This window comes from Myotis daubentonii, chromosome 7, assembly GCF_963259705.1.
Source record: "Myotis daubentonii chromosome 7, mMyoDau2.1, whole genome shotgun sequence".
NCBI lineage: Eukaryota > Metazoa > Chordata > Mammalia > Chiroptera > Vespertilionidae > Myotis > Myotis daubentonii.
The window spans coordinates 67,096,749-67,168,837 of record NC_081846.1 but is presented as its reverse complement, the minus strand read 5'-3'; positions in this window follow the sequence as shown (position 1 = coordinate 67,168,837).

Sequence of the window (72,089 nt, the reverse complement as noted above, 5' to 3'; positions counted from 1 at the left end):
TGTGTGTGATTGCTCCCCTGCAATCCACTCTATGATATATACTTATGGCCCCGCAGCTTCAAAGAGCTCATACCTATGCTTGAATAGATCGTGCTTTCTGCATAATCCTTTATAATAAAGAGGGAATATGCAAATTGACCTCCACTCCACCACAAAGATGACAGCGCCCACAGCGGAGGCCGGGGTTTCCGTAACACAAGATGGCTGCACCCACAGTGGAGGCCAAATTCCTGTAACGAGCCTTAACGAGCAATCAGCAGGGACCTGAGGCTGCACTCCCACCTCCTGCCGCCCCCGTGGGGCTTGACGGGGACCTCAGTCCATGCCCCCCACCTGGCAGGGGCTTGACAGGAGATCTCAGGCCATGTCCCCCACCGGCAGGGCTTGATGGAGGACCTCAGGGCATGCCCCCACCCTGGTACAAGGCCAGGGGACCTGAGGCTGCGCCCCCTGCCTGGCGGGGCTTGACAAGAGTGGGACTAGCCGGGTCTGGATCTAGCCAAGCCGTGGGCAAACTACGGCTCGTGGGCCGGATCCAGCCCGTTTGAAATGAATAAAACTAAAAAAAAAAAAGACCGTACCCTTTTATGTAATGACAAGGGGCCCGGTGCACGAAATTCGTGCACTGGGTGTGGGTGGGGGGAGTGTCCCTCAGCCCAGCCTTCCCCCTCTCACATACTGGGAGCCCTCAGGCGTTGACCCCCATCACCCTCCAATCGCAGGATCGGCCCCTTGCCCAGGCCTGACGCCTCTGACAGAGGCATCAGGCCTGGGAAGGGGACCTCCAGACCCCTCCGATTGCTGGCTCTGCCCCTTGCCAGGCCTGATGCCTCAGCCAGAGGCATAGACCCCCATCACCCTCCGATCGCCTGATTGGCCCCTTGCCCAAGCCTGACGCCTCTGCCAGAGGTGTCAGGCTTGGAAAGGGGACCCCCATCTCCCCCTGATCACTGGCTCTGGCCCCCGCCCAGGCCTGAGGCCTCTGGCCCAGGAATCATGCCTGGGCAGGGGACCCCCATCTCCCTCTGATCGCTTGCTCCACCCCCCGCCCAAGCCTGACGCCTCTGACCCAGGCTTCAGGCCTGGGCAAGGGGACCATCATATCCCTCCAATCCCCAGCTCCGCCCCTCACCCAGGCCTGATGCCTCAGCCAGAGGAGTTGACCCTCATCACCCTCCGATCACCAATCACCGGATCGGCCCCTTGACCAGGCCTGAGGCCTCTGGCAGAGGTGTCAGGCCTGGGCAGGGGACCCCCAGCTCCCTGCGGTTGCAGGCTCCACCCCTGCCCAGGCCTGATGCCTCTGGCCTAGGCGTCCGGCCCGGGCAGCAGGGACCCGCAGCTGCAGTGGCCCTGCGATCGTGGGCTTCACTTTAGGCCCAGGCAAGGGACCCCTAGCTCCTGGGACTGCCAGCTTTGACTGTGCCCAGCTCCCATCGCTGGCTCCACCCCTGCTTCCTGCTATCACTGGCCAGGGCGGAAAAGGCACCTGCCCCCCAGCTCTTAGCTACCCCCTGGGTTTCTGATCACTGTCAGTGGCAGAGGGCTTCTTCCTGCTTTCCCTTTCGCCTCCCTGCATTGTGCCTACATATGCAAATTAACCGCCATCTTGTTGGCAGTTAATTTGCATATAGCCCTGATTAGCCAATGAAAAGGGTATCGCCGTACGCCAATTACCATTTTTCTCTTTTATTAGTGTAGATGTTTACTTTGAATTTATATTAGTTCACACAAACACTCCATCCATGTTTTTGATCCGGCCCTCTGGTCCAGTTTAAGAACCCATTGTGGCCCTCGAGTCAAAAAGTTTGCCCACCCCTGGTCTAGCCCGATGGGTGGAGGCAGCTGGGTCTGGGTCTCGTGCAATTTTGAGGCATACGTGGGTGGGTGGGGACTTCACTCTGGTCACATAGTGCGCCCCAGACTCTGATAGAAGAAAGATTTTCATATACATTTTACTAATTTTCTTTCATCTCTGACACTTCTATTATAGAGAAAGGGCAAATAGCAATATTAAAATATTTCTTTTAATTAATCCCCTTTTAATGTGCATGAATTCTGTGCACCGGGCCACTGGTTGAATTATAAATAACCTGCCTCAGTTTACCTTCTTTTTCTTTTCTTTAAAGAAGAAAGGCTCAACATACATTTAAATCATTAGAGAAACCGGAAACAACTCTTAAATGTGGAATAGAACACATATGTATTTCACCTATGCAGAGAGTTACTGCATTGGTTTCTTAGAATTAATCAGAGAAGTGTTTCTAAATCTCCAAATTTCTTTGTGTCATTTTCTAGAAAATACCTGCATAAATCATTGAAAATTGTTTCCTAAAAAGGAATCAGACAAATTAAAATAATCTCCTGGCTTGTAAAATATGCAGAAAATCCTCTAAACAGAAGCTTGTCTCAGTTGCATCATACTGACCAGGTAATGTTTCCACACTATTCCTCCTTTTGCACAGTGGTAAAATAAAGGTTATTTAATTAGGAGATATCTACTATTTATGGTTCTGTATCTCATTTATCTTGTTCAAAATTCTGAAGCAACCAAGGCTCAAAATGAGTAGAATTCACATACAGAGGAGTAAATATTAATTTGCCTTTTGAGCATCAAGTAATCTCCTGATTAAATTTTTATAAATTTAATAGCCAACTGCATTTTGCATTATTTGAATAAAAGTATGTGTTTCATATTTTATCTAAATACGATGTATGAAATGTCAAAACATGCTGACTCTAGGTCAGTGGTTGGCAAACCGCGGCTTGTGAGCCACATGCGGCTCTTTGGTCCCTTGAGTGTGGCTCTTCCACAAAATACCACGTGTGGGTGCCCATGTACAGTGTGACTGAAACTTCGTGGCCCATGCGCAGAAGTTGGTTTTAGGCCTGCGTGAGTCTATTTTGAAGAAGTGCCGTTAGAAGAAGTGGGGGGTGTTGGTCGGTCGGGCGACTGGAGATGCAGCGCAGGCGGGCCGCGGGATACGCAGCACGGGGGAGGTACATTGTTTTGAGGTACGTTTGTTCGCTGAGGTCGACCCCTTCCAACTCCCCCATCCACACTGGTCTATCTGAAACAAGTATACAAGACGAGTGTGGATGGGAAAGTTGGAAGGGGTCGACCTCAGCGAATGTACCTCAATCAGATTGAGGACGTTTTTAGCAAAGGCCAGCTTAGGAGTACCCTAATTAAGTTAATAACAATGTACCTACCTATATAGTTTAAGTTTAAAAAATTTGGCTCTCAAAAGAAATTTCAATCGTTGTACTGTTGATATTTGGCTCTGTTGACTAATGAGTTTGCCGACCACTGGTCTAGGTTAACCTTCTCTGCTTTCTGTTACATTTCTCACTCTGCAACCACTTAAACTAGTTAATACTGTTGGATAGTTTCAGAAATGGAACGCTTTCTGTTTTATGCCTGTGGCTTATTTTAAGTTAAACATCTTTAAGATCCTGCTTTTTCTCACTGCAACTTCAGTGGGTTGAGGAAAGGTTTACAAACTTAAAACTATTTTCTGGATGAATTCTGAGTTCAGTTTCAGTTGTCCACCCCTACCCCCACCTCTCACATTATCTCTTATTTCCATGAACTATTTCATTCTGATACAGTGTAATAATAAATTGCAATAATAGCAATCAAAGTCATGGGGAGCTAAAGAATTTCCAATGGCAGCCCATGCCTGGCTCTCAATAGCATGGCAGAAGGAGAGCCTGAAAAGCAAAACAATTCAGAGAACTTGCCAGTGGACCCCATTGTCCTTTCAGTTTCTAATGACATTGAAGTACTTCCATGATTAAAATTTAAAGGCTTCCCAGTAACCAAGTAATTTGCCCAAAACTCCTTATCTAGCACTCACCAAGAAGACTCTGATTTTAATATACTATTAATCAAGCTCCAGCCAAGTTTACCACTGATACTTTCAATTAAAGAGAGACTGGCTTCATCTTTCTCAGTATGTATAGATGAGGGGGGATTTTTTTTCCTGATTAGTCAGTTACCCAGCAGTGAAATAAACCGCTAACTTGGTTTAGAGACATAGTACTAAGACACTAGTTATAGATTTGATAACAACAAACCAAAACATTATAACTATTTTAAAGTATTAATCATTTCTAAAAATGATTACAAATCTGAATTCCTTGGTGTTTCCTGCTCACCAGTTATAAGTATTCTAAAGCTTGCATTTATTAAAACACATGCTGAGACAAGCTTTACAATGTAAAAAACAAATATGAAATTTATTTAAAGAAAATGATCATGGATTTACCTAGAAGTATATTTTTTCAGTTTTCATAATACCAAGTATTTAGAGCAACATAAACATTCAAAATAGAAAGTGAGTTATAGAAATTATTGAACATGCTGCCAAATAATTGAATAATATCACAATGTGTTTATAAAAATGTATTTAATAATATGGGAATTACTTGTATTATATTAAGTAAAATAAAAGCCAGTTTATTTTGATAAATACAAAAAAGTCTATAAGTATAACAATCTACATATAACCAGTGCTTATTTTTGTATTATTATGTCATATTTACTTTCTTAAGTCTACATTTTAACATCTAATTCAAGCTGCTTGTTAACAATATAAGTGACATTAATTTGTCTCATTATACAGATAAGAATGTACTACGTAACCAAGGGTATATTTTGTTTTCTCTCTTTTTATTTCCCAATATTTACTAGAGTACAATAATGAGTACACAAAGTCACATAATTATTTTAAAAATAATATCTGGATAGTGATTGTATAACATTTGATGTTTGTGACAATAATGTAGATTATGTATGCATACAGCTTAATGAGTGATGAAGATAATAAGATAATCGTTATGTTACCTTGGTTAATTCAGTAAAAACAAAAAAAATAGATTTTTTAAATTCAATATTTATTTTTCAATGGGGGCACATTTAAAAATATATATATAATTAAAGCCAAGGAATTTTATTATGTGGATGCTATAAAATGTAGGATGACTTCAAATAATAAGTAATGATATGGCAGTATTTGTTAGTGATAATGAGATAAGATCACATGAATAAATTGACTGAACCTGTGTAGGTTGTTAGAAAAATGAGAATTATATATTATCTTATATATTGTGCTAATGTAAATTAAATTTTGATTAGTTATCCTGATAATGATCTGTATACTGATACAGAAAACAAATTTCTGAAAAGTGTTTTAGCAAAAAGAAAGAGCAACCCCTAATTCTTTAAGCACCATGATTTAGTACCTATGCAAATTGAAACAACACTAATACAATTTTAAAAATCAGGTCTTATAGGTAGAGGTTTTTCATTAGTGTGTAACTGGTAGTTTATATTTTCATAGAATTTTACAAAGGTCTTTTAAACAAATTATTGCAACTAAATCTATAAAAATAAATATTGAATTTTATATAATACATATTTTGCAGATGAGAAACTTATGCATCAGACACTTTATAAGAAATGTTCAAGAAAATGTTCACATTCACTAATAATGAGAGTAATTAACATGTTATTTTAAATTTTAACCTATAATACTAAAGACTTATTTTGTTATTAATTTGAGGATAATATTTGATATTCTTAGAGATGTGGTAATCTAAGGTTTCTCTCATTTTTAGGAAAAAGTGCAACCATATAAGAAAGAAATGTATACCAAATTTCAAAATACTCACACCACTTGAGCAAATAATCTGACCTTTGAAAATCAAGCCTAAAGAATTTGACTAAAATACCATAAGAAATTATGAGCGAAGATGTCCAGTGCTTTATTATTTATAACTAAGATATAACTTATTATGTAGCAATATCAAATGGGCAATTAAAATAAAAATTATAAATTTATAAAAATTGTATGTTAATAGTTATTTTTAATAGAAAGAACAAATTTCATGTTATAATATACAGTATTAATTATAACGTTGTGATGTATTTTAATATATGTAGAAGGAAATAAAGTGAATAAAAATGTTAACCAGTTATCTTGCACAAGTGGTATTTAAGGTAATGTTTAAATATTTCTTCATTAGAACTTTTAGATTTTCAACAGTGAGCAAATGTTGCTTCTTTAAATTGAAATAATAAAACTTATTGCTTTAAAACTTTGAGTGTCACTTAAGCATTCCCTGAATCTATTTATAATTAGCTTGATTAGAACTATTTTTTCACTTGAAGTCCTGTAACATTTTAGTTTCAAGATGGCTGAAACCAACATAGAGATAAAATAAGGTATTCTTCAAATGATAATTTAAAATAGTTCATACATTTGATTTAATGTATCCATTAATGTTAGATTTATAGAAATTATATTTGGAAGTTTGAATTTCACTATAGGGCACAACTTAATTGAAAAACCAAACTCTGCAAATTTAGACATGCCTGTATAACTACAATGATTTATTGTCTATATAGTAATCTGTAACTTGGATTTTAAAAATATTTGGCAGTAGAGGATTTATTAGCCCTAGCTCAAGTACACTTACTTTTAAGATCTACTTATGCTGCTAAGATAGGCACCTAACTGAATCTCATTACTTTTTCAATTCTCTTTTCTAAAAGTTACATTCTAAGATTAATAACTTAGTTTAATAATTAAATAAGAATATAGAATGAAACATTTTAATCAAATATAAATGTACTGTTCATGTGAATATATGCACATGCATGGAAAACATGTAAATAAATAACAGTAAATATTCTTGACTGTATACCTTGAAATAATTCTTGGGCCCTTTCTAAACTAATGCTATACAAAAGTTTTATAAAAGCCTTATTTTTCGGTGCGCTTTTATTTGACATTATAGCAGTGTACAATAAACTGAATATAATATTACAAAAAAAAATTCTTAGCTCCAGTGACTAAAAATGCCAAGGGAAAAAAAGGTAAGAATTAAACTGAAAACATAAACTCACAAGTGGTTTGGACCACTTCCAAGGAAAAGAACTGCACATTTTAAAATTATCTTTGTTTTTGTTTGTTTATACCTTTAAGATACGGATGAGTTTTGTGAACACCAAAAACTAGTTCTCTATGCTTTCTGAGGTGCTTGAACTATGGATCCTTCACTTAAAGTCTTATTTACACAGTCCTTCAAAATATTATAACTGGTTATTTACTATTCAAAAATTCTCTCTCTAACTTCTTAGGTTAGAAGAATATTAAAAGCTACCAAGTAAGGTTATACCTGTTTTTATATTTACCTTATATAAATAATTACACAAACATAAACACAAATATCATGTAAATAGAAGTGATTATTTATAACCTGAAAATCAATAAATATTGGTTCATTAATTTTTCATAATGAATGCTCATTCCTCATATGTTGCCTATTACTTGATTATGACATATCGATATATTAAAGCTGTGTATTTCATGAAAAATTTGAGTTCTCCTATAAACTGAACCTTCACTACTTTGCCGGTTTCCTCTTCATTAAGGGGAATTCTCAAGTTTGTTGAACAGTGCTAAGTAAATCTTACAATAGAATATTTAGACAATTGTCTACAGTATAAAATAATGTTGAGCTTCACTCTGCATTACCTTCTCACAAATTGCAGAGCATTAACCAATTTTTTTTCTGTCAACTAGCAATTTTTGGCAGATCCCTTTTGCATGATTCATGAAGGACCAGTAAAAGGCTAATTGTTCAAATTAATTTGCGTAAATGACTAAGCAAGAGATAACAAAATTACATCTGCACTTGTTTGGCAAAGATTCAATAGCAGCCGCCCTGTACTGCCAGCTGCTTCCAGACAACACTCTTGCAGAAATTAAAAGCTACAAATATTAATTAATACACTTTTTTGGTACGTTAATTTGCACTGAAAGGTTCCGGAGTGCAAAACTGCTGAGAAGATGAACCATGATAATTAGAATTAATGGGATGGATGCATGTTTTTTGCAGCTGAAGTTTTAAAAACCCATGAATGGAACTGGGAACTTGAAACTGACATTCCCATAAATCTCTATGATAATGCAGCTATTAGTATTAGAAGGATTAAGTACTATGGCTCCAGAGTTATCCATCACATGACACGTTCTATCCCATCTGTCATTGCAGTAGCTAAGACATGATAGCCGTCCTTGAGGAAGCTGTATGAAAAGCTTTGGGAATTCAAGGAATTGTAGTGATGACTGTCAGACTACAAAATGAATAGCTCAAATCTCTGACTTCCAAACAGAAATAATAGCCAGCACTCTGTACTTGTCAGCTTAGTAAACTGAAAATATGCTAACTTTCATATCTATATTTAAGTTTAGTTGGGTAATCTGAATTATAGACAGATCAGACTTTTTAAAAATAGTAAAATGTCACAGATTTTACCTTTAACCATGTATACCTTTAGGAGTAGCTTTTACTGGTTGAATTATTGTACTAGAAACATCGTAGGAAAATCTTACTGTTGACATACTAGTAAATATGCTAAAATCATCCTCGATACAAAGTGACTAAGAAGTAAAAATTTAACGTTTTGTCAAACACTGGCCCTTTAGTTTTATCCATTGACTTAAAAATATTCTAGTTCAATAGCTGAAAGTAAGATAGAATATCATTTTCAACATGGAACTTCACAGATATTGCTAATGTATACTACACAATAAGATATATATGGTGAAATAGACCCTTTTTGCTTAAAAGTGAAATTTACATGCCTTACAGAATAAATTCAACACAATTTATTCACTTATTTTGTACTTTGAAAGGGCATGATATCTAAAAGCTGGGAAGTAGTGTTTTACAGCATTCTAATTTGATTGGTGATCACCTTTCTAGGAGTGTTGTACCCATCTTGTAATACTGCATTTAATGAGGGATTATGGGTAGATAAACGGGAATTTTAATATTTAAAAATACATACATTAAATATTTAGAAAAATAACCTGCTTTAAATCTGGCTGGTCTTATGCATATGGGTGAAAGAAAAATTCTATACCTAAGAAAATATCTCTTCGTGAATATCCAAAATTACACCCTAACATGTTTATTCATTTTGTTGTGTGGTTTTAACATGTATTCTTTGGACAGTTTTCCAAGATATTGTCTTTCTCTAAATTTTGTGGAAAATTTTATTTGTTCTCTCTGAAGAAATACCTGATTGCATTATTATATTATATTCTCAAAGGTGGTAAGACCCAAGTTTAAATTCAAGGCTTTGATCTCTATTACAGTGGATATATAAGCACTGCCAGAAGCGATATGTAAAATCCCTAACAGTCATTTACCATTTCCTGAAGTTGATTCCTATCCTTCCTTGATAATAGTTGCCATAGACAGGTCCCAGGAGGATACTGATGTGGTCTTAGGCAGGAAGGAGTGTCCTGAAGTGGAGAACAAGGATCAGAATCAGAAGGCTGGGAGCCCAGGGTAAGCCTTAACTAGCTCAGAGTTGTGCTCAGGGCCTGTGTTGCTTTTGAAAAACGATAAAGAGAATAAGTAATTTATTCAGGGGGGAAAAGGCCATGCAGTAATATAATCCTTTAAGTATTTGATGACTCATTGCCATAGGGACTACAGATTTGACTTTCCAGGGAATGCCTCAGTGACAAGGCTGATAAAACCTGACGATATACCTTCAAGTATAGAATTAGAGAATGTTTCTCAGGGGATGAAGCAGAAGTCAGTCATATGCTTGCTCTGTCATAATAAAAGTTTTCAAAGTTTTTTCCCCAACAGAGGAATTTATAGCTATAAAAAGTACATATTCAGATATATTAGATAATCTTGTTCTGTAAAGTCTTTAAATAGCCATCTAATGGGAAAAATAAAAGCTTTTTCTGTTACAATAGAGAAGGTGTCATGTCAAGGTGTTTGCCTGCTTGATTGATGAGATGCCATAACTCTAGAATGCTACCACATGGTGCTCATTCATATTGCCCATTGTGGACTGTCTCCATTATTTACCAGGTACACCAGTCTAGACTTAAGTATATGTCCACTCCACAGCCCTTTGTTACTCATCAGGATCCCTGTCTCATACCAAAAATTTCATAAAATATAAACAAGTTATTGAATACATCTTTAGAATTTCAATAAGCTTTGTTTCAAAAAAAATGTTTTATGAGCCCTTTGGAAATACACTTCTTTAAATTGTTAAAATGTGTACTAGTGGGGTCTTGACTTAGGAGTGTCCCGACTAACGAGTTGTTTGAGATACCAGCTGTCTCTGGGCTGATTTTTTGCATTGAGTTGACAGAGTAATTTGAGTTAACGAGCTCTTTAACGAGCTCCTTAACGAGCTCGGTCTCGGAACGAATTAAACTCATAAGTCAAGGCCCCACTGTACTTTCTAATTTCTAGAATAGAATGCATGTTCTTAACATACTTCACTAATTTATTATCATATTTGTGTGAAGTTAAGATGCATCTATATTTTTAATACCCAGAGTTGATTTGAGCCAACTTATCAGAGTACGTAGTTAAAACATTTTATCAGGAGCACATAATATTTTCTCCCACTGGGAATAAGTTTTTACGAATTATGTAATTTCAGAGTTATTTAGGCTCTATTTTTCTAGTGGGTGCCAGTTTAGCACATTGCCTGATACAAAGTAATCTGTTGATTCATCAAGGCAGAATTATTGGACCTTGCTTAAACATGGTGGCATTGCCTGGCAAAATTTTAGCTATTTCTATTACCATCTTATTGGTAAGTAAATATTTCAGGAAATAGCACATATCACATGAAAAAAAAGTTTAGAGACCCCCTTATTACACAGAAAAATGCACACAAATATACAAGAAAGCAAGTATCATGTAGATACTTTCTTTCATTGGGCAAAGAGTTAGAAGTTGAGAAAAATAGCTCTATGAAAATATAAGAATAATTTAAACAAAATTAAAATCAATATTTTTAAATCAAATTACTATCAGTATTCAATTTTCATTTTATTTTTAATGTCCTTTGAAAAATAGTTCATAAGTAAACCTACAATTTTCTCACACACAAAAATCTTAACGCAGTGAAACAATTTTTTTGTAATCCATTTTTTCATATTAGTTTCATAAATTAAATCAAGCACACATTCACAGCTTTATCCCACTTGGATGATCATGCACAATGAACTCTGTGAGGCTGTTCATAAATGGCTGTAGTACAAAGACTTGATAACTTCCACCCGAAATTGTATTGTCTTGATTAGAGAAAAGGAATAGTATCTCATGTACCAGTGCATTCTTTCATCTAAAATGCTTTCTGAGCAAATGTCTGCCTTCTGAAGGACCCAGCTTTAAAAGAACAATGTATTTTCAATAACTGCACAATCTCCATTGGCCATTCTACTTTAAAGTGATCTTTCTGACCTGCTCACTCTTACTCTCTGCACAATTTATACAGCAATGATGTATGTTCTTCTTTCGTATATTTATTATTTCACTTGCTTAGCACATGCAGCTGTATTGCAGACAGTTATCTCTCATGCTTAAAAAAACACCATACTGAAGCTAGAAAATCTGGTTTTCTTTCCTTCAGCAGACATTTGCATTTAGAACTTGAATTGTCAGTTTCCAAAAAGTTTTTAAACTGTGAAAACTTCTCACTGAGGTCCCAGCATCTAAATTCTTGGTTGTTTACCTACTTCTCAGATTCCACAATCTGGCTGAAGTTATTTGTTTTTAGTTATATTTTCAATTAAATATAATTCTAAGTAACTTAATACATTCAACACCATATTCATTGGAGCCAACATCATAAAATAATCACCATGTTGAAATCTTGACTTCAAAATAAAGAATATGGTTTTTAAAACCAATTTTAAGAGGAAAAATAACTATCAAATTCCTTTCCATAAATGAATAAATGGATTTTTTAAAAAGCTTGGCTATATGTAAACATTCTATGACCAAAATCATGTCAATAAAAGATAAAAAAAAGATCTTTGAATATGATTTGCATCAAGTTTTATGTGCATTTAATCAAAATATTAAAATATATTTGAAAAATCCCATTTACACTTGCTTCACTCTTCTGCCCACCTTTACCTCATGGTGGGTATGCAAATTTTCTTGTCCTAGCTACAATTCTCACAACAATATCAAAATACCGCTGTCTGTAGAAAGTGATTTTATCTTCCCTAAACTCATCAATGCATTTCCTATGATATATGGTGAACAGTATTTTGATTATGAAAAGTCAATGTCCCATAAGATGTATTACATATACCTCCATAAATGATAGCTTAGAAAGTGAATACTCCATTATCCCATTAGTGGATGGGGAAAAAATAAGCCATCATAAGGAAGTCAAATGATACCTTTGGGATTTGGGGAACAAAGGATTTTGAGAGAGAGAGAGAGAGAGAGAGAGAGAGAGAGAGAATCTGTCATGAGAGAGACTGTTCCTTTCTGTGAGAAACACATAGACTCTATGCAGCAGAAAAGTTCTTTATTCATAAGGGAAGCTAGAAAGAGTAGACACCATTAGTCTGTGAGTCTTTCTTGAACCCCTATTGTTTTGGTTTCTTAAATCAAGATACTGAAATGGGTATTTGGAAATAAAAAGACAGGCTTCAGACACTATCATGAAGGTTATAACTCCATGGAAGAAAATGTTTGACCAGCTATGTATAGATTGTATAATATATTAAGAGTTCTGATATAAAGAATAAAAATGTCATTTTAATGCCTACTAATTTATTGGAAAAGAGTTTAGTGCAATGATGAAAAATAAGAAGCTTTAAATTTCTCCACCAACATGTGGCTGTGTTAGAATTTTAACCATCAAAACAGCTAATGTTCAGTTGAGGTAGAGGGACTAGTTGTAGGATACTAGATGGAAAGGCTCAAAAGGTACCATAATTCTTCAATACAACGCACTGTGACTGACTGACTTGCTACAATGCCTTTGGCAACTGTTCCTCTGAATTTCAGCTTACAGAAGGAAAAGGAATGAAACCTGTTCATGATTTGCCAGTAATATTTCACCCTCAGAATGCCAAGGAAATCTGCTACCAGGTTTCCAGTAATCTTAGGTTTTTGTCATCCTAACTCTTTTCAAACAAAACCTTTCATTTTCTAAAAGAACATTAGAATAAAATTCCTTCTGAGATTACTTTACATTCCTATTCATAAGACTCAAATAATAGCACACCAGAGTAATATATTCACCACATGTTTGACCACTGATTACCCTTAATGGAGAAAAATATACTTGAGATCATGTACAAGTTTTCTGTAGCCATGTGGCAAAACGAGAAAAAAAATCGTCCTTGTGGGAGCGAGACTCCCCCAATGGCTGGCACTTGAGTGATCTTGAAAAAGTCATTTAAATTCCCCTAGGCTCAATATATGCATACAACTTATGGAATCGTGCAACCTTTATATTCACACCACCTCCATGTGATTCAGATGGAAAGTTTATTGTACCCATTCAAAAGACAAGACAGACACCAAAGAAATTGCTGCTTCCATCTATTAGAATAGAGATTTAACTTACATGTGGTTTATGGTTTGTTCTTAGTGATACAGAGGTGAAGGTGCACTCAAAGGAACACGCCAAGAGAAGAAGCATATGCCCGTGTTTTATTTTATGTAACAAGCTTTAGCTATGGTGGTAGCTGAGTCTTCTTTTCTGCTCTCCCCTCAAAAAATGAGTTTACCCTAATTCCATTAAGATATTTGTACAACCGGCCTTTCTGACTTCATCATGTGGAAAAGCTGCCACAAGAGGCTTGAAATCACAAACTGTCAATGGGTAGGGGGAAACTAAAAGGTCCTATTTTTTTTTAAGACAGTGCATGAAAAACTAGAAAGGGAAATAAGGAAGAAAATAGATAAAGAAAGCAAAGCAAGGGGAAAGAAATAGGGAATACACTTACTCTGTAGCATGACAAAAATATTAAGATTTCAATCATATTTTTAATAAAATTTTTCCTAGAATACTAATAGGATAAAATGAGTGACTGTTTGCAGATATTTACTTGTTCATTTAATTTTCCACAAAACATTGGTCCACCATCCTTTAAGGAAAAATAAAATATCACTGATCAAAAGCCAGGATCTGGCTTTTTTAAAGAGTATTCAAGTCTGAAGAATGGTTGCATGCTTGTCACATTTAGTCTATTTCTAAACTTGGATAGAAATAAAAACAGATATCGCTGAACAAAGCCTTAGTAAGACTAGACTGTGATTCGAATTGTCCTTTTTATTCAACACCTTCTAGTGGGTAGAACCAGCCAGAAGCAATGCAAACCCGGACTAAGAAACAAGGCCAGCTGTCCAATGGAGTCAGGCTCTCTGACACTAGTAGTATTTCCTCTGAGAACTCATTGAAATAAACAAGAAATTCATCCTTGTTTCAGTTCATGGAATGGAGAAAATGCATATTGAGAAGTGAGAAAAGAGGATGAACTAGTTTTTTTTTAAAAAAAATAGAAAATACATTCTGGTAAGGGCAAAATAATGAGCTGAAAGTTTCACACATTTTGCAATAAATATTTTACTAATATGTCATAACATAGTTTTCTTTGATTTGTCTCTCAGTTTCTTCTAACCTATTTGCACCTTCAGCAACAAAGTAATTATGACCAATTAGATTTGAATTTATATAAATTGTAAAATACCATATTTAGTTCTCATAGAAAATAGGTTGTATTTATTTAACAGTAAATAATATTCTAATGGCTTAAAAAATAAAAATAAAAAAAATATTGTCTCAACGTTCTAGAGGCTGAAAGTTCAAAATCAAGTTGCTGGCATGGTTTGTTTCTCTTGAACTCTCTCCCTAGGTTTGCAGATGGCTCTCTTCTCATTGTGTTCACACATGATCTTTCCTCTTTGCACATGTGTCCTTGATGCATTTTCCTCTTCTTAAAATGACACCAGTCCCACTATCACATCAGGGCCCCATACTTATGGCCTCATTTAGTCCTAATTATCTCTCTTCGAAGATCCTATCTAAAAATATGGTCATATTTAGGAGTAAGGCCTCAACATGAATTTTGAAGAGACAGTTCAGTCCATAACAAGCATGTGGTAGTTGTAAGAGACTTTTTCTGTATTACCTTATTATGAAGGAACTTTTTGTTCTTTATTCATCTACCTCTTTAAGATAAGCATCACTAAAATTTAAGTTTTAGCTTTTCTTAATATTAACTAGACTTACAAGGCCATTTTTAGAAAATGCATTAGAAAAAATTAAAATGTCAAAGAAAGTGTCGATCAAACCAATAATTTAAAGTAGCTAATCAAATATGAAAGCCGGAAACATTATCTAATTTGATACTCTCTGGAAATGCCTCATCAATCCTACGAAGCCACACAAGTATGCTAGTGTAATGACTTTATTTTAGAGTAACATTTTTGGAGGACAAGACCACAATGCCTACATATAACTATCAGCAATATTACTTGAAATTTGGAAACAGTCACTAAATGACTGGGTATTCATTTATTGTTTGATTTTGTATTCGCTTGTCAGTTTTACAACTATGTAGGAATAAAGGTTTACTTGTAGATTTTTGTTAAGCAGAGATGCAAATAATTTCTGTCCAATGAAGGATATAACCCCAAAAGTTATAACGTATTGCCATGTAAGATTATGCAGTTTTATATTTAACCCAGAATTATCTAAATATTTCTTTTTAAAATTACTTCTATGAATATCTCATCAAATGTCATTTGAACTGATTTAACTTTATTGGTTCACTCATGATTAATGAGTTAAATAGAATCTTTGACAAATGTTCATTTAATATCTGCTACAGAGGCATAAATTTACCTTCCTGAAAATAATACTTAAACATAACCAATAAACATGTATTCATTGATTAATATCTTACATCAGCTTATTATAATAAATAATTTAATGTGAAAATTAAATCCTTAATAGGAACTATAATATCAATTAATCTTAAAATTACTTCTTATATAGACCAATATCCCTGAAAATCATAAATGCTAAATTCTTAAACAAAATAGTAGCAAACTGAATTCAGCAATACCATTAAAAAGATCATACACCATGATCAAGTAGGATTTATTCCTAGGATACAAGGTTGGTTCAATATCTACAAGTCAATTACCGTGATACACCACATAAGTAAAATGAAGGATAAAAACATATCATTATATCAATACAGGGGGAAAAAGCATTTGACAAAATCCAGCACCCATTTATGGTAAAACCTCTCAGAAGAAGTCCAAAAAACCAGTAGTAGTTGGTTTGACTCTGGGTCAGAGCACACACCCAAGTTGTGGGTTTGATCCCTGATTGGGGTGCTTGTAGGAGGCAACAGATCAATGAATGGAGGAAGATATTTGCCAATGATACATCCAATAAGGAGTTAATAACCAAAATTTATAAAAATAGTCATATAAGTTAACAATGCCCCCCCTCAAAAAAAAAAATAGGCAGAGGACCTGAATAGGCACTTCTGCAAAGAAGACATATCCATGGCCGATAGGCATATAAAAAGATGCTCACCATCACTACTCATCAGAGAAATACAAAATTAAAACCACAATGAGATATCACTTCACACCTGTCAGAATGGCTATCATCAATAAATTAACAAACAATAAAAGTTAGTGAGGATATGGAGAAAAGGGAACCCTCATGCACTGTTGGTGGGTATAAAGATTGGTTCAGTCACTATAGAAAACAGTATAGAGAGTCCTCAAAATATTAAAAATGGAACTGCCTTGTGACTCAGTGGTCCCACTTCTGAGTGTACAGCCAAAGTAACCCGAAGCACGAGGAATATAAGGACCCCTATGTTCCTCCCAGTGCTATTTACAACAGTCAAGATGAGGAAGCAATCCAAGTGTCCATCAATAAACTAGTGGATTAAAGAGTGGCGGTACCTTTTTACAATGGAATATTACTCAGCCATAAAAACAAGGAAATCTTACTTGTGGAATAGCATGAATGGATCTAGAAGGTACTATGGTAAGTGAAGTAAGTAAGAGAAAGATAAATGCCATATGGTTTCACTTATATGTGGAATCTAACCAAAAAACATTAGCGTTTGACATCTATATATTAAACTAGAGGCCCAGTGAACAGACTCATGCACCGGTGAGGTCCCTTGGCCTACCCTGCACCCTCTCACAATCCAGGACCCCTCGGGGGAGGTCAGAGGCCCGGTGCATGGATTCAGCCCAATCCCCACAGGTGGTCAGTGCACATCATAGCTACCAGTTGAATGGTTGAACAGTTGAAAGGTCGAACAGTCGAACAGTCGCTTCGTCTTTTATATATTTACTAGAGGCTCAGTGCACAAAATTCATGCATGGGGGGTGGGTCCCTCAGCCCAACCTGCACCCTCTCCAATCTGGGAGCCCTCATGGGAGCCCTCTCCAATCGGGGAGCGCTCATGGCTTAGGCCCACTCCCCATGGTTCTCTGCTCTCTGGGGGGCCTGGCCGCTCCACACCCACTGCCCAGAGGCCCTCTGACCCGGGGAAGGACACTTGCCTCATCGCCGCAGTGATGACACAGCATCCCACCCTGGTCGCTCTGCGCCCACTGCCCACAGGCCCTCCACGGCCTGGACAGAATGCTTGTCTCATCGCTGCAGCAACAAAGCAAGCATTCTGCCAGGCTGCTCATGCTGCCCACTCTCAGTGGTAGCCTCCCAAGGACTGGGGGACTCTGGTGGTCCTGAGGGGACTGGGCACTGCCATCTTGCGGCTATGGGCGCCGCCATCTTTGTGACAGAGTGATGGTTAATTTGCATATTACCCTTTTATTAGCTAGGATAGATAAGTAATATGAGATAATATATATTGGATTGACTAGCCAACATGAGTGAACTAACTTGAACTAAACATGTGAGTATGCTCAAAAACATATGGACCTCATGGAATGTATGTATTAACAAAAGATAGACCTAGTTACACAAATATTAATGCAACAATAATAAAAAATTCTTTCTTCACCTGCTCCCACGTTACTCCCCATCCCCAGCCAAATGACCAACTAACTGCTTATTCAACAGGATGCAACCACTTAGGAGTTTTAAAAGCATTTACTGTTGTCACATCACAGCTATGAGTTTAAAAGCATTTATTTCTAAATTGTGGGGGCTAGCTATTATCATAAAAAAGTTATAAAAACATTTTAAATTTCCCAAATATAACATCGTGTTTTATTTCAAAGGAAGGTTTTGTTACACATTTAAATGCCCCAAAATAAGGCATATATTAAAGAGCCTGGTAGGACTTCTACTTCGACAATATCATTTTCAGGGATATAAAATCTGACAGAAACACTGAGAGATTACCTCTGAGTGGCATGCAGAATTTATTTTGTTTTTAAACCGACCCTGAAGATGTGTCAAAACATTTGTAATATCCACAATAAAAAGTCAAAGACATGGCTGGAAGATTTCTAGGGCTTGAAATAAAACATTCAGCTTAGTGATTCTACTCATTTTGGGTGATGGGGTGGAAACTGATGCAGAGAAAGTCTTTCAATTTACTTTTACCTATACCTATCAATCGTCACTTCAAAGTTATGAAAAATCGTAGTAAAACTATGCAACAAGTACTTTTAACTGCTAGAATAGTATAAGGAAACACCAAGGCCGCCCACTGGTCACAAAATAAGAAAATTCAAAAGAGCTAATTTGTTCCAGAGCCTCAAAAAACATCCCATTTCAACCACATCAACAGTTCATCTGATTTGATCTTTTTCTAATGTAAGCTAAAATGTAAGTCAGGTTCACACCTCAGCAAGGATGCAAAGTATTTTATGAACAGCCAGGAGAGATCATGTCAATGACATGTTCAGTCCCTGTAGTAGGGTGCAGCTTTTTGCAGTCCAGTAATTTAATTAGGAAAACAGATGATGTAACTTCATTTTCTGAACTTCGTACCTTTCAAGCTTTAAAAGAGATGGCTGTCATAGCCTAGGAGTTAGTTACTCAAAAAGCACTAAACCATTTTATTTCTATGATGTATCTGTTCTGTTAATTCTCTTTACATTTTTATAAGTATGTATTATTTAAAGTGATACAACCTTTAACTTTTCTTGAAAATCAGTCTTAGAAAAGAGACTCAAGTAGAACTGCTCAAATATGTACACAATTTGTTCCACAAAAGAATAAAATACCTTACAACAATTAACAAGTACTATATCCCAGTACCAGTCTTACGCCATTGTGTCGATCAAAAAGTTTGTTCTCCAGTGAAGACAACACTTTATTTACTGGCACTTATACATTCTGGTATGTATCAAAGACTTCGGCGGTTGTCTCCTTGCAATATTTCAGCTTTTGAGCTGCTTCCCTGCCTCACTGAGCTCACATAAGATACATCTGAAGGCTTTAGTACAAATTTACTTCGAATAAAGTCCTCAATTCATTTTCATGGCACCAAAAAGACAGCTTTAATAACTGCAATGACAAATAAACTGGAAATCATTCCAGGCCTTTTCACTTAACTGACAAGTAGAACACTCTCATAATGAGCCCCAGGTTTTACGTTTTCTCTTTGACCATAATAGCTTCATTTAAGAGCGTCAGACCCTGACACTTCATCATTTATCTACATTATTTCTCATCTTCTTTCAAATAAATTATGGAATACTAGACTGAGCACATAAAAACAAAGTGACTTGTTATCAGTAAACAGCAAGATAAATTGTCCAGAAGTTCCTCATTTAGCTCCCTTTAAATTTAAGGACAAGTTATTGGGTGCACCTTCCTTAACTTCCAAAGTTTGCATTTTTACAGCCATCTTATTTCTCTTGCCACTGGCCTCTGTGCACTCATCCAGAGCCTGATGTGGAAAGCATAAAGTAATCCCATTAGCCCAAGGTTGGCTGCTAAAGTACAAAGAGGCAAAAGGGGAGAAAATCAAATAAAAAACTGGGAAAGAAATTTCTCCACATCTGTAAAAGCCCCCTCCATAATACATCTTGTCATACTAGGAAATGTGACACTTCCAAAGTAATGAACAGTGCAACTATAACTCTTTTAGCCTTTGGAAATACAGCACTGATTTTAAATGCATGGGTGAACACCATCTCTTCTCATTGAATCCCCCCCCCCCCTCATTTTTTAACCACAGAGAACTGGAAAAAAAATCTAATAAAATCACTATATGATTAGATTTCTTTTTGAAACTATTATCTACATTTATAGAAATCCTCTCATCTCTTACTTTTATTTATTTGGTATTATCTTTCAGACTTACAGGATCATATCAGAATAATAAATACAAAAAGCAATATTTAAGAAACCATTAAACCATCAGTTTTTGTATGTCTGGTGGTACATTTTGAAGTCTAAGCTGTATGCTGTATTTACCAATGAAGAATGTATAGTGTAGATAGTCAGAGTGTGATTGTATATTTAAAAATGTTCAATGGCTTGAGTTTTTCTTAAATTAACCTTCAAAAATTATACTACTTTTTGTTTTGCTTTTCTTAGCTACTCTGAATCAATTTGGTCTTAAGATTTTTCAAACTTAATAATGATATTACTTGGAAATTTATTAACAGGTGTCTTAATATTTGTAGCAAAATCCCAATACAGGGTCCCTAACCGGTTTGGCTCAGTGGATAGAGCATCGGCCTGCGGACTCAAGGGTCCCAGGTTCGATTCTGGTCAAGGGCATGTACCTTGGTTGCGGGACCATCCTCAGTAGGGGGTGTGCAGGAGGCAGCTGATCAATGTTTCTCTCTCATCGATGATTCTAACTCTCTATCCCTCTCCCTTCCTCTCTGTAAAAAAATCAATAAAATATATATTTTTAAAAATCCCCATACAGGGAAATACATGAAAAGGCTATGTCATAGTATCTGTCCTCAAAGAGCCGAAAAAGGTTGCTGGCTCCTTCTATATAACCCAACCGTGAAGATGTTTCAGAAAAAGAGGTTAATAGATCTGTCATCCGGCAAAGGTCATAGAAAGGTTTGTGGATTTGTTTGAGCAAAAGAAGATAGGTAGGGCTGTGGTGGATGAGGAAGTGGTGGAAAGGTGGAGGTAGAGGTAGATGGAATGGAAGACAGAACCTGGGGTAGAGTAGTTTAGAATCAAGACTCTAGATAATACTGATTTAGTTGGATGTGTGCCCTTTCCTTTCCCCCACTCTACCTTTGCTACAGGAAAAAGAGGAGGGAAATCAATCTTTAAAAACAACTGAGTCTGGGTAAATGGTCTCACAATGGTATATGTGCTCAAGCATGTCCCCTATTACCTAAATTCACCCTGAAGGACATGGGTTAGTGTATGGATTTTTCCACATCTCCAAGCACACAACCTAGTAAAGGTGACTAATCCCCAAAGGCAATATAAACTCACTAGAAAAGTATTAAAAAAATCTTGAGAACTCAACAATCCTAGAGAAAGACAACACACCTCTAAGTCAAAGCTGATTAAGCAAGCATTTAAGTGAGCATGCTAAATATTGTCAAACAGGAAAACGCTATATACTTCAAACAGGAGCAAAAATACTAAAATGTACCAAACATAACAATTAGGGAATCTGGGTGTTAAAAAAAATAAGAACTTGATACATAGTACAAATAGGTACAACTGAAGAACTAGTCAGTGAAGTGGAAAATAAGATGAAGCTCACTGAGCAGGTCTAGAATGGAGGAGTGGTAATATAAGAAAGGGAATAGAAACGGAAGGGTCAAGTTGCATATCCTAAAATCCTAAAAATAGTAAAAAAGATGACAGGAAGCATTTAATGAATTAATGAGATATATTCACACACATACTTTCATATACCACCATATAAATAGTCAAAATGAGGTATAAGAGTCAGAGAAATCAATGAAAAATTGAAGCACATTTATATCAAATAACACTCTTATAAATCAATGTGTTAAGAGATGTTCAGAGTGAGTAATCATATCAATCAGATGTTTGTGAGGTTCCAGTTCATGTTGTACTCATCTGTTTATAGTCCTACAAATAATGCCTTGCCCTAGCTGGTTTCTCAGTGGTTAGAGCACCGGTCAGTAGACTGAAGGGTCCCGGGTTCGATTCCAGCCAAGGACACGTACCTCGGTTGCAGGCTCAATCCCAAGCCCAGGTTGGGGTGTGTGCAGGAGGCAACCAATCTATGTGTCTCTCTCATGTTGTTATTTCTCTCTCTAACTTTCCATCTTCCTACCACTCTCTCTAAAAAATCAGTAGAGAAAAATATCCTCGGGTGAGTATTAACAACAGCAACAAAAAGTAACGCCTTGCTCTTTAATAGATGTTTAAGTATCCAAACATTCTTCTAAACCAGCATTATAAATTAATAATTATTTTTATTATTTAAGAATAAACTGTAGTTTGTGCCAATATTATACAAAGTCTGTCTAGCTGCTTACTTTAAAAATATCAACAGTTTAATCTTAATAGATACATAAATAATGCCTTACTTGAGCAAGGTTTTTTTTTTTTGCTAAAAACTAAAAACATATAAATAAATAACACATGTCCATGATTAAGTAAACTTACTTGCTTAACTAAAAAACTTGTATAACTATAAGATTCACATATAAGAGCACATATGAAGATCCCTTAAATCAGCAAGGCACCAGTTGCAAGGGTCTGGGAATTTTTCTAGCTTTGCTAAGGTAACACCTAAGCCAAATCTTAAGAGTACATATATGTTCATTAATTGGAAGGGACTGGGTGGAAAAGGTGAAGGGGTTAAGCAAAAATAAATAAGTAAATAAAAATAACACAAGGACACAGACAAGAGTTTGGTGATTGCCAGAGGAAAAGGGGTGGAATTGGTGAAAGAGGGCAAAGGGGCGAAGAGTAGCAGAAGAGACTTCACTTTGGGTGGTAAGCACATGACGCAGCGTGCAGATAATGTGTTGCTGAGTTGTACACTTGAAAGCATATGGTTTTATTAGCTAATGTCAACCCCATACATTTATAAAATAAAAAAGATATTACTTTCCACTAAATGAATCAGAATAGAGTCCAGAATGTCTATGGATTTTCATCACCTTTGAGGAGACAAATAGAGAAAAAACATTTTTTAAATGGTCCAAGAAAAACAAAGTATGAGAAAACTAAATAAAGCTTTGACCCATAACTCACACCATACTCAAAATCTTAGTTTTAAGTAGAACATAAACACAAATACAAAAGTAAAACTTTAAAGCTCTAGAAAGAAAACACAGGAATATACATTCCATAAAATAAAAATATGAATAAATTAAACTTTATTAAAATTAAAAATGTCCCTTCATAAACAGAGACCACTAAGAAAGTAAAAAGACAACTCACACATTGGAAGAAAATATTTGTAATGTATATATACCTGAAAAAGATATTTACACTATGTAAATAACATGATACTTAACAAAAAAGGATAAACCAATAAAAATGTGCAAATTCTTCGGGAATTTCTAAAGAAAAGATAAATGGTTGGCTAACAATTGAAAGAAAAGTGCTCACTATTTTAGTCAAGAGGGAAAAGTAAATTAAAATAGCAATGAGATACCACTACAAACTCCCTATAATAGTTAAAAAATAATATGACATGCCCTAGCTGGTTTGGCTCAATGGATGGAGTGTCGGTCTGCAGACTCAAGGGTCCCGGATTCGATTCCAGTCAAGAGCATATGCCCAGGTTTCAGGCTCGATCCCCAGTAGGGGGCGTGCAGGAGGCAGCCAATCAATGATTCCCTCTCATCATTGATGTTTCTATCTCTCTCTTCCTCTCTTCCTCTCTTCCTCACTCTTCCTCTCTGAAATCAATAAAAATATATTTTAAAAAACTAGACAACACTAAATGTTCGTGAAAATGTGAAGCCACTGTCAATAGTTATTGAACTGTATACCATATGTACATTATACCTTAACTAGAGGCCCAGTGCACGAAATTTTTGCACCAGGGGGGGAGGCGGTCCCCTCAGCCCAGCCTGCACCCTCTCCAATTGGGGACACCTTGGGGGATGTCCAACTGCCAGGATCGGGCTTAAACTGGCAGTCGGACATTTCTCTCACAACCCTGGACCCCTGGCTCCTAATTGATCACCTGCCTGCCTAACTCGTCACCACTAACTACCCCCCCCATGCCGGCCTGATTGCCCCTCACTGCGTCAGTGTGACAGCATGCTCACCCTTAATGCCCCAAATGCCCCGCCCCCCCGCTGGCCTTGTCGCCCCTCATTGACGCCCTGGCCAGCCTAATTGCCACCAACTGCCCCCACTGCCAGCCTGGATGTCCCCAACTGTACCCCCAGCCTGTCTATGCACCCCTAATTGCCCCCCCGCCAGCCTGGTAGCCTTTTACTGCCCCCCTGCTGGCCTGGTCGCCCCCAACTCCCTCCCACCCCCAACGCCGGCCTGGTTGCCCCACGCAGCCTGCTTGTTCAGTCGTTTGGTCATCCCTCACTAACCCTCCTTCTGGCCTGGTCATAGGCAGCCATCTTGTGAGGGCATGAGGGTTAATTTTCATACTACCTCTTTATTATATAGCATAATAAAAAATAGTAAGGACCTTCTTTTTAGTTTGGTGCTGATCTCACAGGTTGGGTCTAGCAACAGACTGCACACAGAAGAAAATAGGATCATTATTAAACTAAAGGGATGTCAACAGAAAATACCCAAACTGAAGTACAAAGAGAAAAATAAATTTTAAGAAGTTAGATTAGATAATAAAAGTAGGTGAGCCCTAACTGGTTTGGCTCAGTGGATAGAGCATCGGCCTGTGGACTGAAAGGTCCCAGGTTCGATTCTGGTCAAGGGCATGTACCTTGGTTGCGGGCACATCCCCAGTAGGGAGTGTGCAGGAGGCAGCTGATAGATGTTTCTCTCTCATCGATGTTTCTAACTCTTTATTCCATCTCCCTTCCTCTCTGTAAAAAAATCAATTAAATATATATTTTTTAAAAAGTAGGTGGGACTCAAGCAAAAGATTGGACAAATTTTATTTTTTTAATTAATTAATTAATTAATTTTTATCCTCACCCAAGGATATGTTTATTGATTTTAGAGAGAAATAAAGGAAGATATAGAGAGAGAAACATACGTGCCCTGACCAGTAATCAATTCTGCAACCTTTTCTTGCACACAATGATGCTCCAACCAACTGAGCCACCTGGCCAGGAATGGAAAAACTTTAGATTCCTAGAATAAGAGGAGAAGGAGAATGACATAGAAAAGGGGAATGAAGTAATAATACAAGGAATCAACCCACAGAGTTAAGAATCCCTCAAGTTAAATACAAAGAAAAGTACTTATAATCAAATTGCTAAGAATCAAATACAAAGATAGGATTCTATAAGCAGCCAGAAGCAAAATATCACATTACTTTCACTGATGCCACATACTGATGGCTAAATATCAACCAGATTTTGGCAGCTAGAAGACAGACTGAAACATTTAAAGTACTGAAAAGGGGGAAATGCTATGTATCTAGACATGTGCATCCACTGGAAATATGCTTGTAAGATCATGATGAAATTAAGATCAGTTCAGACCAAACAAGCAAACAAAACCTTTACACCCCTCACACTTGCACTTCATAAAATACTTACACAGGTCCATTACAGTGAAGAAAAAGGCCTCAAGGTGGAAGCTCAGAGCTTCAGCTTGGAATAAAATGATCAGAAATGATGAATATATGAGCAAGCTATGCCAGTTTTTAAATACTTTACTCTGCAATGTATAAGAGAGTGTCCTATTGACACCATCCAAACAACTATAGATAAAACATTTCAGAATATGTATGAATTTTTAGATTGCTAAATAAAGCATCAATGAAATGGATACATGATTTTAAGCTACTTCTAACTCTTTAAAGAAATAAAAGCTATATGTCACATGATAAATCAGTTTAAAATGTGCAAAAAATATAAATACTGAGTGTCCATTGGTTTTGAATGTTTACTATATATCGAACATTATAATTATCTTTATTAAAATAACTACAAATTATTTTTAGAAGGAAGACTAATATTTGTGATTTAGCTTTATATTCAAATAATTCTGTAAAAATGGGGTGTTAAAATGTTAATGTTGACTATCTCTGATCTACAATATAAGTATAAATCCTTAAAAGAGTGCCTTTATATGTATCTTTTAAGAAAATGTATCCAGGAATGTAAGGTTTTAAAGAAAATGAACGGAATAATTTTGTAAAACAAATTGCAAGTTGCATTAAAGGAGAGTACTTAGTTATGAATATATTAAATCAATTCAAAATTTGTACTCTTTATGACTGAAATTATGTAATGTTCAGCTCTCTGTGTGTGTTTTACTTGATTGATACCCAAATGAATGTTGCATTGATTATATATTATCCTTCCTAATCCTCTTAACTCTAACTATAAAATAACACCCATACACATGCAATTTCTGTATCTCAGGAGTACCTTGGGGTGTGTAATGTTTTCAATTAAATTTGGTAAACAACAAAACATTCAAATATGCCTCTTTATTTTCTGACTTACTGTTAGTTATGCACAGATTCAAATGAGCAGTAAGAGGTAATGTAATCAAGCAATGATGTTATGAAAAATCTGTGCATGCATGCCTTTGTATAGCTGATATATTTCTCCTGCCCCTTCTTTTTTTAAAACTGTATATCAGCCTGTATTTTCTAAAACAATGGGTGGATTGTATAGGTCTGTCTTCTGAGGAGATGAGTTAGAGAATGTTGCAAGAGTGCTTGCCAAATCATGGTACCATTATTAATTCAAGCATGCTGAAATTGTTCATTTTAACTATAATCATGTAATTCATCAAAATACTACTAGAGCATATCAGTCTCAACTAGTACACTGATAAAGCACCTTATTCTAATAGCGACAAATGCAGAAATTTATTTTTGATGTTTATCTACCCAAAAAAGTAATTGTTTTGAATATGGGCAGCCTTGCCTCATATTCTGATTAAAAATTTCAACATGTTTTTTTATGTACTGACTTAAATGTAGTTGTTTTGCATTCGAATAACTCCATGTATTAAGTTTTAAAATATGTCAGGGTCCTGAAACTGAAATGGTATATTTTCCACATGTCAGTTTCTTCATTCTCTTTGATGAATGCAGAACAAACTGGGATGGTAAGTAAGTATCCCCTTAAGTCATAAATCAACAGAATCATGCAAATCTACAATCTCAACACCCAACAGCTCTTCCCTGAAACTTCCTTTTGCCACCAAGACCACAAACTTTTCAAATATTAGGTTGAAAGTCAAAATGCATTAGATGAAAATCATTTATTGCCATTTATCCAAAAAGAGGAAATTGAGGCACACATAAAGGTCATTTGATAAGATTTTTGTGTTAAAAAACTTTATAGTTCACTAAGATGCCCAACCTTTGTTTATTAGCCATGGAATTATTTATTTCATAAAATAAGAATGATGAACTATTATTAAAACAATACTATAACAAATAACAATACGCACTTATTTGTAGGTTGTAATTGACTGGAGCATTGGAATATATATTGGAAAATGTCACTCCCACCTTTCTGAAGATTGGCTTATCTGTAGTACAGGGCCATCCATTGAGAATAAGCTTACTAGTAGAAAGAGTTATCAATACTGGGAGAAACTCTGTTGATTTTCTGTGATATTAAACTATCATTTCATCATATGATTCCTGTCTTTTTAAAATTTTTATTTATTGATTTTTGAGAGAGAGAGAGAGGTTTATTTGTTGTTCCACTTATGTATGTATTCATTGGTTGCTTCCTGTATGTGCCCTGACCAGGGATCAAACCCACAACCACACATATTGGGACAACGCTCTAACCAACTGAGTTATTCGGCCAGGGCCTATTCCTATCTTGTTTTTAGTAAATTAGTGTTCTCCATCCAGTAAATCATACAACATTGGAGATCTTTGGTTTGGTACTTCTCACAGGTATATGAATTTCACAACCTCCACTAATTTTGATTCACATGGAGAGAGGAATACACCTGGCAACACTGTCCCTGCCTTTCCCGCTCTTCCCACATTGTGCTTAAGGACACTCTTCTCCTTGGGCTCTGGAACTTCACAGTAAGCATCTTCTCTTCTTCTTCTCTTCTCAAAATGTGTAATCATCCTTTCTGGAAGATGAAAATTAAACTTACCACCTGAGATACCTGGATTAAAATTAAACAGCGCTAGTGTCTGTTACTCAGCAACAAAGCCCTTGTTCTACCCTATGACCTGCTTGATATGCTCTTTCCTTGACTTCCTATTGACCAGTGGCCTCCTGATCATCTGTGGTAATACATCTATGTAGTATCTTGGAAGCAACAAATTATGAAATCTGGCTTTGCTCTGACTCAAAAGTATTACAAAAGCATAGAACTATTATATGCCTTTCTTATATTTATACAAATTTAAAAGATTGTGCTAAGTACACTAACTTAAATCTATACAAGTCAACTTCCCTAAATATTAAAAAAATAATATTGATTTTTTTCAAAAGTATTTCTGTAATCTTATCCTTTTAAAACTTTTGTTTTAGTCAATTGCCAATATCAGCAAGTAAACTGTTTGAGGGAAAAAGGCCTGTTCCAAACTCTAAAATTTGCCTGCTCTTGTCTAGCCAGAGTGGCACAGTTGGTTGAGAATTGCCCTGTGCACCCAAAAGTTGCTGGTTTGATTCCTGGTCAGGGCACATATCTAGGTTGCAGGTTTGATCCTCAGTTGCACATGTGGAAGGCAAGAGATCTCTCTGGTTCTCTCTCTCTCTCTCTCTCTCTCTCTCTCTCTCTCTCTCTCTCTCTTTCTCTCTCTCTCTCTTTTTCCTTCCTCTCTCTAAGCATGTCCTCAGGTAAGAATTTAAAAAATAAAAATTCTCCTACTCTTATCTTATGAATACTTCCTTAACTTATTCAAGATTGACTGAATTTTTGTAGAATTTCTATATCTATCTATCTGTCTATCATCTATTATTTCTGGATTTTAATAAAGCACATACAAATTTCTGTTCAATTTATGTAAGTGTAAAATTAGAAAGACTTCATATGGCCCCAATTTAAAACATACTGTGAATTCCCACATTCTCCATTTTGAAGCTAAGTTAAATAGACTTAAGTATACTAAATGTTAGAATTCATTTACCCTTGAGTTGACAAAGCATGTCTCCATATGGCTAAAGGGAAAAATGTTCACCACAAAAGATTGCAAAAAATGAGAGAGAGAAATTACTTTGTAGTGATTCCCCCCCCCCCCATAAAACTTAAGTTCTGATGCATGTTTGAAGAAGTAGATAATTATATTTAAATATGGGTTGGGTCAGGATTATACAGTGGAAAGAGTGAAGTACATTTTTAGGTTATTTTCAAGTGAGTTCATAATAATTGGTCATAGACTTTAAGGTTAATTAGACAAGAAATACATAAAGAGCCATATGTTGACAGATAATGAAAAGTGGATGTGGTTAATAGAGTGAAAGTAGCTACAGAGAAAGCATTAGAGTAAGGAAGTAGAAACATAAAATTTGGTGGTCAGAAAATAAAATGCTTAAAAGCAAGATTTTTGTGCTAATGTGGTTATTGGTGATGACAGTGTTTAGAATGCGGATGCCTGAATATGAACATCCTAGTGTGGTTGAAACAAATACAGTTAAAAAATCTACCTACTGGGAAATTCAGGAATCAAGAAGCCTGGCAGTTGAATGGGCTAGCCACAAGGATGTCATTGAGAAGGAAGATAAAGTGTAGAGATAGAGAAAACAATCGACACAGCAGCTAAGTTTCAATAATGAGAGAGAGTAACACGAAGAAAAAAAAAAATGTGGCAGCCACAAAGGACACAGATGGTAGGGATGAGGATATGAGTACCAATGAAACTGAAGTTGTTTTATATCCATATCTTGTATGAGGAGAGATCAGAGACAAAGGCAATAGAAAACATGGAGATACAAACCTAAAGTGATCTTATATCTTGTTAGCCTGGGACTGTCCTGGGCAAAGCCTGTTACAACAGCATAACTATTATTAGCATCCACTTTTACTTCCAAAATTGTTTGGATTTTAACAATTTATTATTTGGTCACTGTACACCTACCAATTCTTTCATCCTAGACAGAAGGATTTTATAGATTTATCTTTACTTTATGCTCTACAGAAATTGGAATACTTCACATCACTCCTATTTCTCTACACTGGCTATTCAGACAGGTGAATGTTTGCCCTGCATTCTCTCACTGACCAAATTTGGAGTTGATGCCCAGTGGCTCCCAGATTCCCACAGATGAATTGGTATAGTACAGGTTGCTGCACAGAAATTCCCAGGGAGAAATCCCAATTCAGCAGATTTGAAGCAGGTGCTGGGAACCTGACTTACTTCAAATGATCTTGATGTGATTAATGAATGCTACCAAGTTTGGATAGCTCTTGATTCTGACTTTACCAGCATAAGGAAAGCAGGAAAGTGTGCACGCGCCTGTGCTGAACACACATGCATATGGTGCTGAAGGTCACAGAAATTCCCATCTGACCAAATGTCCCTTCATGTCTACATTCTTTGAGTTCCCCAAGTAAAGAATCTTAAAATCGAATAGTTGTGATTCATCAGGTGCCTTATACATACAGGGCATATTCCAAGCCTGGCCTCATAAAATTCCCTATGGTATGTAAACCCAGTTAACTCCAGTGAAAATGCAAGCCCCTTGAGGTTTCTTTAGAATCCTAGAAAATATTTTGTTCTGAACCTTGCACATACCATGCATTTAACAAATTAATGAAGGAATGAATAATTATCTGATGCGATTATGTGGAGCTAAACCTTCTGTCAATATTTCTTTAGTCCCTGGACTTCAGCAGGGTTCACTTGGCCATCTTTTGCAGTCTCCTCTAAACAGCACCTGTCTTCCACTCCAATTCAGTGGAATTTATGATTCGTTGTTAGATGAAATTTATTTCCACCTGCGACTGGAAGAAAGAATAGTGTGCTCTCTAGTTAATATTGAAATATTTCCTATATTCTTCCTATTGGCAATTTTATTCAATTAGTAAGTAATTCAATGTGGATATGTGTGTCCCTTTATTTTTCACAAGAAGAACACAACTTTCTAATAAAGGTCCAAAATAAAAGACAGTTTTATAAATGTTGCACATTCATTTATTTAATAAAAATTCACTAGATATGAAATCGAAATGCATCATCATCCATTTGAACTCCATCTAATTTTGGCTTGCATTGTAGATAGCAGTAAATGTGATTTGTCATCATAAACGTATTTTTATTTAATCATATGAAAGTTTTGGTTTATCTTGAGCAAACTTTATAGTGGTTTTAATACACCGGAGCCATTCCTGACAGATATGATAAACTAGATTTATCACTCTTGACATATTATATTGCAAAATGTCCTTTCGTGACTGCCCACAATGGAAACCACATTGCCATATTCAACAGGAATGTCACCTGTGATTCTTAATTTATAACCTTGTGCAGTGCCAATCTAAAACTGCTGTTCAGGGGGACTGTAGTGTACTTAGAATGTGAGATGGTTATAAGAATAATTGTATGAATGAAGGGAACCTGTAGCCCTTTAAATCAAACTAAGTAGTGTTTTATTAAAGTGCTCAGCAAATCAATCTAAATCCAAGGGTAATAAAACCCTAATCAGGTGGTAGAAAAAATAATAGGTTGTCATGCATGAGAAAAAATAGGCAATCACGGAATGTTTTCTTTAATTAGGTCATGTAAAGTGGAGGAACTGAGTAGGAACTGGCAAGACATTCATCACGAGCAAGGTGGGAAATTATTTAGATTACTAAGGAAGGAAAATTGAATGTGATACACTTAGATTTGACTGGACAGAAAATTAAAGGGTTTTTTTTTTTAACTATATGTCCTACTTTGCTGGTGATAACTATTGACATGTGTGGGATTTTTCAAGTTAAATCCAGCCAGTTAGTCATCTAGTTTGCTAAGTCCACATCCGTTAATTATTTTCTAATGATTTTAATTTCCGAAGGGCTCCGGGCCACTGGAAGTACTCCACTGGCCTTCTTACTGGAAAACTGCCTTTCACCTCCAATGGAATTAGCTCCTAATAATCTTGAGATTGATTATTAAGCCCTTCTCCTTTTCTTCTTAAACTGAAAGGAGTAATTAATGCTATCTGAGGCTGTTTGTACACTGCTCTGTACAGAGATACTGTTACAAATTACAGACATCAGTAGACAGATTTCTTGTTAGACACTGTCATCTTCAAAGCTAAGACCACTAAATACATCTCTTTTTTTAAGCTTTAATTTAGGAAATGCAATGGCATGATTTCAAATATTTGCAGTATTGTGACAACCATCTCCAACAAAATTATGTTTACCAATTAAATCTGAGAACTCAGACTTCACCACCCAAATAGCATCATCAAACAATAGGAACATTTTTGGTCTTTATTCTTCCACTGTGCAGGTAATCACTACATCCCTAGGGATACTGCTAATTAAGACACTAGGGGCATGCCTCATGCCTGTAGTGCTATTTCATTTTTTTATGTCAATCAACCATGCAGAGAGAATATATATTTATTCCCTAGAAAATCAGTGGAGGTTTAGTTTATTACTGTCATGGGCTTTACTATAAGTTAAGAGATGGCAAATCTAAGAGCAGGCACATCTAAGACCTCGGTGGACATAATCTTACCAGTTAAGTCCAGACTTGACCTGAGAATTTTTTTTTGAGCAGTCACTATTGAAGCCCTGCCCAATTCTCCCTAGCACACCTCAGAGGTCAGCTGTGCATTTCTGTAGACAGTGCCCATCCTTGCCAGTGACTCTTGACCTCAAATATCTATTTCTCTCTAAGTTGGGAGTCTGTTCCACCAGTGCATGGATAGGCCAGTGGAGCCAAGTGTTAAAAGTCCCAGGAGCAGCCCTAACTGGTTTGGCTCAGTGGATAGAGCATCGGCCTGAGGACTGAAAGGTCCCAGGTTCGATTCCGGTCAAGGGCATGTACCTTGGTTGCAGGCACATCCCCAGTAGGAGGTGTGCAGGAGGCAGCTGATCGATGTTTCTCTCCAATCGATGTTTCTAACTCTCTATACCTCTCCCTTCCTCTCTGTAAAAATCAATCAATAAATAAATAAAATAAAATAAAAATAAAAACAAGAAAGAAAAGAAAAAAGCCCCAGGAGCATATCAGAGGTAACCCTTACTCACTGAGTGATGAGAGTTGGTGTTACTACCCAGACTTCTTATCCCTCACAGGGATACATTTGAGCATATTCTGTACAATGTTTTAAGAGGTCTCCAGTAGGATTGAGCCCCCATGGACCACAGCAATAACCTCACATTAAGCTAACTACTATTAGCTTTTCTCCCTCCCCTTTCTTTGCTGAATAAGCTACTTGTCTCTGTGTCTAATTTTGGGTCAACTTCTCAACACAGCACTCTAGGCACATATTACCAGTCACCACTGCTACCTATTATATGGGAATTCTCCACCAATCTGGCAGTGAGTATTAGCAAGTTGTATCCTAATTTCTACTTCAGCAGCTATAAACCAAGCATTGCTTTATAAATTTACTTCCTTCCTTTTTGAGTTGGTCATGTCCCAATAATTAATGACAACATCAAATTATTAGAGACTTTTATTTTGACTTGGAACAATCCAAGGTTTTTTATCTATGAATTAGGTGAACAATACCTTATAAACAAGTTTTTCCCATCTTTTATAGTAGTCTTTGCTGAAAACAGGTCTCAGAGAATAAGTTCTCAGAATGACAAATTTTTCATTACTGTAATTAGGGGAAATATTTATTCTATTTTTTATTGATTTGAGAGAAGAAAACAGAGAGAGAGAGAGGGACACACACACACACACACACACAGAGAGAGAACTGTTATTCTACTTATTTATGTATTTATTGGTTGATACTTGTATGTGCCCTGACTGGGAATGGAACTCACAACCTTGGCATATAGCGATGATGCTTTAGCCAACTGAGCTACCTGGCCAGGGCTAAAAAATAATTATTCTTTAATTCCAAAATTACCAACTAGTTTTTTAAATAACAGGAAATCATATTTAAATAAAGATGTTATCTTAAAATTCAACATCATCAAATGTCTTTTTAATTAATTATGCTGTTTACCTGATTTTGTTAAACACTTTTATAGCTACTATGAATTGTATACTTAAGATTATGCTGACAGAAAATAAAATGACTAATACATTTAAAACCCACAGGAATCAGTATATATAAAATGAGTCAATAAAACAGTGTATTTGGGGTGACATGATGCACAACATATTTACTTCATAGACAATCATACCAGAGTACTCTCAGAGGAGTTATAACAAAATACCTACTCTAAAAGGGATTGTGCCATGATGTTTCATATGAAAAATCTAAACAGGTTCTTTAAAATGTACAGAGATCACTTACAAAGTTCCGTGTACACTATATTCTTGTATACTATATTAACTAATCTTGGGATATGCCTAAACCCAAAGACAGGCAGGCTTTCCTGAAAATCACTGATACAGTATAGTTAGTTTTGTTTTCCATAATACCTGGGCCAAATACATTAGTTCTTAAAGTTTAGGCTTATCCTAATTATCCAGGCAGTTTTGTAGAAGTGCACATTCCTAGCCCCAATCCCAGAAATTCTTACTAAGGAATTCTGGATAGGGCCCAGTGACATGTGTTTTCACAAGAATCCCAGGTGAGTCTGACAGACAGTCCACACACAGACCACATCTTGAGAAAACCTAGTCCATCTGGTACTTCATAAATTCTTGTTAAACTGGCATTTAAATGTTCAAATCCATTGAATATAAAGACAATTTACCTTGCTGAAGGAGGAAGCCATAAAATATATTTAAATGAATATATTACATAATTCCCCATGACCATATCAACCTACAGACAGTGTGTGGATACAAGAACAATGCAACCACTTCCTGAGGAGCAGCTTCTCATTAGCCTGCCTGAAATTTGTAGAGGATTTAAATCGCCTGGTTTCATCCCAGGGACGTGAAAGGCATTCTATTACCTTCAGGAAATATTAAACAAAGTTCAAATTTGCGTAGCTTTCATATTTCCATGTGCTGCCTGGCTGCGTGTTAGCCTGAGCTCCACAAGTCTGCTTGATTTAGTGGTTCAACAAGCCCGCCAAAGAGGTCCTATCGCCTCTCTTCCACCACTCATGAAGAACCAACCTACAAATCACTTGTCAACAACTTTGATCTACCTTGTTTCAGGTGGTTTACTCTCTGTCTATTATTTCTGCTAAGAGACCCGTGAAAATTAAATACAGACCCTGCTGATGCTTGACTGACCCGGTGCTCCATCATAACAGCAGTGTAATAGCAATAAATCATTTCAACTTTAATCTATTGTTATTGATGAATGTACAATTATTTGTCATCTAATATGCTGAAAATGATGACCAAAGAAATAGATCAACTTTTTTCTTCTTCCAAGTGCGGCATTGATGGATTGTATCCCTAAGCTGTTATTACACTTATAATGGACTCCTCTGCGCTGACAGCATAGCTAGTTTTTTAATCATTCCATAGTAATCAACTTAAGACAACATAGCAAGACTCATAACTCATGTTCTTTTCTTTTTTGGCAGTGATGGGAAATGAAAATGTTTTTATTCTTTTGAAATAATTCTTACCTGACTAGGCTGAAGATTGCTTTAAAATTGTAAATAAATGGTTGCTTATTGAGCTGGAACTGAAACGTGACATATTAAAATGTCTCTTTCCAAAGGGGGGGAAATTATTTAGGCCTGAGTGGAGTAAGACACCCAAAAAAAATAAAAGAAAAGATATTTTTTTTTCCCTTTTAACTGATTCATTGCTAAATTCATACCTTAGGAAAATAGTTTTACAAAGCCAATGTTATGAATAAAAATGCTATGGGGAAAAAATGACAATGTTAAAATGAAAAATAATCCCTCTGAAAGAGCTAATCTACTATCTTCCTTCTCTTCTCATTTACGCTTCCATTACTAGATCAAGTGGTTAGTAAATATTGTTTGATAAAATACACAGATCAGAAAGAAGATAGAAATTACTACTAAAATATAGAACAATCAACTTGAATAACCAACTGAAGATTAGCTTAATTGAAGTCTTATAACCAGGGATTTATAGAAGAAGCCACATCAAGACGGGTAGGAAGGACAGAGCCATGAAAAGAGATGGCGGTTGATATTCCAGGGTGCCATCTCAGCTGCAAAGGTTCTCCCCTCAAGCTGGCTTCCCCAGCCTGAAACACCAAAGCCAGGAAAAGGTGCCTAGATTACATCTGCCTGTGAATATCAGGGATTCCACTTCTGGGAATCCTATATAATAAAACCCTAATATGCAAATCAACCGAACGGCGGAACAACCAGCAGAACAACTGGTTGCTATGATGCACACTGACCACCAGTGGGCAGATGCCCAACACAGGAGCTACATCCTGCATTGAGCATCTGCCCCCCCAAGAGGGAGACAACCACAGCGGTGGCAATTGGGGGGGGGCGGGGCCAGCCAGCAAGCAGTGCCAGGCTGCCAGCCAAGGCAGGTGCCAGCGAGGGGGGGGTGTCTCCTGGTCACCCCACAGATGGCCCTGATCACCAGCCAGGCCTAGGGACCCTACCCTATATATTGGGAACAGTCTCTTAGATTTAAAAATTAAAACTTGGCAAGGCTACTCTAACACTGAAAAAACAGGGATGATGCAGTGATGACATGCATGGACTCTGGCTTGCACACTTTGTGGTCAGCCCTGATTCTGACACTTCTAACTTTGTGACAAAGCCAATTACTTAACTTCTCTCTGCTTCAGTTTTTCCACCCATAAGATGGAGAGAATGGTACTGCTGCCTCAGAAGGATCATGCTAATGTTCTACTTTTTATAATCAGGGCAAAAATATGTAGCTGTCCATACAACAGCAAGATGATTTTCACTTGTATGAAAGTATGGTCACTGGTACATGTAGCATCCTGGATTGCGAGAGGGATGTCCAACTGCTGGTTTAGGCCCGACATCCCCGGTGGGGTCCTGGATTGTGAGAGGACACAGGCTGGGATGAGGGACTGCCCCTCCCCGAATTTCATGCACCAGGCCCCTAGTATATGTTGTAATGGACATATTGGTACATATATTCTTTAGAAGTTATGTTTTTGGTTTCTTATGGATATACTAGAGTTGGAAGTAGTCCAAGTGCCTATCATTAGATGAGTGGATCAAAAAGCTATGGTACATTTACACAATGGAATACTACTCAGCCATAAAAAGAAGGAAATCTTACCTTTTGTTACAGTAAGAATGGACCTGGAAAGTATTATGCTAAGGGAAATAAGCCATAGTAAGACAAATACTATATGATTTCACTTATATGTAGAATCTAATGAAAAAATAAACAAACAAAATAGAAATAGCCTCATAGATACAGAGAGGAGGAAGGTTGAATGATGGATGAAAAGTTGAAGGGATTAAGAAAAAAAAATATATCACTCATAGACACAGACAACAGTATGATGATTACCAGAGGAAAAGTAGAGAGGTAAAGGAGAGATAAATAGTGATGAAAAGAGACCTAAATTCAGGTGGTGAACACACAATGCAATATAAAGATGATGTATTATAGAATTGTATACCTGAAATCTATATTTTTTTATTAATAGTATCACCCAAATAAATTTAAAAAAAAGAAAAATTATTTCATCAACAACTACTCAAGATAAAGATTTTTCATAATCCAACAAAGTATACATAGTTGAATAGAAGGCTCAACATCCTGGGACCAAAACTGAACTTCAATCCCTCTCATAACTTGTTTCTATGACAAAAGAAAATACTCCTGAAAATTTCTATTAAATGCTAACCTAAGTCCCTCTTGCTGCCACCTATTTATAGGAATGGTTTTCCCACAACTAAGAAAAGTACAAATGGCACTGCTGGGTCTAAGTTAACAAAATTTTGATTCCCATACAGGACCCAGATTTTACGTCCTTATTAATTCAGACACTGTTTAGAAAAGCAGCCACATTCTTATATTCTCAAAGGCACAGATTTGGAATATACTGTAAAGTAAATAAGGAATACATTATGGCAATTAAATATAATTTGATTCAGAGAAACTCAACATGTAGTCTATAGGTCAGCAGCACCTGGAAACGTGTTAGAATGTAAATATGTAGGTCCCAACCCACTGAATCTGAGAATGGGGCCAAGGAAATTGTCTTGCAAGTCTCCAGGTAATCCTGATATGTATGAAATTTGGGAAGCACTTATTGAATAAGGCCTTCTATCTTTGTGTTACTTATTACCTGGGAAAGGCCCCATGGGATATAGCAGGAGGATGCTTCTATTACAGACCAGGATAACGTAGTCATTTAGAGCATAATTCTGGAGTCACCCTAAATATGCATATTAGCTTAAGTGCTCTCTATATGTAACCCAAGGAAAGTCATTTAACCTTTTTCTGCCTCAGTTTTCACATTGGTAAAATGAAAAGAAGAATAGTGCTTGTTTGCGTAAGGTTATTGAGAAGATTAATTATTTAACAGATGTAAAGGACTTGATAAGTGTATTACAATAAATATTAGATATTTATATAACTCTATCACCTATATTTAAAGAATATTTTGAAGGAATTGAAAATGTTTAGGAGAAGAGAAACCAAGATGGGGGCATAGGTAAACACTGGAAATTGTTGCCTCGCACAACCACTTCAAAAATACAACTAAAAGACAAAAGGGACATCACCCAGAACCACAGGAAGGCTGGCTGAGTGGAAATTCTACAACTAGAAGGAAAGAGAAAAGCACAATGAGACTCAGAGGAGGTGTGGAAGTAAAGTGCAGAGGTACAGAGACGCACACGAAAAGGGCTGGCAACTGAGGACGTGGCGCATGTGGAAAGGGCTGGCAGCTGAGGACGCAGCGCATGTGGAGAGGGCTGGCAGCTGAAGACATGGTGCATATGGAAAGGGCTGGAAACTGAGGACACAGTTGTCTTTTTCAATCAGGAGGGAATCTCAAGCTCCCTACAGCTCTGAACTCCAGTTCCGGGTGAGTCTCTGGGGACCCAGACTCATAAGGGGAAAAACTTGATGGGCATCAGGCAGAACTCGAGGGCAGCTTTCTCTCCGAGGTGCTTGCAGCTATTACCTCGGGGCACTGAGAGGCGGGGCCTCTTAGGGTAGGACTGGGGAGCAGCCATAGCTGATTTCTCCACCCTGTTGATCCCCTGAGACCTCGCCCCACCCAAGCTGTGTGCAGAGGCTTTTGCATATGAAAGCCTGGACCTTTGCAACATGAAAATTACCTAACAAACTGCAGCTGAATTGAAGAGACCCAGAACTTCCAAAAGAAGGTCCAAGGCCCCACAGCAGCTTGCATTGCTTCACAGCTAGGCCTCATCTGGGCACCTCAAAACCCCAAACAAAGAAGAGGAATCTCTCCATAGCTCCTGCTGGGTAGCCTCAGGCAGACGCTAAATTAGCACCTCCTTAGAGATTCAAGAGCCAGTGTACCCAGTGGTCAGAGTGGGACCATCCAGATTACAACTCCTCAGATCCATAAGGGACACACTCAGGGGGCAGACTCAGTGAGCACCAAAGCCCCACTGAAGCAAGTCTTGACCCATAAGGGTGTCTCCAGCACAGAAGTCCTCCCACTGCAGACACAGCTGATTCTCACAACCAATTGGCCTGGAGGTCAATTCCTCCCACTGATACCTACAACAATCAAGGCTTAACTACAACAAGACTGTGCACAAAGCCCACAAAGGGGTGCACCAAGAGTGTCCACCTCAGGTAATTGGGGAGGCTGAGCCACTGGGCCCTACAGGACATCTAACACAGAAAGCCACTCTATCAACACAGGAAAGCATACAAAATGCAGAGACAAAACAGGTCACAAATGACAGAAATGGAGGAAAGCAAACTACTGGATATAGAGTTCAAAACCACACTTTTAAGGTTTTTCAAGAATTTTCTAGAAACTGCTGATAAATTTAGTGAGACCCTCAAGAAATCTAGTGAGACTGCTGATAAATGTAATGAGATCTTCAAGAAATCTAGTGAGACACTCGATGTTATGATAAAGGACCAATTAGAAATTAAGCATACACTGACTGAAATAAAGGATATTATGCAGAGTTCCAACAGCCAACTAGAGGATCGCAAGAATCAAGGCAAAGATTTGAAATACGAAGAAGCAAAAAACACCCAACCGGAAAAACAAAAAGAAAAAAGAATCCAAAAATATGAAGATAGTGTAAGGAGCCTCTGGGACAACTTCAAGCGTACCATGATCCGAATTATGGGGGTGCCAGAAGAAGAGAGAGAGCAAGATATTGAAAACATATTTGAAGAAATAATGACAGAAAACTTCCCCTACCTGGTGAAAGAAATAGAATTACAAGTCCAGGAAGCGCAGAGAACCCCAAACAAAAGGAATCCAAAGAGGACCTCACCAAGACACATCATAATTAAAATGCCAAGAGCAAAAAACAAAGAGAGAATCTTAAAAGCAGCAAGACAAAAACAATCAGTTACCTACAAGGGAGTACCCATATGACTGTCAAGCTGATTTCTCAACAGAAACTATGCAGGCCAGAAGGGAGTGGCAAGAAATATTCAAAGTGATGAACAGCAAGAACCTACAACCTAGATTACTTTACCCAGCAAAACTATCATTCAAAATTGAAGGTCAGATAAAGAGCTTCACAGATAAGAAAAAGCTGAAGGAGTTCATCACCACCAAACCAGTATTATATGAAATGCTGAAAGGTATCCTTTAAGAAGAGGAAGAAGAAGAAAAAGGTAAAGATACAAATTATGAACAACAAATACACATCTATCAACAAGTGAATCTAAAAATTAAGTGAATAAATGATATGATGAACAGAATAAACTGGTGAATATAATAGAATCAGAAGCATAAAAAGGGAGTGGACTGACTATTCTCCAGGGGGAAAGGTGTGTGGGGGTGTGGGAAGAGACTGGACAAAAATCGTGCACCTATGGATGAGAACAGTGGGTGGTGGGGGTAAGGGCAGAGGGTGGGGTTGGAACCGGGTGGAGGGGAGCTATGGGGGGAAAAAAGAGGAACAACTGTAATAATCTGAACAATAAAGATTTAATTTAAAAAAAAGATAATGTTTAGGAGAAGACAGTGACTTCAAAGAAAGTAGACAGTTGCGCTAACATTTATGTCAGATGTTTTAAGTTTTTGAAAGGCCAACTTGAAAATAATGTTTTATTCTTGTCATATGGTTGGAAATCCTTATAAAATAAAAGCAAATAATTATCATTCTTTAATTAGCCTTGTCAAATTTCTGGTTTTCACAAACAAAACAAAACTAGCGTGATTTTTCATAATTCAGATCACTACATTGTTTTACCAACACATCTCGTAAAGCCACAATATTCCAGTCTTAACATAGTCATTACTCATCTGTTTCATCTTTAATACCTGGTTAGTCTAAAATTCTGGCCTCTGTTGGAGCAAAATGAGGGTTTTAAGTTGTAAAGTTATAGTGACTTGCTGCTGTGAATCCAATTTTGGGGCAAAACCCCGAGCATGTAGGAACTGCAGCCTCATGAATTATGAGTTCACTTGCCTTCTACACAAAGCGTGTGCCTGGTATGAAGGGGAGGAATGAACAGGATTGAATATTCTCAGAGAGAGTAGAGGGCTCTAAACTGTCAAACTGAGAAAGCAAGCTGTTTTCTGCAGTAGTAGGAGACAACTGAATAGTCTCATGGAAGGGAAGACTTCACCATAGCCCTAATACATTAAATAACAGTCTCCATAAGACTTAAGCTTTAGTTTGTCATAACTGACCCTGTTCTTCTTTTACACCTATGATAAATACATAGTGTGGTGTGGAATTAATGACTTTCTAAAGTTATATTAGTCACTCTGCAATATCAAATATTCATTTGCTTTATTCTTTAATGGGTCTTTCTCTTTAGTCATTGTCATCTCCATTATTATTCTCAGAAATGTCTCTTAATTTAACAATAAAGCCATATTTTTCTGTAGTCCTAATAGAGTATTGTAATATTATAATTATTTGTAATTTGTTGTGACTGTGTTATTATAGCTGCCAAATTACCATCCAAACTTTCAACTGATTTCCTAGGCCTTTTCTCAGCTCTCCTTAAAATTATTTATAAGTTTTCTCCTAGTCTTATAATCCTCTGCAAGGTTAAACGACTTTGCCAATCAAATCCCTTTTGTCATGCTCTTCCCATATTGGTAATATCTTTATTTATTTGACTTCATTAGTATAAGCCACACTTCTCAGTTTATTACATGAGAATATTATTAAGATGGAGATCATTGGTATTAAATAACTAAAATAAGTGGTGTTCATTATAATTGCTTCCCAGAACCTATAAAATTCTTTAAATATACAAATAAATATTATTTTTATAAGGTAAATGTGCAGAAGCTGTAGTACATTTTCTTTTCAATGCTATATACAATTGCACAATGGTTTTGTCTCAAATACAAAATTATTTTGAAACATACATTTCTAAAATCTCACTTGAAAATAAACAGACAAATAGAAATTCAGAATTTCTTTATCTCTATTTTCAGTATAACTGAAAATATGTCTGGCCAGTGTAAGAAGCCTATAATATAAAAAATATGCAAGTAAAATGACATATATCAAGAATAAATTATTGGTTACTTGACTATATTCTCTTTTACATATTTAAATTTCTTTCTAAAAATATTTTTAGTGATCATAATGAAAAATGAATAGACTTAATTATAATTAGCAAGTTATCATATATGATATACATCAACTCATATTTATATAGTAAAAGTGTAAGTGATAGTAAAAAGGTAGAGTGCCTATGTAGGTAGTACCAAAATTGTTGATTTCTTATTAAACTCCACCAATATCTTGTGATGTGAAAGATCTAAATTTTTAAAGAAATCTTCAAAATTGTAATTAGGACAAAAGTGTAATCAGGGCATTAAATCCCTCAGTCTTCATATTTTTTCTGCAAAATTCACTCTACAAACTTCTACTTCTCAAAATAACAATAATTTCTGAGAGGTTTCCCTGTCAGGTGCTCTGCTGACCACTTCATATCAAAGAGACATGATTATTCCTAATGTATCTAGAAATTAATATTTGACATAATTTCCCAATTTAATTAAGAGGCTGAAACTGAATTAAGAGGCCAGATACATCTACTTCAATAATTGTTACAATGAAGGCCGTATTTGTATACCAAATACTAAAATACTATATTTTCAAATACTATATTTCCCAGTATCCCTTGCAGTTAAATTGAGGCCATATGTCTACTTATAGTCACTGAACAATAAATGGAAGTGATAAATGTTACTTCTCTCCAATGCAGATTAGAAAACAGTGTACAATCTCTATGCTTTTCTCTGTTAAGGCTAGTTTGGAGGCATCTTTCAGATGGTGAAATTACAGAAAGTTGCCTAGAACAGTAGAAATTTATTGTCTCACAATTCTGGAGGCCAGGTCTCTCTAATTAAGGTGTCAGTAGGGCTGTGCTTTCTCTGTAGTCTCTAGGGAAGAAACTGTTCACTATTTGTTGGCTCATAAATAGTCATTCTCTCCCTGTGCCTCTTCACATTGTCTTTCTTTCTGTGTGTCTGTATCTGTGTCCAAATTGCACCTCTTAGTGTATATGGACACTGATTAAAGTAGATCAGGGCCCACTTTAATGATTTCATGTTAACTTTGATTTCATGCAAAGACCCTGTTTCAAAATAATATCATATCCTTAGGTGCCAATGGTCAGGTCGTAACATATTTTAGGGGGGAACACAATTCAACCTATAAAACCACCCATTCTGCATGAGACATGACAGTAAGAAACCAATCTTTATGTTTTACATACTGAGATTTGAGTATTGGGTTTTCTTCTTTGTTAATTTGTTTTACCACAAGATAGCTTCTGTTCTTACCTTCTTCTATATTATGCTGAGTTATTCTATATCATAACACCTCTAGTCAATTTTCCTTGTCAGCATTTTTATTCCCATACCATGTCTAGTGAGTCCAGTCGAATAAATCTCTCTATGTGCAGCCTAACAACGTTTGGTGCATGATCTGTGCCCTGGTTGTTGGTCACACACTTTACCATTTTCCTCATTGACTACTAGTAATGGTCAATATTCCCTCAAGCCTCATAATCAACACCAATTTCCTTTCATTCTCTTTTTCCCTTGAGAAAATGGCAGTGACAATAATTAACTATATGGCTATGAAATATACATTAGAAATGACCAGCTTCAGATAAAGTCCTGAGTTTGTACATAGAAATATAAGGTTCTCCATAATATGGTCCTTGTATACATACTTCTCCAGTCTATTTCATACCTCTCTCCTCTTCATACCTGATATGACAGACATATCAAATGATAAAAAACATTTTATATGAAGATTTGTTCATATTCCTATGCCTTTTATCATGCTGTTTTCTATATATAACTGCTCTACCTCACCCCAACCCCATCTCTTCTATATGTACTCCCTGAAAAACTCATAGGTTTAAAGGAGTAAACTTTGCAGCATTTCCTAATTCCTTCAGGTAGAATTGGGAGATGAGTTAGGATAGCATTTACTGCTTTAATAAATTATCTCAGAATGTCAGTGGACTGATATGCCCACATATTAGTCCAATTACAATGTTCATGATCAGTAATGATACAGGGACCCAGGCTGCTTCCATCATAAATCAGAGAAGGCACATTGATGTAGAAAAGCCTGAAAAACATGTCCCTTTTCTTGGAAAACACCTTCGGTGATAACTCTGTGTTAGTGGTTTGTTAGCCCTCTCAATCTCTTGGTTCCTAAGTCAACTGAGCTCCCACTGCCTTTTGTACCTCACCTCTTTTAAAGTATCTGTTGAACTACATTGCATTCTGCATTCTTTGTTTCATGTTTTCTCTCCAAATAGACTCTTAATTTATTGTGAGAACAAATAGTGCCTTGATAATTGCATTTTTCTCAGAGTCCTGAATTTTACCTGGCACATTGCAGGAGGGTGTATATTTCACTTAGTTGTTAGATTTTTAAAAATGTGTTAATTTCTGCTACTATTAGAACTACCACTGTCCTGTGATTTCCTAAAATAAAAAAACATCTTTTAAAAAAGAATCCAACTCATTTGTAATACTCCAATTTGTTTTTAAATATATTTTATTGATTTTTTTACAGAGAGGAAAGGAGAGAGATAGAGAGTTAGAAACATCGATGAGAGAGAAACATCGATCAGCTGCCTCCTGCACATCTCCTACTGGGGATATGCCCGCAACCCAGGTACATGCCCTTGACCGGAATCGAACCTGGGACCTTTCAGTCCGCAGGCCGACGCTCTATCCACTGAGCCAAACCGGTTTCGGCTCCAATTTTTTTCTAGATCTAAAAGATAGTTAGCTAATATTCATAGCTAAGTTTGTTAAGCAGCAAGCCTAAAACCCCTAATCAAATTTGACATTGCCAGTGGCATTTAATTCTCAAGTATTCAAGTAATAGAACACAGAAACATATATTTTGTATTAGTGAAGTCTGATAACATCTAATTTGGTTATTACTAAGTCCAATTATTTGAAACTCAATATTATTCCTAAGAAGTTTATATGATAATGAATTTCTCCTACTTTATTTATTGCTCAGAGTTGTTTGGACTATAGCATTCACATTGATCATGAAATAATAAAAACTAATGAAATATTTGGAGAACAAAATAGAAAAAAGTAAAGTCTAAATATGCAGCTGCAATGGAACCACTCATATTAAAATTTATTTTAAAATTTTATGATCAGTTTCAATTTCATTATGTATAGTTCTGCATTTTTATTTGTTTTCACATGTGTTAGCGGAAATGAATTGTTCTAATTAGTATAAATTGCTATATAAGGGAAATAAAGAAGTTAAAGCTATCTTGAGGCCACTATAGCTTAAAATTTAGTCAGGAATGTACCATTCCTCTTTTCCACATGCTATCATTAAAAGAATACACACTTAATAAAATAGTTTTTAAAGAAACATAACTACAAAGTCAATAACATTAATTCTGGATTATAAACCCCATTATAAAATTATATCAAGATAACATATCTGTTGTCATTAAACCAATAATATTGACATTTTTGTGAACCGTTGTTTTATAAATTTGAATTATAAGCTACCCAAATTCTCTCTTCCTCATACTCAACAACCATCTTTTTTATAATGTTCTAAATGCCTTAAATCCCAGTATAAATTATATAATCTCATACAGATTGTCAAATCACAAATTCTCACTGGCAAAATATAACAACTTTTTTTTATATTAACTTCATCATTACTTTGAGACTGTTTTATGACTAGTGAGTAAAAAAAAAAAAAAAAAAGTCAATCAGATAAGCTTAATCACTCTAGTATTTTTCCCCCCAGCCATTTCAAGTTTAAACAGCCAATTAGGTTTCTCCTCTTCCCCTTCCGTTTCCATGGGCTGGATAACAAAAGTTTATAGGATTAAAGATCATGACCTCAAGAAAAGAAATCTGGTCAGAAGTCATTTTCAGTGGTGATGGTCTTTCTAAGTTGTAAACTCCTCTCTGCTGCCCGGCTGTCATTCCTCCATCCCTGTGGCTGTCATGGACACAGTCTCAACTGGCCGCCAATTACATGGTCCAACATGATGTTTTCTAGGGCCCTGGACAGCTCACTTGTACTCTTTCTCACATCCTGCAAATGTCGTATTCTTCTCCATTTAATGGGTAGTGGAAAAGTTCCCTTGACTATTGTCTCAGTGTTCCATATAGGAAGTGAATCACATGGCCCTAATATTCTCACAACACATAAATTACCTTGGGGTCTTATGCCCCTTAAATTCAGCCCCATAACAGCATCGAGCCTCTCTTCTGACATCCTCCCTGTATGTCTGCCATCCTCGAAATACTTATAAAATCTCAACAAGTAAACTGACTCTTAGAGTTCACTGCAATCCAACCATCATCATTTATGTAAAAAATGTACTTCTGTTACAATGTATATAAAACAAAACTAACACATCTAATAAAAGAATGCATTAAATTGATCGTCCCAAAGGAGCAATGGGCAATGAGAATGTTGATGGGTCAGCTTGCATAGGGAAGATGTTGCCCATCACTAGCCATGGAACTGCATACCTTAAGGTTACTCAAGAATCTCTTCTGCCTCAAATATCACAGCATGAGGCCACTACACATTTAGATAAAGCAACATATCCCAATGCTGACTTCAGACTCACTTAAATAACCTCCTGACAAGTTACCTAGTGAAATGGTACACGGAATGTACTGGTGCACAGCCACACATTTTATTGTTAGGAATACATCAGCATATTTTGTACACCATGTTCTGAAGAGTTTTGCTTGCATAATTCCGTAACTTCTGCTCTAGTTTATGCCAGGACACTAACAACAAAGTTGTTTTTCTGAGTCCATAAGACAGAGACAGCAGCAAGTAGTTAGGTAAGAGCATTCTTACAAGGGGTCTATATCCAAGGTCCTTTCTTCAAAATTCTATGATACAGATTCGTCTGGTCAATAACATGCAACTAACTAATGGCCAGGCTTTGTCAATTGGTAAGTGACAGCTCTGTAAGTGAAGCAGCTCAACATTTTCTTTTATAAAAGATCTTTGATTAAAACTCCGGTATATTTATCCCATTTACTGCAAAGCTTGCTATTGGCTGTTTACAAATAACTACCCAAGGTTTATTGTCATTTAGCACATAAATGTCTATAACATTCAGCTGTGCTTAATTTGTTTCTATCAGTGAGACTGTCCTTGTGAGAAAGGCATAGCCACACACATACCAGAGCAGTGGAGGATCACATCACAGAGGAGAGACAAGAAAAGTAAAAAGGAAGCATTGCGAGGGTGGCGGGAGAGCCTGGGTGATCTCCTTACCTGAGTGAGTACTGTGCTCAGGCCTCATATTCAACCAGTGCCAGGCAGCAGTCAGATATTATTGATTCCATACAGCTGAATCATACGGAATTCATTCTCCCTGGTACTTGGCCAGAAACAAGGTTTATTAAGCCTTACATCGCTTTATCATCAAGGTTAACTCCTCGCTCTAAGGGCCATTAAGAGAGCTTTATTATTAGTTTGTAATTTTGTATGTTTTAAGTGGAATGACATTATTTTGCCCAAGTGAATAAAATGAAGTACAGTAATTGTAATTGCTATTGCCAGACTCCATAGCGAGCCTCACAGGATTTTCTAAAAGTAAAATGACAATGCATCATCATCAACCTGGCCATCGTCCCGCCACGACGACTTCTGGAATATTTCCAACGTTCTCCAACAATTCTTGGGTGTCCCTGCATAAGATATATGGCACGTCAAAGTCCAGATTCATTACCTTTCTACTTTTTTTTTCCCTTCGGTATAAGATAATCCTTCATCATTGACTCATTTTTTAAAGGAGTCCTCCAGTTAAAAATATATCAAGATCTTGCCATAAGATTTCTTGACACTGACTCGTTATTATAGAAAATAATACGTTCAAGAAAACTAATGGGTATCATAATGACCAAGTGACAAAGCATAGCACTATATGCACAAGATGGATAGCATTGACATAAGATGATAAACTGGAGTACCTGAACATTCATGGTAATTTAAATCATATTCGCTTAAGAAAAGTGCAGTTGAGAATTAAGAAGAACCAACGCATTACAACGAATTTGAATATAACAAATTCTTAATGCCTTAGGCCTACATTACCTGGTTCTTGTCCTGAGAAATAATCTCATTGCTTGCTGCTTGTTCCCCTGCCCATTTCTCATCATACTTTCTTGCTTCTCGCTCTAAGGGCCATATTCATCTGGACACATACAACACACACAGTAACCACATGCAAGAGCACACTTGTGTGCAGCCAGCTTGGCTTCTGACTATTTCTTAGCTACTACATACTCTTGCATATCACTGGAATTTTGTTCTAGTATCTTCTACTGAAAACTGCTTTGACTCTCTTTACTCCTTGTTCTACTTACTTAGGACCAGAGTAGATCTGGCTCCTCAAGAAACACATATGGTTTGCAATGAAGAAGAAACTAAATTGAAACTAACTTAAGCCAAAATGTGGATGCTACATATAGAAAAGCACTTTTCACAGAACCAAAGCATAGTCACATGGCTGAGACAGGCTTAGGGTTTGTATAAATATGGATGAAGCCATCACAGAGAAAGTTCCAGTTTCCTTACACATGATAATGAGAATCCAATCAAGTCACACCCAAACACTGCATACACTTTGCAAGATGACCTATCGCATATACCTGTGGATTGGTATCAGTGAATGCCCAGGTCCAAGGTATGAGAGGGAAGCTGGTGCTGGAAGCCTGGGGAAGGAAGGCCTACTCTTGCACAAATTTTGTGCATCAGGCCTTTAGTGCAATAATAAGAAGAATGGGAGATATCCACATAGAAAAGATATAATTAAAGTTGTCTTTATTCACAGATAACCTAATTGTTTACAAATAAAATGTGGGAGAATATACTCATAGCTACTGTAACTATTGAGAGTTTAGTAACATTAAAAAAAATACAAGATCAATGTAGAAAAACAATTGAATTTCTATGTACTAACAACAAAAAATTGAAAAATGGAATAAAAATACCATTTACAATAGCTTCAAATGCATAGCATATGCAGTAATAAGTATGATAGAAAGTATCCAAGTTCAATACACTAAAAATTACTAAATTTTGCTAAAATAATTTTTTTGGAAGATCCAAAGAAATAAAGAGATAAGTTTTCTGTATTGGTCAGAAGACTCAAAATTTTAAGATGTCAATTCTCCCCAAATTGATGATGAATAAACATAATTCCAATAATATTCAGAAGGCTTTCTTTATAGAAACTGACAAGCTGATTCGAAAATTCATACATGTTGTGACTTTGTTAAATTAACACCTGCTAAGTAGAGCTCCAGGGTGTTGGAGAATGAGCAGTTGTTTAACAAAAGACCATAAGAAAATTGAACTAGGAAAGTTTATTACACGCAGATCCTGAACTCACAGGTACACGGCATATCTTGAGGGGCCACATGTGAGCAGGGTGTAGGCACAGAGTGACAAGACCTGAGGCCCATGCCTTTAGTAGTGTCTCTGATAGGAGTTACTTGGTGTTCCTTGGCTGAGGTTAGGCTGGTCAATTTCAACCAGAAATAGTATGCTTCATGGGGTCTCATCTAAGGGGCGCACAGGAGGAAGGCCCTGGGCCCACAGTCCAATGAATGATAAGTCAATTATACCTTAGGAATAAAAACGAAAGAAAATAGAAGTTTCTATTTGTAAGGCAGAACTTAAAGATGTGTATGCTAGGAAAATGCTAAGTAGTAATCTTATAATTCCCATGTAGTCTAAAGAAACAGAAGTAATTGTTTATAGAAAATGAAAAAGGAAGCCTCCATGTGGAGAAGGAAAATGAAAGCTGGAGAGAGAGGGTTTTATAGGTTCTCTGTGGCTTTCCAGTTTCTCATTTTAGACCACTTCTGAGACCTCCTCAGCATGCATCCCCACATATTCCGAGACACACTCTATTTCCTGTAGAACATCTTCGTTATCAGTTCACATATTCATACTTAGTTTGTGTGTGTGTGTTTTTTTAGACCAGCACAAGTAGATTTCTGATCCTTGCAACCTAAAATGTCCAACTAATAACTGTCCCATGACGCAGCATACCTGAAGCTGCACAGTTAGTCCTTTTTCTCCTGTAGGCAGATCTACAGGGGAAACCAAATCATAATTGGCTTGTTTGGTGAATGTGGATGCAGCACAAAAATGAATTTGCTAAATGAAGTGTTAATAGGATCAGATTCACATAACCTTATGTTCTAAGGTCATAATAGCAGGCTTGATATTGCCAACATAACAGCGACAGTCTAAGTCCACTTTTTAAGGCTCTGTCTTCCGGACAGTATTTGGAATAATGTTTATTTTCAACATTGTTCTCTGTGAATAACTACTTCTATCTTCATGGCTGACCTATCCCCATTTTGACACTATTCATTTAAATATAGTAATTTTTAAATTTGAGTTGAATCTTATGGGTGATTCTGCACATCTTTCTTTATCTAAGAAATGTTGATTTTAAAAACGAATACTTGTGGGGGAGAATGTTTTCCTTATTTCCAGGTTCTTAAGAATCAGCCACACCATTATTCCTAATTACTGAAGACAATAATCACAGCATTATCAGAGCTTGTTACCAGAAATAAATGTGGAAATTTGGGAAATTGTAAACTGAAAGCTCTGTTCAAATATGAAATCTTAGTATTAATATAATAGTCAAAAGTATTGTTTTAACATGTATTTCTGGCTCTGTATTATATATAACCTCCCTTATAGAAAATGTAAATATTGTTTTTCTTTTGTCTCCCCATGTCATTTAGCAGCTAAAAGATACAAGGAATTAAGTGAAATGTACATAGATAATACATGCTGCTACTTAGTCTGTAAATGACCCTGTTAAACAGAATTCAGGAAAGAAGTGGCGTGTCAGTTATTCCACAACAAGTGGGTGGCTAGAGAGAAAGAGTATTAATAGGCACTGAGTATTTAGGTAGACTATAGTAAGTAAAATAATGGGTGATTTGAGAATAAAAAGCCAGACATTAGCCATCGAAGGTCCAGATGTGTAAGCAGGAATAAGAAATACGCATGCTACAGAGGTCCAGGTAAGACAGCCTATCAGTAACCCAGACAAGCAAGTAAACGTGAGGCATCAGGAAACCTGAACGACAGTCTGAAACAGAAGATATTTGGCCAAGTCAGAAACTTAATGGATCTACAAACAGGATAGAGACAATCCCTTCTCCAGCAGTTAAAAAACAAACAAACCCTAGTCTAAAGGATCAAGGAAGTAAACATTAAAATTTATGCTGCAGAATACACTTTGTTTAGGGAAATGCACTTTGGAGCCAGACCTCTTGGGTTCTGGTCCTTGGTCAGTTATTGACTATGTGACCTTGGGCATAAAAAGAATTTGTCTCAGTTTCCTAATTTGAAAAATAGGATAGTAACTATTTATAGGGTTGTTGTGATTAAATAAGCAAAAATCTGAAGGCATTTAGACATGTGCTTTCTGTGTGGTAAGTGCCCAAGAAGGCTAACTATTATGAATGATGTAGGATAAATACAACTCAACAGAACCTCAGTCCTCTCACCACCCCCAAAGGTCAGGCCTAGGTCTAGGAGGTCACAGAAGTTCCTGTTGTACTTTGCATCATCTGGGTATATGGAAAAAAACAAATAAAAGAGTGTGTATGCTAATATGTCACTTCTTTCTGCTAAACTATTCTTCAGTCTTAATTGATTTACTTCTCTCTGACTGACATTACTTGCCTTGTTTTGTGGACAATTCTGCATCTGAATTGTACCTTTAATATTTTTCTCTGAAGAGATAACAACATCTTTACTTTAAAGAGATTAATAAACATATTATCTACCTGAAGGGAAGTTTTAGCCTGTCTAGATATTAATTAAATCTGTATTTACAGAATTAATAAAAAATTTTATTATGAGCTAAACACTGTACTAAATTTTCCTTCCTTCCTTCCTTCCTCCTTTCCAGATTTCATCTTCACAATAACACTATGATATAGGTAGGTATTGGTATTACCTCAGGTATATAGACACAGACACTGAAGGATAGAGAAGGTTAGATAGGTTTCCACAGTTAGCCTTCTACTAGAAGAAAAGGGCAGTATTTCAATACAGGCATTCTGGCTTCACAGAGAGCTGATTGGTTACCAGGCTCAGTGTCAAGCACTTTACATGGGTGCTGCCAAACTTTACCAAATGCCATAAAAATCCATTTCGAAACACCATAGGAACCAATCTGTAGTTGGCTGTGCTGGATTTCAGGTACCAAAGTAGATATTACAGATAGAATCATAAATAAGCCTAATTAGAAAAGAGGTTGACATTAGACCAGAAATAAGGCATGCAGGTGATTGCACACACTTTTTCACTTAGCGGATGGTCAATCAGTAGCTTTTGGCCAACACTGCGAATAGCTCTTTTATACATATAATGTTATTAGTGGGGCACTGAATGAAGCCATGGGGAAGGTCAAAATGTCACCTTAGACTTCAAGAGTCATACAATTTCATAGTTACAAATCATACCTACAACATAATTATAAATGTTAAATATATTAAGTGGAGATATACAACATCATTAATTTTAAGATGTCCAACCAAAGAAAAATATCACAAAAATAAGGACATCGAGTACAGTACACTTTCTAATCAAAACACAGAAACAGTAATGTTTGGCTTCAGGCAAGAACATCTTTGCTAAAAGGAGTCCAGAAACCACCAGACTATAAATCCCTTTCATTATTCATAGTTTGTAGATCAATATACACTAACTCAGACTAGTCTCTCTTTCCATGACTGTAAATCCCTTTTGCATCAACTCACCCAATACTCTGGTTTTTGAGATTTCCTGAAATATTTTTCAAAAATTAAGAGATATTATCCATGGTGTTCTGTATCTCACTCTTTACTTCAACCTTCATTCACGTTCCAAACTTGTTCTAGGTAAACAGAAAATCTCTTCATCCCTCCTCATTTTCCAGCTCTTCCTGCCACTCTATCAGTCCTATAGTCCTCAGTTGGGCAACAGAGTGTGAGGATAGCTGTGTTTAAGTGATGGTGGAGAACTGGTAGTGTAAAAATACAGATTTTCACTGGTCAAAAAAATTTAATGCATGAAAAAAGGCACAAATGTGTATAGCTAAATTATCACTTGCCAAATCAAAAATAATAGGGTTATAGGCTTTGAAATCAGATATATCTGGGTTTAAATTATAGATCTTTTAATTAATCCAGATAACATTGGATAATTTTTTAACCTCTAATTTAACTTCAGAAAATGGGGAGAATACCCAAATAATAAATTATTATGATGTTTAGTACAGCGAATTACATGTTATATAGGAAATATGATAAAAGGATAATTCTAATCTATAAAAATCTATAATAATAAAAGCATAATATGTTAATTAGACCAGAAAGCCAAATGACCTTCCACGTCCTTCAAGACAACCTTCTGGATGAAGCTGGGGCAGTAAGGGCCGAGGCAAGCCATTGCAGCTGTGAGGGCCGAGCCCCCTGCACGAATTTCATGCATTGGGACTCTAGTCCTATGCTAAGTGTCTGGTCGTCCAGTCATCCGTTCAACCAATCAAAGTGTAATATGCTAATGATATACTAAGGCCGCTCAATCACTCGCTATGATGTTCACTGACTACGGCGGGCAGATGCTCCAACCAGTAGGTTAGCTTGCTGCTGGGGTTTGGTGGATCGGGACTGAGCAAGACAGGCCAGACATGCACTGGAGCCCTCCCATGATCCCTCCCTGGCTGGCCAACCTTCTGCGTCTCTTGCCGACCCCGATAGTGCACCAGTGGGGTCCCTCGGCCATGCCTGTGCCCTCTCACAATCCAGGCTGAGGAATCCCTCCACCCCGAGTTCACAAATTTCATGCACTGGGCCACGAGTCTTTTATATTTAGTGAGATGGTAAGGAATGTTGTTATCTGTCTTAGTTTACATTTGTGGACACTACATGTTTTATTCATCAAGCATTTACTGATTATCTTTAATAGGCACTGATTTTGATATTGGGGCATAATACAAATTATTTTCCAGTAAAATAATTCAGGTTGCCTGACTGCTGTAAGGGCCTGCTTCCCCCAAAAGTCTGAGTCAAATTTATCCCAGGATCACCAGGTGCTAGCCACCAGCATCCTTAGATAATTTCCTGTGCAGCTGGAATTCTCATAAAAATATCTGCTGCCAAAGTGCTATCACTTTATATTCTACTTCCAAGGCTGTTCTCACTCTTGTACCATAACACTGCTGAAGAGCAGGGGGGTGGGTTCCTCCACTGGAGAATCGCTCCACTGTGTATCCAAAAAAGCCCTAGTCCCACTTCGCCTTCCTTTAGAATTCAGAGGCAACAGGAGACCACTTGCCTCCATCTAGCTGACCCCTGGATTATATTTGCCCATATGGCATTGTAATGTTTGTTTTTGCACACCCTGCCACATATGTATAATAAGGCATGACTGCTTACTTGCAACTCAAAATATTTAAATATGATTTATAATATGTATAAAAAGTATTAATATATTCTATTTAAAAAATACTCAACATTTTAGATTAATATTTAAGAAGGGCCATGCTTGATTTCTATAGTGAATCTGAATCCCTTAGTAATAAAATAAATGTCAAGCAAGTTTTGGCAGCTGAAAATGAATAAGTTATACTTGATCATGACCAGTATCTCTACTTAGTTGCTTGCATCCGTCTGTGTTCTGGTAATATTTAGAAATGGTAAAGACCATCCTAGTTATCAGAATTTTGGAAATCAGTATTGATATAGTGATGTTTCCTGATCAGAGAAGGTGGAAATATACTAGATTTCAAATTCTGTTCAAAGCAGAAACTTGGACAAAAGTCACACTTTGTATCTCATGTTAAAATTATTTTGTGTTATAGACCCTCCAATTTTTCTAATAAATTACATCTCTTAAGAAGCAAAAATTTATGAGAAGATATGACAAGAGCAAATCTTTAAGCACAACCTTTCTCATAATTTGAAGTTATTTGTTCTTATGCATTTTTATCAGGTGGTTTTATTTTCTTTCTGTAAAAACTTGGCATTTTGTGACCTATGCCACCTAATCCTTAGCCCAGGAAACCTCTTGAGCTGAATTCAACCATACCTACTCAGACATCCAGTGACCCTAAAAAAGGAAAAATAATAAAACTATATTCTAGTTCATATCTCAGAGGTCTCTGTAACCAATATAAGAAAGTTTTCTGTTAGGTGCTTAAATTCATAGATTTTAACAAAAAATAGATAACCATAAAGTCACTGACTAAAATGAGAAGAAAAGAATGCAGATATTACCTGGTTTAAAATCTATATATTCTATATATAAAATCTATAAAATCTATATATTCACTGTATGTATGGTCTTTTAGGGAAGAACAACCCTTTATCTTCTAAAGAAAGGAAGTTAAAATAAAAGTCAGGAGTAAACACAAAATAGATCAGAGGTCTACATGTAAAAGCTAAAAATATGTAACTTAGAAAAAAACAGAAGTAAATCTTCATGACCCAGAATTAGATAGTCTTCTTGGAATATGCCAAAAAAAGGATAATTTAAGCTTCATCAAAATTAAAAACTTTTGTGCTTAAAAAAATTTTTAAGTTAAAAAAAACACTGAATGAAAGAAAATATTTGCAAATTATATAACTTCACATGCACTAGGATGACTATGATAAAAAAGACATAACAGGTGTTGGCCTGGGGATGGAGAAATTTACACTTTCTTACATCATTGATGGGAATATAAAATGTTGTAGCTGTTTAGAAAATGGTATAACAACTCCTGGAAATTTTAAAGGCAGAGCTGACTTATGATCCAGCAATGCCTCTCCTCAATATACAACTGAGAAATAAAAATATGAAATATATATGTCCACACAAAAACATGCACACAAATGTTTATAGAAGCATTATTCAGGGGAAACCAAGATGGAGGCATAGGTTAATGCCAGAGATTGCTGCCTCGAACAACCACTTCAAAAAACAACTAAAAGACGGAACGGGCATCATCCAGAACCACAGGAAGGCTGGCTGAGTGGAAATTCTACAACTAGGAGGAAAGAGAATATCATACCCAGACTCAGAGGAGGCGCAGTGCTGAAGTGAAATACTCAGGTGCGGAGTGCGCACGGGAGCGGGCTGGCGGCTGAGGGCACAGTTGTTGTTTTCAATCGGGAGGGAGTTTCAGACTCTGAGCTCCAGATCCGGGCGAGTCTCTAAGGACCCAGACTCAAACGGGAGAAGCGGGACTGTCTGGCTTCGGTCAGAACTCGAAGGCAGTTTCTCTCCGAGGTTTGCAGTGGTTGCTGGGACTCTGTGAGGCAGAGCCCCTAGGGATGGAACTGAGAGCAGCCATAACTGCTTGCTCCGCCTGTGCTGTAGATCCCCAGGGACCCACCCCGCCCAAGCCCTGCACAGAGCCATTTGCCGGATAGCCTCAGGCAAACGCTAGAGTAGCACCACCCTAGAGATCCAGCACAGAAGCTCTCCCACTGCAGACACAGCGGACTCTCATAGCCAGTTAGCCTGGAGGTCAAATCACCCCCGGTATTGCTGACAACAATCAAGGCTTAACTACAACAAGACTTCGCACAAAGACCACTAGGGAGTGCACCAAGAAAGCATAAAAAATGCTGAGACAAAGAAACAGGACAAAATTGTCCATGGAGGATGTAGAGTTCAGAACCACACTTTTAAGGTCTCTCAAGAACTGTTTAGAAGCCGCCGATAAATGTAGTGAGATCCTCAAGAAATCTAATGAGACCCTTGATGTTGTGATAAAGAACCAACTAGAAATTAAGCATACACTGACTGAAATAAAGAATATTATACAGAAACCCAAGAGCAGACCAGAGGAGCGCAAGAATCAAGTCAAAGATTAAAAATGCAAAGAAGCAAAAAACACCCAACTGGAAAAGCAAAATGAAAAAAGAATCCGAAAATACGAAGATAGTGTAAGGAGCCTCTGGGACAGCTTCAAGCGTACCAACATCAGAATTATAGGGGTGCCAGAAGATGAGAGAGAGCAAGATATTAAAAACCTATTTGAAGAAATAATGACAGAAAACTTCCCCCACCTGGTGAAAGAAATAGACTTACAGGTCCAGGAAGTGCACAGAATCCCAAACAAAAGGAATCCAAAGAGGACCACAGCAAAACACATCATAATTAAAATGCCAAGGGCAAAAGACAAAGAGAGAATCTTAAAAGCAGCAAGAGAAAGAAACTCAGTTACCTACTAGGGAATACCCATACGACTATCAGCGGATTTCTCAACAGAAACTTTGCAGGCCAGAAGGGAATGGCAAGAAATATTCAAAGTGATGAATACCAAGAACCTACAACCAAGATTACTTTATCCAGCAAAGCTATCATTCAGAACTGAAGGTCAAATAAAGAGCTTCACAGATAAGGAAAAGCTAAAGGAGTTCATCACCACCAAACCAGCATTATATGAAATGCTGAAAGGTATCCTTTAAGAAGAGGAAGAAGAAGAAAAAGGTACAGATACAAATTATGAACAACAAACATGCACCTATCAACAAGTGAATCTAAGAATCAAGTGAATAAATAATCTGGTGATCATAATAGAATCAGGGACATAGAAAGGGAATAGACTGACTATTCTTGGGGGTGAAAGGGGTGTGGGAGATGCGGGAAGAGACTGGACAAAAATCGTGCACCTATGGATGAGGACAGTGGGTGGGGAGTGACGGCGGAGGGTTGGGCGGGAACTGGGAGGAGGGGAGTTACAGGGGGAAAAAGAGGAACAAATGTAATAATCTGAACAATAAAGATTTAATTAAAAAAAGAAGCATTATTCATAATAGTCAAAAGTGTAAACACCCCAAACATCTTATCAACAGATGAATATATACATAAAATATGGTATATCAATACAATGGAATATTATTTAGCAATAAAAATGAAGTGCTGATATGTTAAAATATGAACGAACCTTGAAAACATTATGCTAAGTGAAAAAAGGCAGTCACAAAGGATCACGATTTGTATTATTCCATTTAGGTGAAATGTATAAAGGAGGCAAATAGGTAGAGACTGAGTACATTAGAAGTTGACCAAGTCTAGGGGGTTATTGATAAATGGGGAGTGATTACTGACAGGTGTGGAATTCCTTTTTGAGATGATGAAACTGTGCTAAAATTGATTGTGCTAGTGATTGCAAAACTTTGTGAATATACTAAAAAGCATTGAATTTATACACTTCAAAAAAATATATGTTTTAAAATTTTTAATCTTAGTAAAATTGTTTCAAAAGTCAGGAGATGGCAATTGAATAAGTGGCCAATGACAATGCAATAGCACTACAATGTCAAGTTCAGAACAGAAAGCAAAGTGTATACTCTAAGGAGAAAAAAAGGCCTAATTTCTAGGATTTGACCTAGATGTTGCTAACCTATTCAGAAGTATCAGCGCTTGAGCTGAGTGAGGCAGCTTTCAGAGAAGTTACATCCAGAAGTAGTAGGTCTGTATTTCAAGAGAATCTTTGCTAAAAGAGCTTTAACCACCCCTTAAATCAAAAAGAAAGTTCCCAGCTCTTTTCCTCATAAGTTCAAGGAAAAAAAGCTCTTGGAAATCACCCAAGTCAAACAAATCATGTAGGAGCAGTCATGATACCAAAAAATGGATGAATTTACCACTGAAAGTGCCAACATATAGATAATGCTCCAGTTGGCATCATGCAAAATGTATATGCAAATAAAAGAGGGAAGCTGATTTAAAAAATGATCTCCAGTCAAGACTGGTGACATTATTGACAGTGTAGAGGAGGTCACTGAATCTTAGAGGATGGTCTTAGTTATTATTAAATGTATTTTAAAGGTAAGGGCTCAGAGGGAGCTGTGCACATTTGGCATGCATACATGTAGAAAGATGCCAAGTTGAAAGTTATGGAGATGTTTGATGAGCAAAATTAAAAAGAAAAATTTTCTCTCCTGTAAGATAATTTACATTATCATATGTAGTATGCATTGTTTCAGACTGAATTCAAAAGTTAATAGTTACATATTTTCATCACATCAATTAGCTTTGGAAAGAAAAGGAATGATTTAAATTATATATATACTAGAGGCCCGGTGCACAAAAATTTGTGCACTCGGGGTTGAGGGGGGTCCCTTAGCCTGGCCTGTGCCCTCTCGCAGTCTGGAACCCCTCAGGAGATAACGACCTGCTGGCTTAGGCCTGCTCCCGGGTGGCAGAGGACAGGCCCAACCCCTAGGTGCAGCCCCTGGTCGGGCTCAGAGCAGGGCCGATTGGGGAGTTGGGGCGCCGCCCCCTGTCATGCACAGAGCAGAGCGATCAGAAGGTTGCGGCGCCACCCCCTGTCACGCACAGAGCAGGGCCAATCAGGGAGTTGGGGCACTGCCCCCTGTCACTCACAGAGCAGGGCCCATCAGGGAGTTGGGGCACTGCCCCCTGTCACGCACACAGCAGGGCCAATCAGGGGGTTGGGGCACTGCCCCCTGTCACGCACAGAGCAGGGCCCATCAGGGGGTTGGGGCGCCACCCTCTATCACCCACAGAGCAGGGCCAATCAGGGGGTTGGGGCGCTGCCACTCTCACTCTCAGGGCAGGGCTGATGGGGAGGTTATGGCTCTACCCCATCACACACAGAGCAGGGCCCATGGTGGGGGGGGGGGGTTGGGGCACTGCACACTGTCACACACAGAGCTGCAGGGCAATCAGGGGGTTGGGGAGCTCCCACCTATCAGGCACAGAGCAGGGCTGATCAGGGGGTTGGGGCGCCTTCCCCTGTCATGAACAGAGCAGGGCAGATATGGAGATTGTGGCCCTGCCCCCTGTCACACACAGAGCCCCAGGGCAATCAGGGGGTTTGGGCGCTGCCCCCTGTCAAGCTGATCCCGGTTTTGGGAAGCCTCTCAGCTCCGCTGATCCCGGTGCTGGGAGGCATATTACCCTTTTACTATATAGGGTAGAGGCCTAGTGCACGGGTGGGTGCCGGCTGGTTTGCCCTGAAGGGTGTCCTGGATCAGGGTGGGGGTCCCCACTGGGGTGCCTGGCCAGCCTGGGTGAGGGGATGATGGCTGTTTGCAGCCGGTCACACACCCTTCAGGGTGTGGGTCCCCACTGGGGTGCCTGGCCAGTCTGGGTGAGGGGCTGAGGGCTGTTTTCAGGCTGGCCGGTGACTGAAGCTCCCAACAGCTCCTTTTTTTCTTTTTTTTTCTTTTTTTATTCTGGGCCAGCTTTAGCTTTGAGGCTTGGCTCCAGCTCTTAGGCCTCTGCTGCTGAAAGTAGGTTTCTGGCCTTTGCTTACAATGTTGCGATCCTGCTGGCTGAAGCCCGACGGACTAAAGCAGGTTTCTGGGGTTTTGTTTAGCTTCTATATTTGTTACATAGTTGCTTAGAGTTGCAGCTCAGAGGCCTGCAGCGGCAGGCGGGGAACGTTGGAGTCCTCCGTCACTGAAGCAAGCAAGCCTCATGTTAGTTTCAAGTTGCCTGGCTGCTGGCCGCCATCTTGGCTGGCAGTTAATTTGCATATTGCCCTGATTAGCCAATGGGAAGGGTAGAAGTCGTATGCCAATTACCATGTTTCTCTTTTATTAGATAGGAGATATATATATATATATATATATATATATATATAGAGAGAGAGAGAGAGAGAGAGAGAGAGAGAGAGAGAGAAAGAGAAAGATAGATAGATATACTAGAGGCCCAGTGCACGAATTTGTGCATGGGTGAGGTCCCTCTAGGTGGCCTGTGGGAATCGGGTCAAACCTTGCAGTCCAATGCTGCCTGTAGTTCCTACCTGCCGCTCCCGCTCATCCTGGCCCCACTGTGCCTGCCACAGGCTCATGCCTAATCAGTCCCGATCAGGAGAGGCCTGGCCGCTGCAACAGCACTAACCAGCCATGAGCCCTGTGTCTGGCACCCTCCCGAGAGCAGTGGCCTGTGGGATCGGGCTGAAACCGGCTCTCTGACATTTACCAAGGGGTCCCGGATTGTGAGCAGGCACAGGCCAGGCCAAGGGACCCCGCCAGTGAACAACTGGGGCCAGGGAGGAACCACAGGAGGGCTCCAGGGTGTGTCTGGCCAATCTTGCTTAGTTCCAATCTGGCGGACCCCAGCAGCAAGCTGACCTACCAGTTGGAGCATCTGCCCCCTGTTGGTCAGTGCACATGATAGTGACTGGTTGACTGGTCAACTTTCTGCACCGTGGTGGTCAGTGCACATCATAGCGAGCGGTTAAGTGGCCTTAGCGTATCATAGCATATTATGCTTTGATTGGTTGAACAGTCAACTGGACGACCGGACACTTAGCATATTCGGCTTCTATTCTATAGGATATATTTACATAAACATGCCATCAAGAAAGTTTACAGAAATCAGCCAATGAAGTGAACACTATAGGGAACTGATTATAAACACTGAAATATTATCAAATGAAGCTTTTTCTGGAGAGTATACTCAATCTAAAAAAAAACACAAAAAAACACTTTCTTTTGTTATTAAGCTATTGGCAAGACTTAACCATAGAAATTTTACAGGGAATTATTGAAAATAGATTCTTATTCCTCATTATACTTTAAAAGATGACCTGTTTAAACTAAAGACACACTCTACTTAAGTCAGATTTGCATTTACTGAACTATTTGTATTTTTCTTGGGGAGACATCAGTGGGGTTTTTTTAGGAGTAACTAGATTCATTGGGTTTAGCTGCAGCATTGTTTTCTACAGAAGTTTTCATTTTTCTTAAAATCATGACCCATTCGATACCTTAAAAACAGCAACATTAATTTTAATTTGTCATAGTGTATGGTATAAATTGACTAAAGGTTAATAGCATTCTTCTTGAGTAATCAGTTCTACATGATTAACCTAAAAATTGCTAAAACATTGCTTACTCTTCATTTGTATCTGAAGAAAAAAAGGCATGATGAGTCAGACAGAGCCGGATTAATTTACTTTCTGATTTGTATTAAAACTTGCCACGATGATTCATACTCATTTTAGTCAATATTTATCCTGACAAAACAGCTTAATTTTAAAAGTAGCTCATTGGAAAATAATTCAAGGCCAAAAGGTATTCTACTTCACAACCATTAAGTTGCACAGAAAATACTATTTTATTTTATTTGTTTCCTTCGTCTTCATTTTACAAAAACAAAAAAAAAAATGGTAAAATGCAACCTCTGAAACCTTGTAAGCACTCTCCATTGAAGACTTTTTTTCTTTTTTTCCAAATAAAATCAAAGTAGGTAGCTTGTGGTTTTATCACCATCTAGTGGGCTTCTTTGGTGATAGCAGGTGGAAACACAAAAAAGCAGGACACAGGCCATTGTACCGTCAGGTCTGAAACTTTCCAGGACTTTTCTATCAGATCATGTTTACTGTATAGAGAAGCCCACAATGAAGAAGACACCTGGTTATATGTTCCAATTAAAACACAGAACAATTTCAATTTGTCATCTCTTCCCAAGAACAAATAAACTGAGAAGTGACCACACAAATACCTTTCCCTCCCTTTTAAAGTTCTTCTGGAAAAAAATTCCTTTACACAAATAATTCTGACCATAGACTACTTGGCAATACAACAGAAAACAAGATAACTAATTAAAATAATGTAGTTGAATGTTAAAAATACAAAACTTCTTTATCCTGTTTCAAATCTTATACTAGTCGATAATTTAAAGGGCATATTATAACAATTAGGTGATTTTAAATTCACATAGCAAGAGATGGAATACAGCCACTTTCCTTACAGGACATTTGGCCCTGTACAAAACACCCCCTGAGACATTCAATTCTTGAAACTGGGCCCAATCCCAAATGTCCATGAGCACATTTCATCCATGCCAAATGGTCTTTGATACAGTAAGTCCTCAATGTCATTGATAGGTTTCTTGGAAACTGAGACGTTAGGAAAAACAGCATATAGTGAAGTTAATTTTACCCACAGGCTAATTGATATAAACAACAGTTAAAGTTCCTATGGAATATTTCTGGTCATAAAAAAAATAAAAATCATCCAATTACTAAATAAAAACTCCAAACACTTCTAACTTTAATCAATGAAATGAATGTGAGCTATACATACCAGTACATTTAAGAAAGGCTGTCCAGCCAGCCTGGCCCCGTGGTTAAGCATCAGTCTATGAATCAGGAGTCATGATTCCGTTCCCAGTCAGGGCACACACATGCTGAGGTTGCAGGCTGGTCCCCAGTAGAGGGAGTGTACGGGGCAGCCGATCAATGATTCTCTCTAACCATTGATGTTTCTAGCTCTATCTCTCCCTCTCCTTTCCTCTCTGAAATCAGTAAAAATATATTTTTAAAAAATAAAGATTAATAGAAACAAGTAAGATGATCGCTTTCCAACCTGCTCCAGTTCAGGGCCCAGGGGTGGCCAGAGCCTGTTCAGGCAGCTCCAGGAGCTAGTCTGGACTCACCCTGGACAGGATGCTCACACAGGGCCACTCACACCCACCCACCTCAATCTGACTGGGACAAGTCAGACATGCTAATTCACCTCTTGTGCACATATTTGGGATGTGGGAGGAAACTGGAGTCTCTAGAGAAAAGTGCATGCAAACTTGAGGAGAAACTTCAAACCTGACAGACAGTGACCCAGTGGGAAATCAATACTTTTTTTTCTCATCAATGCTATAAAGAAATGGCATTGAAAATGGTATTATTTGGAAACCTGCTGTCAAAAATACTCATAAAAATACTTCCCCAGTTTCAAACAGCCCATAATATTTATTTATTCTTTTGATTTACGGGACTGATGCATGGAAACGACCATCACGTTTTCTTTAATTGTGTTGTTTCCTATAATTGTGTTGTGGCTGTATTGCCAGTAATAACAGTCCTTGTCCTGGTTATCTAGCTGGTCATGGCACATAGGGTTAGGTAGATGGGTCAGTGTGAACCAAATATCTCCATGGATGTTTGGACAGAAACGCATATTAAGGACCAAATATCAAGGACCTTTTGGCATGAACCAAATGTCTCCATGAACATTTTATAGGGCCAAGTGTCTGCTAATTATCACTTTACATTCTTTCTTTCAAAGTCATCTGCATCAAGATAAGATGAAAAATGAGGGAGCACAGCCTGTCTTTATTCCACACTCCCCTTACATTACACATAATCCTTGTCACATGCTATAACAACCTCTATATTGAAATTTAGCTTACCATAAATCATTTCTTGGTTTTCAACTCAAAGAACTGAACTTAATCTAATGTAGGCTTTTAAGACCCAATTCTATTTCTACCATAATTTATTTATGTAGCTATACCCCATTCTAATATAATCAGTTTCTCTCATACTATCAATTAATTTCTGGATACTAAATCCAATATATATATATTTTTAATTTTGCCTTTTTCAGTAAATTTGTTTAATAAATAAATGTTCCATAAATGCTTTGATGTATAGAAGAGACCTGCTCTCTGTTCTCCAACAATTTACAACACAGTTTTTTTGGGGAAACATGTATAAAATACCTACAAAATAAGGCAGCATATGATAAATCTCATACAGAATTATGAGGGAGTAGAGTATCTTTGATAGAGCTAATGTGCTGGAAAACCCTTGAACAATCCTATTTCAGAACACTCAAGGGCTTTCTTGACTGTTTTATATATATGAACATTGACTTCACTTGAGAAAATTTAGACTTGCCATACTGTCACGAGGAGAGCATTTTGAAGGGAGATTTAGAATATATGAACCCTAAAAGGTGTTTTATAGTCTTTATGCCTTGCACTATGTTAGGAGAGATTTGGTATTTGTTAAGTTCTCTGATAAAACTAGAAGAAACTCTCTATGGTATATTGTATGTTCCACACCCCAATTCAAGTATCCTTCCATCACCATTGATTCGATGTTATTGTTAAACCTCTTGCAAATAAGAAGGCATAGTGAGCACAGTGGTCAGCTAGTTCTGCTTAGACTTTTGAAATTGAAATAACTATCAGAGGGATTAAATGATAATGCAATATATTATGTAAATTAACGTTATCTTAAGTTAAAATTTAGCTGTTTTTTAAGACCTTTGAATAATGTCTATTTCTAAATAAAGAATAAGATTTTGATTTTGAGGAAGGAGTTGCTAAGGTCTGAATTTTGTGTCTCTCAGAAAATCATATATTGAAACCTAACCTGCAATGTGAAAGTATTTGGAGATGGGCCTTTGGGAGGCATTTGGTCATGAGGGTGGATTTGTCATGAATGGAATTAGCCCCCTTATAAAAGAGACCCCAAAGAGATTCTTCATCCCTTCCACCCATCTGTGAACTCGGAAGTAAGCCCTCACCAGATAACAGATCTGTTCACACCAGAACTGTGAGAAATAAAGTTCTGTTGTTTATGAGTCACCCAGTCTGTGGTATTTTGTCATAGAAGCCCAAATGTACTACAACAAATTTCCCCAAACCTGGAACAATATTTATCAAATTGAGGACATAAACAAAGATCTGAAGATTGTGAAGTTCATTGTTTAGGGGAATGTCATATTGACAATGGCTTTGTTTATGTGTTTGTTTATAGAAAAGATGTGAGTCACATGACAAAAAAATATAAATTATAGCCAGGATGTAGAATATGGAACTAGAAAGAAATGTTTTGAAAATATATCTATAGTTAATGGTCAGTCACTCAATAAGATTGTGACATGATATGAGAAAAAGTTTAGGAAAATTAACTTGTAATGGCATTATTACAGAAGGTAAAACATCAGAGGTAGAGAAACCTGTTAAAATCATTTGTCTAAGTACAACAAGCCTGTTCTAAGCAGTTCATAACTGAGATAGAAAAAATCTTTGGAAATAAAAATTATATATATGAGATCTGTGTGTGTGTGTGTGTGTGTGTGTGTGTGTGTGGCAGGGGAGGATTAAGAGGATAAGAGGATTGACAACTCTTCCTGAAAGTGAGGGGTAAAGAGAAGGGAAAAGCAAAAGGCTTTAAGCCAAACATGAAAAATAGAAAGAAAAATAAAAATTTAAAAAATGAATGTGAGAATAAAAGAAAGTTTTAGAGAAAAAGGAATAGAGATAGAATAATACTTCTTGACCTTGAGATGCTGTTTGGACACCTATTTGGAAATGCCCTATAGGCATTTAGAATTTCAAAACTAGAAGGCAAGAGAAAAATCATGAATTATAGTGTTAATCATAAATTAACGCCTTTATGGGGGGAAAAAAAGATTTAAGTAAAGGACAAAAGGAAGACAAAGAACCAGCAAAGGGCCCAGCTGGTGTGGCTCAGTTGGTTGAGCATCCACCCATGCACCTAGAGGTCATCAGTTCTGGTCAGGGCACAAGCCTGGCTTGCCAGCTCCATCTCCAGTAGGGCCCCTGCAGGAGGCAGCCAAATGATGTTTCTCTCTGATCAATGTTTCTATCTCTCTCCCTCTCCCTTCCTCTTTCTCTAAAATCAATAAAAACATTGAAGAAAGAAAGAAAGAAAGAAAGAAAGAAAGAAGAAAGAAAGAAAGAAAGAAAGAAAGAAAGAAAGAAAGAAAGAAAGAAAGAAAGAAAGAGTGCAAAGGAACAGATTAGGAAGTTCAGCAAGGTTGGAAGAGCCTCAAAATAGTACACTGGGAAGATAAGAATCAATATTGATTTCAGCAATATTGTAATTAGATCTTCATGCTCAGGATGTAAATTTCCCTCTGAAATGATCAATTATCTTTCATCAAAATTTATAAGTAAATGGGACAGCTTAATAATAATTATAAAACCTATAATCATTAAAAGAACCTGTGGCTTTATTTTAACAATGTTTCTTACCATACTTAATTTCCTTAAGTTTTTAGCTATTCTAAGATTTTAGCTGAAAGTAATTTATACAGTACAATAAAAAAAAATCTATTCACTCTAACTACCAACGTTTTTAAAGGCATTGATTCTAACCTATAATTCTAATTTTAGAAAAAAATATTTGTCCTTGTACTAATTTTAATTTGTATTGTACCTAAAAAGTTTTCAGGAAACCTGGAAAAAAACTGTTTACCACTTTTTCTATTTTAAAAAAGTAAAAAATATTTTAAAAGCCATGATCTCTCTCAGTTACTGAAACATTCTACCAGATACATAACATTTTTAAATACAATGGGTACTGTATCAGATATGTTACAAATACTCTTTTATAGCTAAAATATTATATTCATACAATATGTTTAAATTAATTTTCCCTTTGTTTCTTGCCTGTTCATACATTTATTCAAAAAATTATTGAGGACTTGGGATGCATCAGTGAACAAAACAGACAAAAATATCTGTCCTCTCATTAAACATGGTTGCAGGTCAAACAGTAAGGTTGAACCCAAACTCTAACTTGACTCTGAAATGTGGAGCATTTGCTGTTGGATTTATTGATGTGTTTATGCTCTGTATGTGTAAAAAAAATCTTTCTTCTCAGAATATCTGTTTTTCAAGGGTAAGGGAAACCAAATGCCCTTTACTCCTGTATATTTTCTTAATACTTGAACTGTTAATTCTCTCTAAAATGCCCAATGCTACACTCTTCAATAGCAAACACTTATATTTTAACTTAGATTATGACAAAGATGAAAGCTAGATCAAATACCAAGCAACTGTCCATTAAGATCCCATGTCTGAACTTTGTCCTTCCTAGAGGGACCATAGATTTTGCACCTAATTAACTAGTGACTGAGCAATGGATTAGGGCTCTCAATGATTTTCTGATTTAGATGACTAACTGAAAATTTCCACAGGGCAGAGTGCAATGCATTTGTGTGCCCCAGTTAGCAGTGCTAATTGGGGCACAAAATCGGCATAAAATTGGGCCCTGATGTTGTATCAGCCACCATTCATAGAATGGCAAATGGCCAATAAGATTCAGGGGGAAGTCTTTAGCATTTCCTTTCTCCTGCTTGTTAAACCAGACAGTAACCCAGTGTTATTTTTATAGGATAATTCACAGGTTGTGGATTACTGTGGATTACCAAAAGGATTGTGATTCATTAAAAAGGGTGTAAGGAATGAAACTCTTATACTTATAGGAAGCAGTAAAGGCAATAACGGCATTGGTAATGCTTTTCTAGAAGTTCTTGAGTGTCAAGTTGAATCCCAACAGCAGCTTCTTTCATAGGCAGAAATACGTTAACTTGTGGAAGCAATTTTGAACCTGACCCTGCCCCCCCAAAAAAAAAGTGTGCCATGTTTCCATAGATTATTTGTTTGTGAAGCCCATGTAGCCACATAATGAAATTCCCTATCTATGTTTCACAGGTAGAACTGCCATTTGTATAGTCTCTCAGGCGCCTATGGAGCCACATGTAAAGAATGAGAAATTTTAACACATTTGCTTGCCATTTGAAAACCCAACATTTTCTTTAATCTAATGTTGCATTTCCCTGCTATTTATTCATTTAATAATAGGCTTCAATACAAACAAACAGTAATGTTACCAAAAGGGCAAGTGCAGTAAATAGCCTATGAAGGAAAGTCTGCCAGCTTTTCATAATGCAAATTGGGAATCTTGTTAAAACATGATTGTGCATAGGACCTTTACAGAATGAAAACAACTCTTCTTCAGAAACCCATCTTGACTTTGCTTAAATTATATTACAGCAAAAGACCAGTTGTGGCTCTTTCATTAGCTTCTACCCTGTACTGCCTCTCCTCTGTGGATTGCTGCAGGCACCAACCCAGTGCTAATACAGGTGGTGAGGCTCATGAATGCAGCAAAGCACAAATGCGGCAAAAGGCTTAAGGCAATTTCAGTTTAGGAGAGCATGCAGGTATGGCTCAGCCATGGCCTCTAAAACTTACCAACTGTTGTACACAACTCTGACACTAACATCGTACCTCCAAGCCAGTAGAATGGGAGCTTTGTAGCTTGTGACCAGCCCAGAATTTGTTGGATGTGACACCAAAAACACTAGCAACCAAAGCCAAAATATACAAGTGAGACTATATCAACCTAAAAAATGTCTGCACAGCAAAATAAATAATCAACAAAATGAAAAGGCAATCTATGGGAGAAAGAATTGTCAGACCATATATCTGAAGAGTTAACACTGAAAATATATTAGAAGCTCATACAACTCAAATATAAAAACAAACAAATAATCCAATTATAAAATGTGCAAAGATACTGAACAGACATTTTTCAAAAGAAGACACAATGATCAACAAGTGTCTGAAACTATGCTCAACATCATTAATTATCAGGAAATCAAAATCACAATGAGATATTACCTCCTACCTGTTAGAATACTTATAAAAAGACAAGAGATAAATTTGTTGAGGATACAGAGAAAAGGGAACCCTTGTACATTGTTGGTAGGAATGTAAATTGACACATCCATTACGTAAAACAGTATGAAGGGTCCTCAAAATCTTGAAAATAACACTACCATATGATTCAGCAATTCTGCTTCTGTATATGTTTCCAAAGGCAATGAAATCAGGATATCAAAGACATATCTGCACTCCCATGTTCATTGCAGTATTATTTACAAATCCAAGACATGGAAACAATGTAAGTGTCCATTGATAGATGGATAGGTTTTTTCAAAAATGGTACACACACACACACACACACACACACACACACACACACACACGCTGGAATACTATTCAGTGATAAGAAAGGAGGAAACCCTGATACTTGTGACATTATGGAGGGATTGTAAGGGCTCTTTGATAAGTGAAACCAGTCAGATAGATAAAGACAAATACCGTACAGTCTCATTTACACATGGGATCTATATAAAAGAGCTAAATTCAGAGGAGAAAGTAGAATGGCAGTTTCTAGGAACTAGGAGTTGGAAGAAATGAGGAGACGTTTGTCAAAGAGCACAAACTTCCAGTTACACAAGGAACAAGTGCTGGAGATCTAATGTAGAGCATGGGGACCTTACTGTGGTAAATATGTTGCAATCCATATGTGTGTCAAATCATCACAGTGTACACCTTAAAATTATATAATGTTATCTGTCAATTATATCTCAGTAAGTCAGGGAGTAAAAACGACATAAACTGTAAAGCAATTGCCAGCAAAGATGTGGAGAAACTGGATCTTGTCTAAGTTCTTTCTTGTCATGTAAAATAGCATAGCCACTCTGGAAATCTGCCTGGCATTTTCTCAGGAAGTTAAACATATGCTTATGCTTAGTATATGAACCATGAATCTGAATCCTGGGAATTTATACCATAGAAACCCTGTACCCAAATGCTGATATCAGCTTTATTTGTAATAGCCCAAAACTGAAAACTATCAAGTATCCTTCAATGGGTAGAGTTTAAACAAACTGTGGTACCATGGAATACTAACCAGCAACTAACAGGAATAAATTATTGATATATGAAAAAAAAGACTGATTATTGGTACATGTGGTTGTGTTCATGTATTTATATTTATAGTTATACTAGAGGCCCGGTGCACAAAAATTTGTGCACTTGGGGGGGAAGGGGGGGTCCCTCAGCCTGGCCTGTGCCCTCTCGCAGTCTGGGACCCCTGGGAGATAATGCCTGGCTGGCTTAGGCCTGCTCCTGGGTGGCAGAGGGCAGGCCCAATCCCTAGGTGCAGCCCCTGGTCAGGCTCAGAGCAGGGCTGATTGGGGAGTTGGGGCGCCACCCCCTGTCATTCACAGAGCAGGGAGGTTGAAATGCCACGCTCAGTCATGCTCAGGGTAGGGCCGATTGGGGGGTCGGGGCACCGTCCCCTGTCACACTCAAGGCAGGGTCGATGGGGAGGTTGCGGCGCCACCCCTGTCACGCACAGAACAGGGCCAGTCAGGGGTTGGTGCTCTCCCCCGTCACGCACAGAGCAGGGCCAATCAGGGGGTTGGGGCACTGCCCCCTGTCACGCACAAAGCAGGGCCCATCAGGGGGGTTGGGGCTCCTTACCCTGTCATGCACAGAGCAGGGTCGATCAGGGGGTTGGGGAGCCCCCCCCTGTCATACACAGAGCAGGGCCCATCAGGGGGGTTGGGGAGCTCCCCCCTGTCAGGCACAGAGCAGGACCCATCAGGGGGTTGGGGAGCTCGCCCCTGTCACGCACAGAGTAGGGCCGATTGGGGAGTTGGGGTACCGCCCATTGTCACACACAGAGCAGGGCGGATCAGGGGGTTGGGGCGCCGCCCTCTATCACCCACAGAGCAGGGCCAATCAGGGGGTTGGGGCGCCACCACTGTCACACTCAGGGCAGGGCCGATGGGGAGGTTATGGCTCTACCCCGTCACACACAGAGCAGGGCCCGTGGGGGAAGAGGTGGTTGGGGCGCCGCCCTCTATCACCCACAGAGCAGGGCCGATCAGGGGGTTGGGGCGCCACCACTCTCACACTCAGGGCAGGGCTGATGGGGAGGTTATGGCTCTACCCTGTCACACACAGAGCAGGGCCCCTGGCGTGGGGGGGGGGGGGGGCGTTGGGGCGCCGTACCCTGTCACACACAGAGCTGCAGGGCGATCAGGGGGTTGGGGAGCTCCCCCATATCAGGCACAGAGCAGGGCGGATAGGGAGGTTGTGGCCCTGCCCCCTGTCACACACAGAGCCGCAGGGCAATCAGGGAGTTTGGGCATTGCCCCCTGTCATGCTGATCCCAGTGTCAGGAGGCCTCGAGGCT